Source organism: Arachis stenosperma, chromosome 9 (assembly GCF_014773155.1).
Source record: "Arachis stenosperma cultivar V10309 chromosome 9, arast.V10309.gnm1.PFL2, whole genome shotgun sequence".
Classification (NCBI taxonomy): Eukaryota; Viridiplantae; Streptophyta; class Magnoliopsida; order Fabales; family Fabaceae; genus Arachis; species Arachis stenosperma.
In genome coordinates, this window is record NC_080385.1 from 143,359,264 (window position 1) to 143,431,352 (window position 72,089).

Sequence of the window (72,089 nt, forward strand, 5' to 3'; positions counted from 1 at the left end):
TGATACTTGCTATTTAAGTTGATTGATTTTTTCTAATTAATGATAATTTTTTTGTGATATTTTGTGTTGTTGGTTTTTATTTTTGTGATCTGTTGAAGAAGAAGAGAATAACAGAGTTGAAGAAGAAGAAGAAGGGGGTTGTTGTATTTTTTTTAATATAAAACGACGAACTTTTTTTATGCTTCTTTTTTTGGTTGTTCAAAACGACGTTGTTTTAAGGTTCTAATGAACGAAAAATATTTCAGAGACTACTATAAGTCACGGAGTACAAGTTCAGGGACGAATTTGAGTAATTATTAACTTTAGGGATTAATTTTAGACTCGAAGGTAAGTTCAGGGACTACTTTGAGACTTAACTTGAAATATGTGTGATCGAAAACTTTTGAAAAGAAACAAAATATAAAATTTATAATATTAAAAAATTTATATTAAAATATTAATTTTAATTACAAAATATTAGTATGCACTCCTCTATCATTTAATGAAAATATATAATAATAATGATAATTTTTAAATACCAATCAAATTCTTTTTCTTTTTTTATCGAAAATAAGGAAACTTAAACCTATAACCTCTTAGTTGAGTACGGAGAAACTATGTCATTTGAGGTATAGCTCATTACTAATTAAATTCTTATTAACCAAAAATTTAACAAATTAAATTTTTTTAGAATACCTATTTTAATAAAAAAATCATAAATGATAGATAGATATTAAAGAACAATAACAATAATGGACCAACACAAGTTGAAAAATAAAACAATATAAATAATTAATAATATACAAATGGTAGAATTACAAAACTTTAAAATTAGTTTTTATCATTTAATTTATATTTTTCGTTTTTATTAATTTATTTATTTCAATTTTTTAAATTCAAAACCATCATAGTAAGCATTCTCTTCTATTTTATTATCATTGTTATTATTTTTATGATTTCAGTTGGTCCAAGAATTCAATCTCTTTCTTTTTGGTCATAATGGTTCCAATCTTAAATTTGTGACACCAAAATCCTAATTTTTCTGGTGATTAAAAATATTAACCATAATACCCAATGTTCAAATCACAACAAAAAAAACTGGCCAATCCACCAAATGACCCAAAGGATTTACTAAAATAATAACAATGTCGTCATTAACTTAAAAAAAATAATGTCATTAACTTCATCTAATCCCATAAAAGGGAGACATGACATAAGACAAGCTCCTGCACCACTTCAGAAGTTATCTTTTCTTCTCAGAAAAAAAGGGACACGCGTGACTTAATTGTGTCTTCCACGTAATTTCATCAGCTGATGAAGAATATGTTCTTCATCACCGTAGCATTTCCCATTTCACAATCCAAGTTTATGTTGTTTCAGCATGCTTCAAATGCACAAAAACAAGGTCTTAGCCCAATGTCCTAAATGAGCAACATTTAAATAATAGAAGCCAAGAGAGAGGATTCTAAAAATTCATGATTAGAATAAAAGAAGAAAAAAAAGTGGGACATTTGACATTATTATGAGACAACTGGGGTACTAAAAAAACAACAAAAACACAAGAACAGGAACACTACTCTAAGAACATCAATAAATCAATATTCAAAAATTGGAAGAATAAATATAACATGCAAGTGTAGTGGGGGACAACCTCAAAGAAAACAAAGGTGGTGGAGCAGCTCTTCAAAGAGTAGAGTTAGTGCAACAAAATGAAAAGACAATACATGTTAAGAATGACAGCTGCAACGGGCAAAATCAACAAGAAAATTGAAGAGACCGTGATAAAATTTGCGCTACAAACTTCATACTATAAAATTATTTTCAGAACATCATTTGAAGGCAAAGAAAAATGAGTGGCATTTGAGTATCATTTCTCACACTAGAGCATAAATCATTTTCCTTCAACCTAGAACTTTATTTAAAATTTTAGTGTTATAGCTATCTAATGTAACTTTCTGTAATTGAAAAAAAGACTTGTTATTGTGAGTAAAAAAATATAAAAAAGTCATTAGAGAAGAGGCAAGAGAGATGCATAAAAAAGTCAATAAATTTTGTGTAATTTTATTAGTTGAACTAAGGTTTAGTTCTCCTTATCAAGTTGGGATAGCACTTGGTGGCTGATTGAACCAGTGGGCTCTCTCTTGCCAAGTTGGGACAACACTTGGTGGTGGTTATACTTGGATAAAAGCTTAGTGGTTGATACTAGATGAATTAAGTTATAATTCATTGGTATTCACTACAAAAAAGGGTTAAAATGGCATGGAGATTAAGGCGGTTTTAAAGAACCGCCATATTATCGAGTCATTATGGCAATTTTTTCTGCTGCCGTAATTGGCTTTATATATTTTGGCGGTTCTGGTGATTATGGCAATTTTGAACCGCCGTTTTCACACGCATATAAAAAGAAAAAAATTGCAATCCCTAGCTCATTCAACGTCGTTCTTCCTTCTAGCTAGGGCTTCTATCCTCTCTGAACATACAACACTCTCATTTCCTCAGTGTAAAGAAGCTCTCCGACAACGCCTTCTTCCTTCTAGGGCTTCTCCTCTCTCCGCCGGTTACGATCTCTCCAGGTACCTCTCCCTCTCAAGTTAAACTGAAACCGAAACCGAAATGCTGTTTTCGTACATAGAGAAGCCGAAATCGAAACTGATGCTGTTTTATTTTGTTTTTTCTTTTGTGCTGTGGAGACGAAGATTCCGGTGAGAGGCAAGGCTCTGGTGGCTACTGACCTCAGCATTTCGATTCCAGAAGGCACCGATTTCTTTGTTTTTGTTTGGGTTAGGATTTCAAAATTGCTTTTGGTGCTGATTTTTTGGGTTTTTGTTTCTCTACAGCTCTGTTAGGGATTTTTGGGTCTTTTGTTGAAGCATTGGATTGACGTTGGTGCGGGGGTGATTGACGACGATCTCAGGTCTTCTTTCGCTTACTTCTATTAAGGTGTTTCTCTCTCTCTCTCTCTGAACTCAGACCTTCTATTGCTTACTTCTATTAAGGAGTTTCTTTGATCTCCAATCTCATATCTCATATCTCAGAAAAAACTGCTCCAATCTCAATTTTTCTATTTGCCTCTTTGGTTCTTTTTTGGTTCTTTTTTGGTTCTTTTAAGTAAAGCTATAAATGAGTAATTTCTGTAGTTATTTAGCTCTGTTGCCATTGCTCTGTTCAATGTTTTTGCATTAGCTCTGTTCAATATTTAATTAAAGCCCTAAAATAGCAGTGAAAAGAAGCACTTAGACACATTAGTGTATGGTGTAGTCCTTGTTTCATTTCAGTCTCAGGTCATCAACATCAAACATGTAGTGCAGCTCATTATTTGATTAACATGTCCTTGCACTTAGATTTGATTAACATGTTGTAGTCCTTGTTTCATTTTATTCCTTCTGCTTCTTTTAGGCTGGCTGTCTTGGGCTTCCTTTTGTTTATATTTATTTTTGAACAATTTTAGTGGAATGGTTGTTGAGTCTTGTTATTGAAATGGCTGTTGACTTTTGTTATTACTCTAGTTAATTTTTTTTAAATATTTGTAATAGTTGCTGGTTGAGTTTTGAAAGCAAAAAAGAGGGAGAGCGCTCTTTTTGCCATTTAGCCACCTTCACCACTCTCTGCAAAAGATTTGTGATCGTTAATCATTACTCATTCTTTTTAATCTTCTCTCTTTCCTTCTTTTTCATCCTTTAATTTCCAAATAACGGTTTATTTCTTTATTTTTTTCCTCGCTTATTACTTTCCGTTTTTATCATTCTTCTCAACAGTACAATATTTTAGTTTCATCCTTTCACCAACCAAAAAAAGAAAGAAAGAAAGATAATATGTAATTTTGGAGAACATTTTTCAGAAAAAATAAAAATAATAATAATAATAGAAGAAGTGAGAGTTACTTAGAAGAAAAAGAAAAACAATGGGTTTGATTCGGATGATGGTGATGATAATGTTATACTTTTCATTGGTTTTCATGTAAAATTAGATTAGTTAGTACAAAATTGATTATGGATGGTCATGGTTTATATGTAAAAGAAGATTTTTTTTTCTTTGATAAAAAATTCACCACTTTTTTGTTATTTTGATGTGTGTATTGGACACTGGTTGAGCTGTTTCTTTGATTTTGGACTTGCTTCTTAGGCACTTGGAACCATTTTGTTTTGCAGTTTGGGAACTAGTTTATGAGGCAATAACTGAACTATATTTGCTTTGTTTTGCTTACTTCTATTTAGTTCTCTTTATTTCTCAAGCAAAAGGAAGCAACTCAAGTAGTGTAAAGGTGTTATTCAAATTGTGTGTGTTTTTTCTTCTGAAGTTGATATGTTTTGCTACTCAATTTTGTCATGAGTTGTTGAAATATGAGTGATCATGTTGCAGTTTGTGTAGTATGTTATAGTTTGTGTTATCCAACTATTTATTAATAAGTGATTTATTATAGAAAAATAATTTTTGTCTATATTTCTTCTTTTTCAATTTAACTTTTGTTTGTAAATTTTACATAAATATGTTGTTTAGACTCATTAATTGATTTAATGGAACTACTAAACCTTGATGCACATTTTATTCTATATTTATTAATTATTTATTTGATCTATTATGCAGATATGCTAAAGCAAAAGAAGTACAAGAATCTACTTAAAGCAGCAGCTGCCAATTCTTCACAAGACAACTCAGTAGCAGCTGCAAATTCTTCACAAGATAAGTCAATAGCATCAAATGCATCAGAAGTCAAGTCCGTAGCAGCTGCAAATTCCTCTCGAGAAAAGTCGGTAGCAGCTGCAAATTCCTCTCGGGACAAGTCAGCAGCTTCAAATTCCTCCCGGGACAAGTAGGCAGCAGCTACAAATTCCTCCCGGGACAAGTCAGCAGCTTTAAATTCCTCCGGAGATAAGTCGACAGCAGTTGCAAGTTCCTCCCGAGACAAGTCGGCAGCTTCAAATTCTTCTGAGCCATCCTCAGTTGCTCCAACTATATCTGAGCATCCATCCGAACCTAAACGTAAACGTGGGCGTGAATCTAAGTATTACTGGACTGTTGATGCCATAGGTATGTAATATTCTCAACTATAATATTCTCCAGCCACCTATCACACCATTTCTTTCACTCCTCTTCCTTTCCAAATTTCACTATCTTCCAATTTACATGTCCTTGTTCAGATTTTCCTTCAAATAATGTTCCTGCCACTACTACTTCCCTTCTACTTCTACTTCTACTTCTACTAATAATTTGTTGTCGTGCACTTTCTCAAATATTTATGAGCCATGAAACGTTCATCTTAGTTCATCTTACTTATTTGGTTCAACTTATTCTTGCAGTGGATATTACTAATATTAGCCTATTTTCACCTTGATTTGGAATTCTGATGTATAATATATAGTATTATATATGTAGCTGTTACATTATATCCTGCACAAGAATCAATCTTTTATAATATATATCTATCATTATATGTTTTATTATTTAGTTGCTCAATTACTCATTTATTTATATTTATTTATCTATTTTAGATGAATTTGAAAATAGTACATGCCTTCATTTATTAGTGAAGGATGTGCATAATTTGCCAGAAGGTTTGCGCATAGTTGTCAATTTTGATAGACAACATGCAGCAATAGGGGAAGCTGCCGGACTCCTTGCAGGAATTTGTGGACAATTGGCCACTGATTGTGTAGCATTTTCAATCAGTTTTGATAAGTGGTCAAACATTCCAGAGAGCTTTTTTGAAAATCAATGGAATAGTTTTAATATATTTTTTTTGTTCCATATTAAAGGCTCGATTTTGCTTCAAAGTGTGTGATAGCTTGGCCAAACGATTTCTACTCCAATTGCTTGGCAAAAAATGGAGGGAACATAGGATAAAGCTTTGGAATGAGTTTTATGATCCGAGGTTGAGTAAAACCGAGATCATAAATAATACACCAGAAGATATTGCTCTTGATCAATGGGCTTTATTCGTAGAATATCGTTTGAAGCCTGAAACTCAGGTAAGTACTTACAATCCTAGTTAAATGTTGTCCCACTAAAAAGCCTTATATAGTTTGCTGCTGTAAATAGGATATTGAATTCATATGGAATGTTGTGAATGCATGTTTAACTCTATTTAATTGTGTCCAAATTTATCTTGCAAAATATTTGTAAGAGGAATCAAGAAATTCGGCAAAAACAGAGAGAGATTGATGGTTGAAATAGAGTTAAATTAGTGTCAGTTTCTTTTTCCTAATTCCCAGAAAACAGAGAATTTATTGTGCAAATAGTTAGTATATGTGAGTTTTCTTTTTTGATTGAATAATTTTATATTAATAGTTTCAGATTCAGTTTTATATCCTTTTTTATTGTGCTCATAATTATATTTTTGTTGTAGAGATTGGATCAAGAGAGTGAGATTCCATCACCAAGAGAGTTAGGAAGTAGGTCTTCTGGAGCGAGCAATAAAGAAGCATGATCTTGTATGATACAGATTTTATGTATTAAGTATTATAGATATATGTTAAGACAAATTATTAAAAAATGTTATCTTTGATACTTTGTTTTTGGATTATGATTTTTTATTTTCGAAGACTGTGTATGAATTAAAAATCTTGTTATGATGTTTGTTTTAAGGTTATGCTTTTTGGTTATTATGAGATTTTAAAGTTTGAGTTCTAAAAATGTCACTTTAAATACATAGTTTCAATTTCATTTTAAAAAGTATAAAATTGCAATTAGGTAAAAACGACGGCTAAAAACGCCATTTTAAACAAAAATGGTGCCATTATATCATGGTAAAAATGGCAGTTAAAAACGCCATTTTAATTGAAAAGGATGCCATTAAACCCTGGTAAAAACGGCGATTAAAAATGCCATTTTAAACAAAAAAGATGCCATTAAACCCAGGTAAAAACGGCGGTTATAAATGCCATTTTAAACAAGGATGATGCCATTAAATCCAGGTAAAAACGGCGGTTACAAACCAACATTAAACCGCCGTTTTATTTGGTTAAAATGGCGGTTAAAACCGCCATTTTAACCGCCAAAAAACCGCCGTATTATTCACTGGTTATTACGGCAGTTTTCAGAAAACCGCCGTAATAACCAGAATGGCACCCAGAATTCCGGCGTTTCTTGGGGGCGCCATTTTCGATACTAATGGCGGTTGTAACCGCCGTAATTACCTTAAAAAACCGCCATTTTAACCCCTTTTTTTTGTAGTGATTGGTGTGTGTAATCTGGTTGATTATAGTGAAAATTCCACCATGATTGTGGTGGAGACTGAATGTAGGTTTCATGGTATTAGAAAACCAAACTAGAATACATGCTGGTCTCATTCGCTTCTTCCATTCTCTGTTTACTTCTGGTTTTAGAGACAAAAAGAAAAAAAATCTCCTGCATAATCAGCTTCTGTAAAAAACAGAGCAATAGAAGTTCACTTCTGAAATTCTGCCGAAATTGAGCTTGAGCTTCTCCTAAAGCATTAAAATCACAATTTCATCACCTCACTACCTAAAAACACAAAATTAGCAAGAAATAGAAAAATGGGGTAGGTTTCTCACGATTACTGATCGCAAAAGTGGTATAAAAATGCAGAAGAAGATGAGAGGAACGCATAGCCGCAAACAAGTCGTCGATCGGAGCTTTGGTGTGTGAGAAAAGTGGATTTGATCAAGGTGGAGAGTGAATAATGTTTAGGCTTTTTCTTTCTTCTCTTCTCTCATGCTCGAGCTTCTCTCTCAATTGGTGAAAATGAATGAAAAATGGGTTAAAGTAATGTTTTGTGACTCTAACCAAAATTCATCTATTAGCCCTATGTAGGGCCAAAATTTAAAAAATAAGTGTTCTAGTTTATATTCTAAATATTTTTCTGGTTATTTTTATATTTTAATTTTTCTTATACATAGTACTAAACAGACCTAAGAATATACAGTTAATTATAGTGCTAGTATGTATTTTTCCATAAATAATTATATTTTTGCGCTTCAAATAATTTTTTGAGTTCAAATTTTATCTATAAATTTTTAAATTATGAAATTTAAATTTTTAACCGAAACCAACAATTTCAAACCTTCTTATCTCAATTTTAATTATTTAATTGACTGCTTAAATTTTCCAGGTCTTACACTCAGTCTAATTCAGTTTCAGTTTCGAAGAATTCTCTTAAACATGTTTCTTCTTTTCTTTCATTCTTTTGAACGTTCCCTGTCTTCTTTTCTTTTTTTTTTTTTTCATTTTTCTCTTCCCTCAAATCTACTTGTTTAGGGAGTCCTTAAAACACAAAAGTCCCTAATATTGAGATCTTTAATATCAAATTTGATGTGCTAAACTTACCGTTTCATCTTTTCCCTCACGCTCAACCTTTTTTACTAGCATCTCACTCGTCAAATATACAATCCACGTTAGTCTAGGTGCTGTATCTGCTAGATAATTGCGAAATATTGTCTCTTGAAAACATGTGATCATCATTGAGAGTATAACGTACCTGTTCACATAATCGTAGAACAACTGTGGTGATTTTGATTTTACCATAAATGTCTAGGCGATTGTTATTCAAATCAAAGCAATGAACAACTCCATCATAATCTTCTTGTTGATGTTTATCTCTAGGATATTGCTTAAAGAGTCGAATTCCATTTTATCCACAAGCGCCTTCTTTTATGAATTCATTTTACTGATGAAGTCTACCAAGTATCTTGGGAGAAAATTATGTTAGACCATATTTGTGTGCAAAGAAAATGGAGTTACTTGGATGTATATATGCTTATATCATATCTTGATGTATCTTTCTTTTTCATACTCTTTTGGGCAATTGATTTCTTGACCATTTTACTTGAAAAGATCAAAACCATTTAGTTAACAGGAAAACAACATAGACATTACTCAAAAAAAAAAATTGAAAATTATTAATAAGAAAAACACATTATTTAGCTAGAAATAGCATATCATTTTTTGGTAATGACACTAGATTTTTGAATGATTATAATTATAAAATCTTGACTCACTTAATTAATAAAATATATTCAAATGTGAATTTGATCCAAAAAAATGTATCAATTATGATATAAGAATGGCTAAACCTCTTATATATTAGTTCAATATCATACAATAAGTTCAATGATAATAAAAACACATCATTTAGTTAGAAATAACATATAAATTTTGGGTTAAGTACAATTTCGGTCCCTAAGGTAGGGGTTGAAAATTTTTTTCGTCCCCAACCTTTTTTGGCTACAAAATGATCACGAAAGTTTAACTTAATTTTAAAATTGTTCTTCGAACAAAAATGTCATTCCACTTCTTTCCCAAAATAACCTGTTCTTCTCAACAATTCCAGTACCGAGTTCTTCACCTTAATCATAACCATATCTCTTCTTTTTCTTTTTCTTCAACTAAAATTTCAACAAAATTTTAACTACAATTTTAACAATAGCAACATAATTTCAACGGCAACAAAATTTCAAATAACAAATATAAATAAATCAAAACAGAGAAGAAGAACACAAAAGCAACAAAATTTCAACATATCAAAAGATCAAAACAGAAAAATAGAAAAATAAAATAGAATCAGAAGCAAAACAAAAACAGAAAAATAGAAAAAGAAAACCAATGGAATCAATACCCCTATAGAATCAATACCTAGGATGGAATCAGAGTCAACAACAACAATGTGATTAACAAAATCAGATTTGGAACAAAAGCAGAATAATCAGAAATAGAAGCAAAATAATCAAGCTAATCTGAATAAGAATTGGAACCCAGCGGCGAGGAGCAATGGCAAGCAACGAGGAGCAGCAACGAGCTAGAGAGGAAGAGAAGCAGCGACGAGATCTAGGACGCGAAGTAGCAGAGGAGCTTCGGCGACGGCATTGGGTTCACCGGATGGCAGCGGTCATGGTGGCGGATCTAGCGATGATAGAGCAGCTCAGAACGGCGAGGACAATGCGGCTCAACGGCGGCGACGAGCGCAGTGCGACGACGGCCTCCCTTCCCCCTTGCGTGATTCCCTTCCCTACCTTGGCACCTTCCGTTCCCCTCTCCTCTCTCCGTTAGTGTGAGTGAGATTTGGGATCTGGAACCCCCTCCCTTCTCCCATTAGTGTGACAGAACGCGAGGAGGAGCAGCGGCGCTTCCTCTCTCCTTCCCCACCTTCCCTTCCCTGGACCCCCCAAACAAAGCACGATTCCCCTCCCCCCCTCTTTCCCCTTAACCCGTTTACCCTTTTTTTTCTTTTTTTTAATTAGAGGTATTTTCGAAATAAAAATTACAAATTTAGTAAAAATAACAATTTTAAAACTAAGTTAAATCTTTGGGATCATTTTATAGCAAAAAAAAGGTCGATGACGAAATTAATTTTCAGCCCTTACCTTAGGGACCAAAATCATACTTAACCCCATAAATTTTTGGTGAATGACATAAGAAATTCTCAAAGGATCACAAGTGCAAAAATTTGATTCGCTTAACTAACAACATTTATTCAAATGCATTTTGAATTTTTAAAAAATGTCTCGTATTGCAAATGACCCAAGAATAGTTAGACTTTTTATGTATGAGTCTAATATCACACAATTAATTCAATAATAACAAAAAATATTATTTAGTTGGAAATGACATAGGAAGTTTCCGTGAATGGCATAAGAAATTTTTAAAGGGCCCACAAGTGCAGAAACTTAACTCACTCAAATAACAAAATATATTCTAATACATTTTGGATCCGAAAAATATATCAATATATTGCAAATGACATAAGAATAGTTAGACCTGTTATATATGAGATCAATACTACACAATGAGTTCGTAAAATAAGAGCACATTATTTACTTGGAAATGATATAGAACTTTTAGTGAATCACATAAGAAATCTTTAAAAGACCTCAAGTATAGAAACTTGACTTGGTCAACCAATAAAAGACATTAAAATGTGTTTTGGATCCAAAAAATATATCAATTTATTGCAAATGACACAAAAATGACTATACCTATTATATATGAGTTTACTACCACACAATTAATTCATTCATCACAAAAGCATATCATTTAGTTGAAAACAGCACAGAAACTCTTGGTGAATAACACTAGAAATCCTCAAGGACTACAAGTATAGAACCTTTACTCACATAATCAACAAAATACATGAAAATGCATTTTGGATCCAAAAAATAGAAATTGTAAATGACACAAAAAGGATAGATATCTTATAAATGGGTTTAATACCACACAATCAGTTCAACGACAATAAAAACACATCATTTAGTTAGAAATGATACAAAAAATTTTGTGAATAATACAGAAATTGTCAAAGGACTATAAGTCCAAAATCTTAACTCACTTCACCAAAAAATACATTTGAATGTATTTTTGTGTGCTAGTGTTACTAATTCTTTTGTGTCTTTCGATCACACAAAAATATTGTTCCTAATTTGCTACAAACAGGTTCTACTAAATTCACAAAAAGTATTGTTTCGCGAGAAAAAAAGCAAGATGAAAGTACTAATTTGCTATAAAGAGAAACCGAAAAATAAGAGTTCAACGATTTACCTGCTTTCAGTGGTAGAACTGGAAACAAAATTTTGGTAGGCCAAAAATTTAACATAAATATTTAATAATAATATTTATATTAAAATAAAATTTATAAATATAATTATTCTTTAAGTTTGTTACTAATAAGATAATAAATAAATAATTCTACAGATAAAAAATATAAAATAGTTTATAATGGTACTTTTCGAGTCTTTAATGACTTGAAATCTTCAATAATTGAATCAGAACTAAACTTTTCAGCAATTTCTTTTTCAATGTAAATAACCAAACTATCCGCGAGAAAATCATCCTCCATCTTGTTTCTTAACTTTGTCTTCATTATTTTCATTGCTGAAAATGATCGCTTTGTAGTAGCCGTAGAAACTGGAAGAGTTAATATCAGACGAATTAATCTATCAATTAAATAATACATTTTTGACTTTTTTATTTCTGCTAAATATCTACACAGTTCATTAATAATTGATAAATTCGTGTTAGATAACTTTTTTTTTATTTGATTTGATTGTTAGATGATCTTTTTTTATTCTTATCTTTTTTTGTTAAATAACTTTTTTATTTGATTTAATTTTATCTTTTAATTTTGATGTGTTATAAAAATCAACAAAAATCCACTATTTTTATTAAAATATTTGAATGAACTAAATAATTTTTTATTTTTTAAAAAAATACTATTAATTTTTTATAAAAAGTTTGGGGCACGACCCTTCTAAACTCCGTCCGTACCTGCTTTGATGCTTTTTTCTTTTGCATTTTGATATGTTTGGTATCTTCTTTGATTTGAGAGAGAGAGAGAGAGAGAGAGAGTATACAATAAAAAAATAGCGACTGTGAGAGTTTGAGAGATTTGTAAGTGATTTTGAAATTTTAACGATGGATTGATGAGAGTGAGAGACGAAACAACCTTTTTTAGTATGTATTCATAATACAAAGCACTTTATGCAAAATGTTCACATTATTGGGTGAGTTGGAGTGTGTTACATGTACTTATTGATGAGATTAGTTCTTTGGGAAGTTCTATGGTATGGATAGAGTTAAACATCCAGAGGTATGGATTTGACGTGGATGGAACGCAGTTACGACGCGTGCACAGGAGCCCTGTGTCATTGAAACATGTGAGCTGATAGAAAGGCTGACAGTAGCAGGTGGAGAGCAGGTCTCGTATTTCGTTCTATAAAGTGTTAACAATTTATTAAAATTGATTAAATGTGTGGTGTGATTAAGCTTTATTGAATGATGGGCTGAATAAAACGTTGGAAAGTGTTTTTGATTCGTTGGTTGGATTTTGGAAGCCCATGACAATTAGATGAAAAATTTTGAAATTTTTTAAGAGTGATGACATAAAACCTAAAAACATGTTTTTGAGGAGTGTCCGAAAAAAGATAATGATAGTACTAAAGGGATAAAAAATTAGATCATGATATTGGATGAGAAAAAACATGATGATTACTCCCGGATATATTTGTATGTATTTATTAAAAATTAATATTAATAAATATCATATAATCATAAAAAAATAATAATGTTATAATTAATAAAAATGTTTTATATTTGTTATTTATATATATTTAATAATATTTATATAAATAATTACAAATAATAACAAATATAATTAATTTTAATATAAATAAAAATAAAAAAATATTGTGCAATTTTATTATATAAAAAAATATGAATAAATTAAATTTTTAGAATTTGTTCTACTTTATTACCAAATAGAATACAAAAACACTAATTATTTTTCGTATTAATTTTTTGTATACTATTTTTCAGTGTTTTATCTTTTTTCATTTTCAAAATCGGAGACAAATTTAGTATTTGTATAGCAAAAATTTTTGTTTAATTTTGTAAAAATTTAGTGGATCTTCTTTGTTAATCCCTTCCAAAGATTAGCGCAGTTCAAATTAATTTTTGTTCGTCTGCTAAAATTTTTAGATTTTTCAAGTACAATCTATATATTTTTTTTCATTGCTTTCAACAAAAAAATCTACAGAATTTAAAAAATAGATAAAGTAGGGTAGGGTAACAATTTTTATATGCAAACTTCTATATTTTTCAGATAAAATTTATACAATTTTATCTTTTTTATTCACGTAAAAAATTGCATAACGTAAACAACACAAAAGATATGACAAATTATGTTTTATTTAGGGTTTAAGATTTCAAATGATATTTGTTTTTTTCAAAATATGGCCCTAAGTTATTTCTAAGACCAAACGTAAATAGGTGTGGACGTTGACAAAAGAAAAATGAAATTACACTATTTTAATATAGGTCAACAAATTTCTATTAATTAAATAAAACAATTTTTGAAATAAATAACCTAAGTTAATTATTATATTCATATTTTTTAAAACATTTATATTTTTTTATTAATACACATGTTTTTATAAAATTTAAAATCCTTTTAAAAATAATATACCAACAAATCATTTATTTATATATATTTATTACAATAATTTGAATTAGAGTACATTGCAAAATAGCTTTTAAGTTTATTTGATATAAATTCTATTATTTTCAATAAAAATCAAACGGATATTATCCAAATCATAACAAATTAAATAAATTTTATTTTCTAAATCTATTTAAATCATACTGCAAATATAGTTATATCTCATTGTTACTGACAACAACATAAGTTGAATGTCGTTCTTAAATGTTTTTCCTTTGCAAACAACATTAATAAAGAATCTTTTACGACAATGCTATTGCATGACCAAATTATTTTAATAATTAACTTAGTTCAATAAAAAAACGCACAGAAGAAGAAAAAAACAAATATTTAATTAAACTTAATTAAAAAATAATTTTTTAAAATAATATTTTTTATTATTTATTGCTTAACTCATTAGCAGTGAAAATGATATGAATAATAAAAAATATTCATATTTTAAAAAAAATATTAATATACTTAAAAAATGTCTGAAAATAGAAACATTTCCAATCCAATAGAAATGGAAAATGCAAAAAAAGATGTCACAAATTATAAGTATTATTTACAAAAAACATATATTTACGATTTCATCCAAAAATCATTTTAAATTTCTCCAACTATCAAGAGAGACTCCTACTGACTCCTAACATTAAAAATTCTTAAAAGTGGACCGATGATTGATTGTTTTGTTCACATTATAACATTTTTCGTGAGCAATTAATTGTCATGGGCTTTCAAAATCCAACCAGCGGATCAAAAAAATATTTTTAACATTTTATTCAGCCCATCATCTAATAAAGCTTAATCACACCACATATTTAATCAATTTTATTAAATTGTTAACACTCCATGGAACGAAACACGAGGCCTGTTCCCCACCTACTGCTTTCAGCCTTTCTATCAACTCACCTGCTCTAACGACACAGGGCTTGCGTGCACGTGTCGTAACTGCGTCCCGTCGACGTTGAATCCATACCTCTGGTTGTCTAACTCTATCCATACCATAGAACTTTCCTAGTTCTTTTGGGCCAACTTGCATTACTGTACTTCATTAATAAAAAGATTTAGACGTGTAACGAGACTAATAACATTATTTTTTTCTTATTGTTTAAGAAATATTTTAAGTATATCAAAAACATTAATATTTTAATAATTTTAATTATTAATCTCAATTATAAAATATATACATATTTAAAATTAAATGAATAAAATAACTGAAACACAATATTATCCAAAATAATTGAAAGTTTTTATATACTTTATAAACTTTAAAATTTTGAGTCATGATAATACAACTTAAATTGTGAAGCCTCCATCTGCAGCTATAGTTTGTCCAGTGATAAACGAAGCTGCTGGAAGACAAAGAAAAGCAACCAATGATGATATTTCTTTTGGTTCTCCAACACGTTGCAGTGGAGTTTGAGACGTTATAGCACTTATAACCTTCTCACAGTCACCATCAACACCTCTCTACAACAAAAGTAGGTATAATTCACATTTATCACTTATGCATTTAAAGTACGCTATTGCAGTATATATCCTGAAAAATAGTTCTATTGACTTTTTATTTGGTCAAAACTTTGTTGAATAAAATCTAAAATATTTTCTTGGAAATTTTAATTTAATCAATCCAGACTTCTCAATTTTGATTTGTAATTTGTGTTAGTTTGTGAAATAATCTCTGATATGTTAGTTTGACATTAACTATATACTAATGCGGCCGTAACAGCAATTAAATAGGAAGGTCCAACAATTGTCTGGAATATGATAAGAGCCTTAAATTCCAAATTTTGAGTAAATAGTTAAGCGTTTTTTTAATTGGTCTCTAAAAATTTTTTTAATCAAATTGGTCCTAAAAATTTTTAAGTTAATCACATTAATTTTTTTGTCATTTTTGTTACTAACGACGTTAAAATTTGGTTGATATGGTATGGTAAGTGATACCATACTGACTATAGTATACCCTTGATAGTTCTAATTAGCTGTTAACATAATAGGTTTATACAGTTAGATCAAATCAATTCTAAATTGAGCGGGACTTTGAGGCATTAAAATTCCTTAATTTGGGATCGATTTGATCTAATTTCATAAACTTATCATGTTAGCACCTAATTAGAACCGTTAAGTATTTGTTGTGGCGTCACTTAACATGTCATATCAATAAATTTCTGACACAAATAACAACAGAAGTGATAGAATGATTAATATGACCAATTTAAAATTTGTGAGGACGACTTTAATTAAAATAAATCTTTTAGGACCAATTTGTAAAACGAGTAGTCTTTAGGAGATGAATTCGACCATTTACTCTCCAAATTATATATATATTTAATAGATAATATTTGAATGCTATAATGCCTTTAAGAGTGTGCCTAAATTACTAAAAAAGGTAAATAGATAATATTTAATAAATTTTAAATAATTTACTTTTTATTTAAAATATTTTAGTTTTTTATTTTAAAAGATAAATTAGGCAATTCAAACACCACAACAAAGATACCATAAAATTCACCATATGTCCATATATATATATATATATATATATATATATATATATATATCTTCTACTTGAAGGTAGTGAATCAATCTCATGAGATTCTTTTTTTTTTTTCAAAAATTTAAAGCAAGAGTTTACATACTATTGTATCCTTCAATAGTTGGGTCAGAACAATTCCTGGTGCTACAGCATTTACACGAATATTATCCTTCACCCATTCCAATGCTAAGTTCTTGCTGAGCTGATTTATGGCTCCTGTTAACATCATATATTCAAATATGTTTTAAATTGCAGAACATATTGTACGATGTGATTGCAATATTGTGGTTGTGTCAATTTTCAATATGCAAGGTGTGAATACTCTTATATTGTTTGTATGAGAAGGAAAACAGAGAGAGAGAGAGAAGAGAATAGAAGAATTGTGACTAGAAAAGGTAAATGTTTTACTCTCTTATTAATACAAGGTAACTGAAACTGTTATAACAGAAACAGTTAAACCAGGTATAACCACCTACTCCCAACTAAAATTAGACTATTATTATTATATCCTTATAGTTCGTGTAGTCAAAAGATTACGAAGTCTTGCATTAACCCAAATTATTTATTTTAAATTCTTTTAAAAAATAAAAACAAATTTTATATAATTGATTGAATAAAAAAGAGAAAGACTAGAGAACTAACATTATATAACCAACATTTAACATAAGAAAAAAATAGTCAAAATTCTTAATTAAAACAAGAACATTCGAAACTCGATTAGAAGAAATATTAGAAATTTAAACTCAACAAAAGTGTATTTTTAATTGGCTTCATACTAGACTTATTTAAAAATTTGGTATAGTATTAGCCAAACTTGGTTGCTATAGTTAGTTCTTTGCATTACTCATAAAAAAATGTCATATCTTTATATGAACAAAGATATTGTATCAAGTGATCTATTGTAGGAATATAGTAATTGGGGTTGTATTTCAAACTGTAATTGCAATCTAAAATTCTAATTTTTTCTTTGACCTAAAAGAATGGTGAGAAAAGAGAACATACCTTTTGTTGATGCATAAATAGAAAAATAAGGCAAAGCTTTCAAACCAGCAATGGAGGACATAAATACTATGCTCCCATATCCAGAAGCTTTTAGAAGTGGGTATGAAAGTTGACACAAATGGTAAGCAGATTCAAAATTGGTACTCATTATAATTGTCATATCTTCAGAAGTATAATCTATGGCGTGTTTAGGCCTGGTTGTTCCAGCATTATTTATCTGAGAAATAAAATTTAACAAATCAATTAGAATGTATGTAATGAATTTGTGGGGGGAAGGAAAAATAATAGCGATTTAATTACACTGTTAGTCTCTATAGTTTCATAAGTTTAAAATCAAACTATGAGAGCGAGAGAGTGTGAGGTGGGAAAACACAGGGAGGAGAACAAATACACTGGGTAAACATGGCAAAGATCCTAGGGTTTAGAATAAAGAAGAGTATCAACGATTGGAGCTTGATTCTTTCTCCATTTTTGTCGATAATTTGCCGGGGGACATATCAAAAAGAGAACTTTTTAATATGTTCAAATGGACAGGTAGGATCATCGACATATATCTATCGTGAAAGAATAAAAATGGACAAATATATTTGTTTGCTTTTGTTCGATACACTACAAAGGGAGAGACGTTGAAGGCTGTTGCAGAAATGAACGGTATGGTATTGAGAGGTAAAAGATTGTTCGTCGGTGAAGCCAAATATAGAAGAGGGGCTGCGATGCAAAATACGAAGGGTATAGGGATGAAAGTGATCACTAGACACGATGCAGGAGGAAGCCAGCCACAGATACCAAGTGTGGTAGCAGCTGAAGTAAAAGCGGGGAGGCAATTGTAATACCCGGTCTAACCGAAATTAATTAAATAATGAGTTAAGTAGGAGCGAATATGGTTGGAAGATTTGGCAATTGGAATTTGATGATTTCAATATGATATTTGGATTCAGTGAATTTTTCCGAGTCGGAAGATATAGTTTTCTGCGTAAAAGCGCGCAGTGGAATTTTGATCGGCAGTACCGGCTGAGACCTGTCTGGTACTGCAGCTGAGAAAATTGATTATGAGTAAATAAGATTAAGAAATGAGGAATTATAATTAGGGGAGGTAGAAATATTTGAAGTGCGATTTAGAGCGCTAATCTTAAAGGTTTTGGTCCAAAATTGGGCCAATGGACAAAAATAAGTGAACTGGGCCTAAGTGGGCCCAAGATCCAACATATATAAACATTAGTTATGAGCATTTCAGCTTATTTTACCCTAAAAGAGAGGTTGGGGCGCTGAAATAGAGAAGAGAGAAGAGAAGAGAGAAAACCTAACTCTCTTTGATCTTCAAACCACCATAACTTGAGCTACGGAGCTCTGATTGACGAGCCGTTTACGGCCACGTGTCGCTCTTCTCATCCTCTACAATTCTATCTAAGTTTTGTGGTGAGTAATTCACTATCCTCTGCCCAGTTTTCATTTTTCTCTTCAAATTCAAATTTGGTTTGGGTTTTGAGGAAACCTTGTGATTTTGATTGTTTAGGAGTGCTCTAGTATGAGCCATGGGTGATATTCATCACAAACTTCAGTGGGTTAAGGTAAGAAACCCTCCAACCCTTGTGATTTGTCATTTTTATGAGCCCTAGGTTGATGTATGTTTGTAATATTGGTTATGTTAGTGCATTTGATGGTTTTGGTGCACAATTGGGAGATTGGTGTTGCTTGAGGAGCTTTGGTGAGGCTTGGCGCTAAGGTTGGTGGAGACTTCCAAAGAAGAGGCTCAATTGATTTGGCTACAAGAGGTACGGTTTAAGTTTCATTAAGTACCGTGTGGTGTGATGAGAATTCCTAGGCTAGATGCCCCTAGGATTAAGTTTGGATTGTGTAAATGGTTGATGCTAATATGCATAGTTGGTATGTAATGTGAATTGATGATTGGGTTGAGAATTGTGTGGCCTTGTATGCTTGGTGTATTGAAAATTTGATGTATTGGGTAATGAGTATTAATTTGTGGTTTATGCATTTAAATTGTGAAATTGGGCCGGAGGCCGTAAATTTTGGGCCAGAGGCCGGAAAGAGGTAAGGGAGGTAAGTTGATGTGTGCATTGTATGATGACACAAGTGATTGGACGAATTTCATATAATGAATATATGAATGATTGGGTTGGTTATTGAATAATGAGGTTTGAGGAGTTGAAGTGTGAAAATTGGTAATTTTGGGTGAAATTGTATAGATGAAGTATGTTTGATTTTGGTTGATATATATTATGTGGTCATATATGTGAGTATGATTATTGATGCCTTGATGGTATGATAATGCATGAGAGATATGTATGTTGTGATATATGCTTGTGGAATGATTAAGGTTGATTTGGGGGGTGAAACCACGTGATAGTGAGTATGATATTGGTTATGTATAATGATGGTTGATTGGAAATAGTATTGTTGGAAATTGGGATGAGGAAGGATGTATGACATGTTGATATGTTTGTAATTTAGCCATTTGTTTGAAATGGGTAAATATGGTTATATAGCGGTTTTGTGAATCGTGGTAAAGTGTTAATGTATGAGTTGAGGAGGCTTGATGTTGATTTTGGTATATTTTGATTGGTTTCAAAAAGGGTTGAAATTGGCATGTTTTGGTTGATTTTGAAAAGAGTTGAAAATGGCTTGTTTTAAAAATGGCACTTTGTGGTTTTATAAGAAAAATATGGTTTTTAGGCATACTTTGACGGGACATAACTTGGACTACGGATCTCTGTTTTGTGCCAAATCTGTTTAGAAATGAAATTGGATCCGGGATGTCCATGCCGTTTGAAGAACGGGTGAAAAACGATTTAAAATGAGGAAGTTATGTCCGTCGGAAGATTGGGGGTTGAATCTGTGAATTCTGCAGCTTTTAACTTAGAAATTTTTTTAGCAGAATGACCCTCCACGCGTAGGCGCACTTGGCGCGTACGTGTCGTTCTTCGAGAAGGCACCATCCACGGGAGCGCGTGGTGTGCGCGTGCGCGTCGATGCGCTGCACCCAATGCTCAGCCATTTTCCCGAGAGTTGTGCCAGTTTTGTGCCTGGGGCGCAAATGCACCCACGCGTACGCGTGGCTGACGCTTACGCGTCGTCTGGCTGTGTTTCAATCCGCGCGTTCGCGTGTATGACGCATACGCGTCGATGAGCTTTGTGGGCATCCACGCGTGCGCGTGGAGTACGCGTACGTGTGGCCCTGCTTTCATGCCAAAGTTGATTTTTGAGTTTTAAAAGCCAAATCTCATACCTCTAAGCCTCTGATCTCACCCCTTATGTATTAAATCATTATGATATGCCTAGCAATGAGAAAGGAGCTAGGGGATGTGGTAACTTGCGAGTGAAGCAAGGGAAAAAGTTATGATCAATGATGATCAACGATGATTATATGAGATATGGAGGATGACGGTGGGAGTACCGTGTATGCCATGAACCGAAGGGCTATATTTATTGATAAATGGCTGGTTCTTGATTGGACCATGAGCCGGGTGGCTGAGTTATTGCCGGGTCACGGCAAAGCCATTATTGATTATGGCTGAGTATAAATGCATATATGATTAATGAATGAATGTGTTAAATGGATAATAATGAAAAATGTTGAAATGTGATGTGTAACCCCGGGTAGTAGGCAGTGGCGTTGTCCACTTGCTCTGGGTATGAGACGAAAAATGATGTTTATGATAAATGAGTTAATTATGGAGTTTTGAATGAATGTAACTCTGATACCTGGGTAGTAGTAAGGGTCGGGGTCCGTCCCACTTGCTCCAGGTTAATGTTTGAGACTTGATAATAATGAGGATTGATAATATGAATTGAGATTGAATGAATGTATGTTGAGATACCTGGGCAGTAGCAAGGGTTGTGGTTCGTCCCACTTGCTCCAGGTAAGAGATTGTGACGCCTGGGTAGTAGCGGCAGTAGTGGTGAATTCACTCGCTCCAGGTTGAGCTTTTAAACACCCGCCTGGGTAGTAGCCGCAGTAGTGGTTGTTCCACTGGCTCTGGGTTGAGCGGGTAGTAGCAAGGGGGTTGTAGCTCAAACCTACTTGCTCCGCAAGGGGTGTTTCTGTCTAATGGTTAGCTACTAGGACATGTCGGGTTGGCTATATAACCGACAGATGATATCATCAGCCATAGGGCAGGCATACATCATTTGCATATGTTTGAATTGTTTGGGTTTGCCTATTTGTTTTGGATTTCTATATCATATATGCTATGTTACCTGATTACGTGCTACTTGTTCTACTTGTACCTTATTTGTGTATTACTTGTCTGTATTGCTTGTGTTTGTACAACTGAGAGATCCCTCATGATGGTGTCGGTGAATGTTGGGGGCTGTTCTTGATGAGATGAATTGATAATGCGATTGCATGATGATGATGATTTTTTAATGAGATCATTTAAGCCCCCTGGGTAGACGCAGTGATGTGATTTCACTAGCTCCAGGCAAGGGTATGATGTATTGATATAGAGTTGCTGATGCAGAACAACTGGTAATGGTTTTGCTTATGATTCTGAGTCTGATTCATGGAAGAATCAGCGAATTGGGAAACATGTGTAATATGAACTAGATTTAGTATCCCCTTACGTCAGATGCCTATTTATGGATTAGTGAGAATCTAGGCTGGATACTTGGTGAAAAGGAGTTTAGGATGCTTAGTGAGTTTTTATTGCAGTGCATTGTATTTATTTGGCACTTTTACCGTACTGGGAACCCATGGGCCCGGGGTTCTCATCCCGTATATATCTCTTGTTTTTCAGATACAGGTTCAGGTGCTCAGAAGTGAGCTGCGGTTCGTCTGAGAGACGGCGAAGATATTTATTTTCTCTACTTTGTGTTTTGCTTAGAATCTCTCCACCTTTGTTTTGAAAAGATTATATTATGTGTTGAACTCTTTTGGAACTTGCCTATAGAGGCTCTTATGTTTCCTTTGGGAGAGATTAGGATGTGCTGTTGCCAACTACTTTCATACTGTACCCTAGCCGGCCTAAATTTCGCGGGTCGCGACTAGTGGCTATTACTTATGTTATATATATCTATCCGTTATCTATCTCTTAATCTCCTTTATGCCTTGTCCGTTTATCGCTTTCGGCTTCACAGTTTAACTTTTCGTTGTCGAAACGTGAGTGATACGTCTTCGCGATTTTATTTCTACTCTTTTCAGGCTTCTCGATTAATACTCCTTTCGAAATTAACTATATTTATATATTAAAAATCCACCTGAGAGTCGTACCACCGTAATATCATTGACTTATGACTCGAGCATAAGGATTTGAATATTAGGGTGTTACATTATGGTATCAGAGCAGTTCGTCCTCGTGAGCCTGAGGGATGGAACTGCTTATGCTTCAATGCATACTCTGAGTCTGTGCCTGTGCTAGTTAGGGTATCTAACCGATACATCTAGCATGAAGTCCATGAGTGTACCTTTGGTACTTTGAAGCACTATACTACCGATATTGAGACTGATCAACTTGATATCGATTGTTTGGTGTGTATAGGAACCAGATGGCGCCTCGTGGACCCGGTCGGGGACGTGAGAAAGATCGTGCTAGTACACAGGAACCGGAAATCAACTCGAATCACCTGGTAAACCTTATGGCGGCGTTGGAGAATATGGCTGCTGCTATGCAAGGCACTGCGGAGGCTCTTGGGCAACAGATAAACAATAATGGCAATGGCAGAAGGGAAGCTCAGGGCCCGATGACACTGGCAACTTTCTTAAAAGTTAATCCACCTAAGTTCAAGGGAACCACCAATCCGACTGAAGCTGATACTTGGTTTCAGGCCATGGAGCGAGCACTGCAAGCGCAGTTGGTGTCTGAAGAGCAGCGTGTTGAATTTGCTACCTATATGTTCACGGGGAAAGCATCGCATTGGTGGCAAGGGGCTCGACGTCTCCTGCGACAGGGGAATGATCCTATCACTTGGGATGCCTTCCAGGTGGAATTCGATAAGAAGTACTTTCTGAATTCCGCTAGAACAGCCAAGGAATTGGAGTTACTGCAGCTGAAGCAAGGTGCTATGTCCGTATCTGAGTATATAGACAAATTTGAGGAGCTATTCAGGTTTTCCCGCATGTGTCAGGGAGCTCCAGAAGACTTCGAGGAATGGAAATGCATTAAGTATGAAGGAGGGCTCCGGAGCGACATCTTGAGTTCAATGGGACCAATGGAGATCCGAACTTTTTCAGAGTTGGTGAGTAAGAGCAGAATTGCTGAAGAGTGTGTGAAAAGGAGGGTTACAGAGGAAGGAAGTCATAGAGAGCACAACCAAGGATTTGCACCAAGGGGTCGAGAGTTTAAGGAGAGGGGATACATACAACACTTTCTCCAAGGACGGAATAACTTTGCGACGAGTGAGGAGTCCCAAAGGAATGGTAAGGGAAAACGGGCAGCAGCTGCTTCTAATGTTCTAAGCTGTCAGAGGTGTGGGAGTCATCACCCAAATAGGCCTTGCCGATTGGGGTTAGGCGTATGTTACAAGTGCGGGTTACCAGGGCATGTATCAAGAAATTGCCAACAAGGAGAGAGTCAGGATGCGGGTCGATTGCGACAGTAAGATTGAGGTAATTATTATCATCAAGCTTAAAGGACAGTGCGTGATTTTATAATACCGCCTATACAGTAAAACTGGGAATGTCAAGCTTAATATTAGACTGAGAAGCAAACCGGATGGTCCGAGTAAGGATTTGCCTTAATACAAATGGATAAATGCCTGTGATGTAAATGATTTTTTGTTGAGAATGATGTGTTGTGTTTGTTATATAGTTGGTTAATTTCTGGATTTTTGGTGAAACGGATTGAACCCGTGACTTTTAGTTCCTTTGATTTAAATAGATAAGGAATTGTCCTAAATGATGGATTTGGAAACGTTGATTTGAAATGCCAGTCATGCTAAGTTGTGGTTGGGTACTTGAGGAAATAAGTGATTGAGCTAATACTTGATGAGAAATCAAAGTGGCATAGCGGAAGCTTGCTAAAAGCGTTAGCATAGTATGGTAATAATAAGAAAAAGTGGGATATGATTAAAAATGCTTTATGCTTTGAGTACTTAAAAGTTTAGTGAGCTTATACAGATACTGATTCTCGATAATTGGAATTAATTGCGGCGGTGAGCCTTAATGGTTTTGAAATGGATGAGGAAATTATCATTGATGCATAGTCGGATTTAGATGATGATTGAGTGCAAGTTGTTGTGTTCGAGAGATGAGTGCTATGATGTTTGGTCATGGTGACCTTGGATTTTGATCAAGATTTGTAATGATCGGTTTCAGAGAAATCGTTTGAAAACCTTTAAATTGCAATACTGATACGGTACTGAGATTGGTTTGAGGGAACCCGTGACGGGTGGTAAACTCCAATTTTTGGGGAGGTGCTGTTGAAAATTTTCCCAAGAATTTGAAGGAGTATTTGGTTATGTTTTTGAAAATGATTTTGATCTGAGTAACTTCAACAAAAGAGATGTGTCTCAAAAGCTTTTATAGATTATTAAAGGAAAGCGGATTCATAAGAGTTTGTCAGCTTGTTAGTACAAACTCATTGAATTCTAAAAACGAAGAAAGCTTTGATTGATTATAGTGATGTGGGATGATGGCTATGATTAACGATGATGGCAATATTATTGATGAGATTTAATAGGGTGTGGGTTGATAAGACGGTAAAAGTAAGGAACGAGGCTGTTGGTCGGCGTTGAACAAATGACCGAGACCCTTGGAGATAGAGAAATCAGAGCGCGGCAACGCAAGCGCGTAGAGTAAAGGAACCTTGGAACTGTTATGTGTTTGATATAAAGGCATACTATGCTCGCGTACTCGTAGGGATGGATGGAATTTTCGAGGGCGAAAATTTCTGTTAGGGGGGTAGAATGTAATACCCGGTCTAACCGAAATTAATTAAATAATGAGTTAAGTAGGAGCGAATATGGTTGGAAGATTTGGCAATTGGAATTTGATGATTTCAATATGATATTTGGATTCAGTGAATTTTTCCGAGTCGGAAGACATAGTTTTCTGCGTAAAAGCGCGCAGTGAAATTTTGATCGGCAGTACCGGCCGAGACCTGTCTGGTACTGCAGTTGAGAAAATTGATTATGAGTAAATAAGATTAAGAAATGAGGAATTATAATTAGGGGAGGTAGAAATATTTGAAGTGCGATTTAGAGCGCTAATCTTAAAGGTTTTGGTCCAAAATTGGGCCAACGGACAAAAATAAGTGAACTGGGCCTAAGTGGGCCCAAGATCCAACATATATAAACATTAGTTATGAGCATTTCAGCTCATTTTACCCTAAAAGAGAGGTTGGGGCGCTGAAATAGAGAAGAGAGAAGAGAAGAGAGAAAACCTAACTCTCTTTGATCTTCAAACCACCATAACTTGGGCTACGGAGCTCCGATTGACGAGCCGTTTACGGCCACGCATCGCTCTTCTCATCCTCTACAATTCTATCTAAGTTTTGTGGTGAGTAATCCACTGTCCTCTGCCCAGTTTTCATTTTTCTCTTCAAATTCGAATTTGGTTTGGGTTTTGAGGAAACCTTGTGATTTTGATTGTTTAGGAGTGCTCTAGTATGAGCCATGGGTGATATTCATCACAAACTTCAGTGGGTTAAGGTAAGAAACCCTCCAACGTTTGTGATTTGTCATTTTTATGAGCCCTAGGTTGATGTATGTATGTAATATTGGTTATGTTAGTGCATTTGATGGTTTTGGTGCACAATTGGGAGATTGGTGTTGCTTGAGGAGCTTTGGTGAGGCTTGGCGCTAAGGTTGGTGGAGACTTCCAAAGAAGAGGCTCAATTGATTTGGCTACAAGAGGTACGGTTTAAGTTTCATTAAGTACCGTGTGGTGTGATGAGAATTCCTAGGCTAGATGCCCCTAGGATTAAGTTTGGATTGTGTAAATGGTTGATGCTAATATGCATAGTTGGTATGTAATGTGAATTGATGATTGGGTTGAGAATTGTGTGGCCTTGTATGCTTGGTGTATTGAAAATTTGATGTATTGGGTAATGAGTATTAATTTGTGGTTTATGCATTTAAATTGTGAAATTGGGCCGGAGGCCGTAAATTTTGGGCCAGAGGCCGGAAAGAGGTAAGGGAGGTAAGTTGATGTGTGCATTGTATGATGACACAAGTGATTGGACGAATTTCATATAATGAATATATGAATGATTGGGTTGGTTATTGAATAATGAGGTTTGAGGAGTTGAAGTGTGAAAATTGGTAATTTTGGGTGAAATTGTATAGATGAAGTATGTTTGATTTTGGTTGATATATATTATGTGATCATATATGTGAGTATGATTATTGATGCCTTGATGGTATGATAATGCATGAGAGATATGTATGTTGTGATATATGCTTGTGGAATGATTAAGGTTGATTTGGGGGTGAAACCACGTGATAGTGAGTATGATATTGGTTATGTATAATGATGGTTGATTGAAAATAGTAATGTTGGAAATTGGGATGAGGAAGGATGTATGACATGTTGATATGTTTGTAATTTAGCCATTTGTTTGAAATGGGTAAAGATGGTTATATGGCGATTTTGTGAATCGTGGTAAAGTGTTAATGTATGAGTTGAGGAGGCTTGATGTTGATTTTGGTATATTTTGATTGGTTTCAAAAAGGGTTGAAATTGGCATGTTTTGGTTGATTTTGAAAAGAGTTGAAAATGGCTTGTTTCAAAAATGGCACTTTGTGGTTTTATATGAAAAATATGGTTTTTGGGCATACTTTGACAGGACATAACTTGGACTACAGATCTCTGTTTTGTGCCAAATCTGTTTAGAAATGAAATTGGATCCGGGATGTCCATGCTGTTTGAAGAACGGGTGAAAAACGATTTAAAATGAGGAAGTTATTTCCGTCGGAAGATTGGGGGTTGAATATGTGAATTCTGCAGCTTTTAACTTAGAAATTTTTTTAGCAGAATGACCCTCCACGCGTAGGCGCACTTGGCGCGTACGCGTCGTTCTTCGAGAATGCACCATCCACGAGAGCGCGTGGTGTGCGCGTGCGCGTCGATGCGCTGCACCCAATGCTCAGCCATTTTCCCGAGAGTTGTGTCAGTTTTGTGCCTGGGGTGCAAATGCACCCACGCGTACGCGTGGCTGACGCTTACGCGTCGTCTGGCTGTGTTTCAATCCGCGCGTTCGCGTGTATGACGCATACGCGTCGATGAGCTTTGTGGGCATCCACACGTGCGCGTAGAGTACGCGTACGCGTGGCCCTGCTTTCATGCCAAAGTTGATTTTTGAGTTTTAAAAGCCAAATCTCATACCTCTAAGCCTCCAATCTCACCCCTTATGTATTAAATCATTATGATATGCCTAGCAATGAGAAAGGAGCTAGGGGATGTGGTAACTTGCGAGTGAAGCAAGGGGAAAAGTTATGATTAATGATGATCAACGATGATTATATGAGATATGGAGGATGACGGTGGGAGTACCGTGTATGCCATGAACCGAAGGGCTATATTTATTGTTAAATGGCTGGTTCTTGATTGGACCATGAGCCGGGTGGCTGAGTTATTGCCGGGTCACGGCAAAGCCATTATTGATTATGGCTGAGTATAAATGCATATATGATTAATGAATGAATGTGTTAAATGGATAATAATGGAAAATGTTGAAATGTGATGTGTAACCCCGGGTAGTAGGCAGTGGCGTTGTCCACTTGCTCCGGGTATGAGACGAAAAATGATGTTTATGATAAATGAGTTAATTATGGAGTTTTGAATGAATGTAACTCTGATACCTGGGTAGTAGTAAGGGTCGGGGTCCGTCCCACTTGCTCCAGGTTAATGTTTGAGACTTGATAATAATGAGGATTGATAATATGAATTGAGATTGAATGAATGTATGTTGAGATACCTGGGCAGTAGCAAGGGTTGTGGTTCGTCCCACTTGCTCCAGGTAAGAGATTGTGACGCCTGGGTAGTAGCGGCAGTAGTGGTGAATTCACTCGCTCCAGGTTGAGCTTTTAAACACCCGCCTGGGTAGTAGCCGCAGTAGTGGTTGTTCCACTGGCTCTGGGTTGAGCGGGTAGTAGCAAGGGGGTTGTAGCTCAAACCTACTTGCTCCGCAAGGGGTGTTTCTGTCTAATGGTTAGCTACTAGGACATGTCGGGTTGGCTATATAACCGACAGATGATATCATCAGCCATAGGGCAGGCATACATCATTTGCATATGTTTGAATTGTTTGGGTTTGCCTATTTGTTTTGGATTTCTATATCATATATGCTATGTTACCTGATTACGTGCTACTTGTTCTACTTGTACCTTATTTGTGTATTACTTGTCTGTATTGCTTGTGTTTGTACAACTGAGAGATCCCTCATGATGGTGTCGGTGAATGTTGGGGGCTGTTCTTGATGAGATGAATTGATAATGCGATTGCATGATGATGATGATTTTTAATGAGATCATTTAAGCCCCCTGGGTAGACGCAGTGATGTGATTTCACTAGCTCCAGGCAAGGGTATGATGTATTGATATAGAGTTGCTGATGCAGAACAACTGGTAATGGTTTTGCTTATGATTCTGAGTCTGATTCGTGGAAGAATCAGCGAATTGGGAAACATGTGTAATATGAACTAGATTTAGTATCCCCTTACGTCAGATGCCTATTTATGGATTAGTGAGAATCTAGGCTGGATACTTGGTGAAAAGGAGTTTAGGATGCTTAGTGAGTTTTTATTGCAGTGCATTGTATTTATTTGGCACTTTTACCGTACTGGGAACCCATGGGCCCGGGGTTCTCATCCCGTATATATCTCTTGTTTTTCAGATACAGGTTCAGGTGCTCAGAAGTGAGCTGCGGTTCGTCTGAGAGACGGCGAATATATTTATTTTCTCTACTTTGTGTTTTGCTTAGAATCTCTCCACCTTTGTTTTGAAAAGATTATATTATGTGTTGAACTCTTTTGGAACTTGCCTATAGAGGCTCTTATGTTTCCTTTGGGAGAGATTAGGATGTGCTGTTGCCAACTACTTTCATACTGTACCCTAGCCGGCCTAAACTTCGCGGGTCGCGACTAGTGGCTATTACTTATGTTATATATATCTATCCGTTATCTATCTCTTAATCTCCTTTATGCCTTGTCCGTTTATCGCTTTCGGCTTCACAGTTTAACTTTTCGTTGTCGAAACGTGAGTGATACGTCTTCGCGATTTTATTTCTACTATTTTCAGGCTTCTCGATTAATACTCCTTTCGAAATTAACTATATTTATATATTAAAAATCCACCTGAGAGTCGTACCACCATAATATCATTGACTTATGACTCGAGCATAAGGATTTGAATATTAGGGTGTTACAGCAGTCGTCAGATGCTATTGCCAAAGATCCAAATAGTCATGGATGGACTAAGAAGATAGAAGTACCGATAGCAAATGAGAATATCGTCTGGCTACAGAGAAGTATTGTTGGAGGTATGAAATCAGCAATTGATTTTCAGTCGCTGCAGGAAAAGATCAATAGGGACTGGCCTTGTGTAACACAGGTAAGAGAGTTGGGCGCATATAAAGCGATGATTACGTTCGATACGGTGCTTAGTGCTGAAGAGGCCTACACTTTTAGAATGAACGATTTATTAAAATTATTTTATATGGTATGGAGATGGGATGAGACTGAGAAAAGTGAGTTTAAAAGAGTTTGGTTGGAGTGTTATGGAATTCCATTGCATGCATGGTCAAATGTTACTTTTCGCAGAATAGGGGAGCAATGGGGCGAAGTGGTGGAGTGCGATAAACTAATGCGATCGTGTACCTCATTCAGTGTGGGTAAAGTCCTAATTGATATGTGTGTTTTCGATATGATTAACGAATGGATTCACGTCACAATAGGGACAAGTGGATTTGACGTTCTTGTAAGAGAAGTGGGTGGAGAGGTGTATCGGGAGGAATGTTTTCGAAAGAGGAAGGAAGAGACAAGAGACAAGCACATGATAAATATAGTAGAGACGCGACATGGAAGCTCTAGCTGCATATTGAATCATGGAGCTGAACGGAGGGTGGCAGATCGGGATCAGGCGGCGGTGCTGATGACGATAGAACGTAGAAATGAGGAACAAGATAAGGACAGGATGGTAATATCAAGCCTTGATTTGAACAAATGGAATCACAAAAATTCAAATTTTTCTAAACGAAATGGCAACTATACGGTATTAATTGACAAGGTAGATTCCCAGGAATCATATGAAATAAATGAGGATATTGATTCAGAGGAAACGGTGTCTAATAATTATGCAGAAGGATTGGATTTCCAATTAACTCATGGAATGAGGCAGGTTAATGGGCTGGGAATTACAAGGCCCAATAAAGGGATTAGGAAACATGTTGGTTGGGTGAGGGAGTAGGTTTACTAGGCTACGCCTACCGCTGGGCTGCCAAACTGGGTTGGGTCTGACCTGACTCTATTCTTGACCCGGCAGGATCCCACGCCCCTGACCCAGGCTCCTTTGAAGACGACGCCTCCAAGGTTCAACAACGATCACGATGGGAAGCGTCACGAGGGGGAGCACGATCCCAACTGCCCCAATTCGGAGGCAACAGGTAGGTCCGACCTGCCAACCCGGGAAGGACGGTGGAAACCAGCAGCGGGTCATGATCCTGGAAGCTTGAAGAACGCAGGCCGCGAGGTGCGAAATTGGGTGGAAGAGGGCTGCGGACAGTGTGGCGAGATGGAGGAGGGTGCTCCGGAGGCAGAGGTTGGCGGGCTTAATGAAGGACTGATCCCCGCAGTGGAAGTCACCAGTGACGAGAATGAAGGAAGGTTGCTGAGAAACGAATCGATCATAAACACTGAACCGATACATGTTCAACAAACCTCCTGTAACTTGGACGCTTTAGGGAGGACACAAATTGCAGGTGCTATGGGCCAGGGTAAAGTTACTGGCCTGATCAGAAACTGCAGTGTGCCAGAAGCAGACAGGCAGAATCGAGGACTGGAAGAAGGGAAGATCTTGCTGGATGGATTGAATCAGAATGGAAACGGACAGGAGGAGGAAAGGGAGAATAATGCAGCATTAGGTCCGGAGATGGGAGATTGTTTGGATGATGGTAGGAAACCAGATTTTAAGGAACAGAGACCGAGTTGGGAAGAGGAAATGGCTGAAAACAAAGCGGCTTGGAAACTAGCTGTGGAGTCGGAAGCACAATGCAATGATGAGGAGGACATCATGGCTATTTTACAAGAGCAGAACGAAGCTATTGCTATGAAACGGAGGCAGGCTAAGCAAAAAGAAAAAGTCTGAAGAAGTCGGCCAAAAAATCGTAAACATGTGTGTAATAGTTTCGTTAAATGATTTTTAGTTCTTGGAATATACGGGGGTTGGGAGGTGCTGCAAAAGTTAGTATGCTAAAGACTTTCCAAAATAAGTTTAGGTTGGATATGTTGGGCTGATATAAACAAAGAAGGAATTAATAAATAATTTGATGTTGTGCGTATCTGGGGAAGCGACAGAACATATTGGGAGTCTGTCAGTTCTATTGGAAATTCTGGAGGATTATTGTTAATGTGGGATGGAGCGGCTTTTAAACAGTATAACTGCTATAAAGGGGATAGATGGTTGTGTATAGAAGGAGTTGTGGTAAAAGATAACTTTCATTGTGCTATTTGATTCGTGTATGGACCGCATGAGAGAGCTGAGAAGATCTCCATGTGGGAAGAATTGAGTTATATTGTAGGATTGTGTCAGGTGCCGTGTTGTTTTTTGGGAGATTTTAATGAAATTCTGCATTTGGAGGCAAGGAAAGGAGCGACTGCATTACCATCATCTGCGGCAGAGTTTAGAACATGGATAAATGATATGGAGTTGATTGACTTGGCACTGAATGACCGAAAGTATACTTGGTTTAGAGGACAGTTGTGCAGTCATATCGATAGGAGCCTAGTCTTCGTGGGGTGGCTTGATGTATACCCGAAGACGTGTCTAAGGAGTAATCTGAGAGGTTTATCGGATCACTGTCCTTTGGTTATGGAAGACAGCAAAAGAGTTGAGGGTCCAAGACCGTTTCGTAGCTTGGACTCGTGGTTCACGCACGAAGGGTTCTTGAGGATGGTGAAGGAAGAATGGAGGGAACTAGGTGATGTACAATTCTTACAGAAGATGAAAGCACTGTCAGAACCACTACGTAGATGGCATAAGCAGCATTTTGGGAATATGGCTGAGCGAATTAAGAAGCTTGAGGAAGAAATCAGGAAGGTAGATTATATAGTTAGTAGCGGACAGTATGACAGTACAACAGAAGCTAGGAGGAGGGCATTAGTGAGTTGTTGCGAAAAGTGGTATCTAAGACAGGAGATGCATTGGAAGCGAATGTCAAGATCTTGACATGCCAATAAGATGGATCGGAACACAAGGTACTTCCATAATATAGCTTCGGCGAGAAGAAGGAATAATCGGATTGAGTCATTGGTGCTTAATGGGAGGCTAGTGAGGAATCAAGCAAGAATCAAGATTGCGATTCAGGACTTTTACAAGTGCCTGTACCACCAGGAAGCGTCCCCAAGAGTGACCTTTAGGGATGGATTAGTTAATCGTTTAGAAAGGGAGGAAGCGGAAACCTTAGAGGCACTACCATCAGTAGAGGAAGTGAAGGAGGCAGTCTGGGATTGTGAATCTTCTAGGGCTCCAAGGAGTGACGAGTACAACATGTATTTTATAAAAAAGTGCTGGAATGAGATTGGAACAGAATTCACTGTAGCTGTGATGGATTTCTTTCAGGCAGCAAGATTACCGGCAGAAGCTAATGTCACCTGGGTAGCGTTGGCTCCGAAGTTCATTAGGGCTAAGAAGATAAAAGATCTCAGACCTATTAGCATGGTTGGGTGTGTCTATAAGGTAATCTCTAAATTGCTGACACGAAGGATAAGGAGTGTTATGCCAGGTTTAGTTGGAGAATCCTAGGGTGCCTCTGTGAAGGGGAGAAAGATACATGATGGAGCGTTAATTGCATGTGAAACTGTGTAATGGTTGAAACTGAAGAAGAAGGCATCAGCGATTGTTAAACTTGACTTCCAAAAAGCCTATGACATAGTCAAATGGTGCTTTGTTGATACAGTGCTGGAAAAGATGGGCTTCGGAAGAACATGGAGGGCGTGGGTTAGGGAATGTGTTACATCGGCTTCTATCTCTATTCTGGTTAATGGATCACCATCGAAATCATTCAAAATGGAGAGAGGACTATGTCAAGGCGACCCTCTATCGCCGTTTTTGTTTGTTCTAGTGGTGGATGTGCTTAACAGGATGATCGGAGAGGCAGTTAGAAATGGTCGGATATCTCCACTCTTAGTTGGTAGAGATAATATAGAGTTATCACACTTACAATTTGCTGATGACACTATATTATTTTGTCCACCGGAGGAGGAGACACTGAGAAACTATAAGAGGCTTCTGAGGTGCTTCGAAATGATGTTTGATTTGAGCATTAATTTTGAGAAGTCTAACTTGATACCAGTGAACTGCAGCTCAGAGTGGGTTAATCGGATGTGCCAGCAACTAGGTTGTCAAAAGGCAGCTCTACCGGTGAGGTACCTTGGCATTAGCCTAGGAGCAAATCCGCGGTTAGTTAAAACTTGGAAGCCGGTTCTAGATAAGGTGGAAGAGAAACTCAGCTTATGGAAAGCAAAGATTCTTGGTAAAGCTGGTAAACTGGTACTTATTAAGTCCGTAATTAATAGCCTACCTATTTATTACCTGAGTTTGTACAAGATGCCTAATGCGGTTGCACGAAGAATTATATCCTTACAGAGGAGGTTCTTTTGGGGAAAGGATGATGGTAGACCTGGTATGGCCCTTGTGAAGTGGGAGCTGATCCAGGCACCAAAGAAGCTAGGAGGATTGGGGGTGGGCGACGCAGTGATCCGAAATACATCCTTACTATTTAAATGGTGGTGGCGGTTCTCTAAGGAGGACTGCCCTCTATGAAAGAAGATTGTATATATGCTCCTGCAATAGCTTGAACCCAAATCACTTGCTGTCAAACTCAAACATTGCCGAAGAAAGGGGGTCCATGGAGAGACATATGTCAAGTGCAAATAAGGGAGCAACATGTCAGGCCGAAGATGATTGATGGCTTTGCTATGGAAGTAGGAGATGGAAGATCCACCAGATTTTGGGAGGATATGTGGCTGCAAGTGGGGAAGTTGAAAGACTCCTTTCCGAGACTCTTATTGATTTCAAACCAAAAAGGATCAGTAATTAGGGAGTGTGGGTTCTGGGATGGGATAGAGTGGGTTTGGCACTTCCAATGGAGAAGAGAACTACGACAATGGGAGACAGATACACTGAACCAATTACTTCATGTCTTGCAATCTGTTAGACTGATAGCAGATGTGCAAGATAGAGTGGTGTGGAAATTTAATAAGGAAGGCATTTATTCTACTAATTCATTTGTGCAGGCTTTGCAGGAATAGACTTTTAGATGAGGAGCTACTGATATACAAGTTCACTAAGGAGATCTGGAAAGGCCTAGTTCGGCCTCGAGTGGAGTTATTTGCTTGGTTTGTATTGGTAGGCCGGTCAATACAAAGGACCGGCTAAGTAGGTTGGGGATCCTACAACAGAATGATGTTTTGTGCGTGCTGTGTAAGAAAGGTGTTGAAAATATACAATATTTATTTATTAGTTGTGAGTACTCTTGGCAGGTGTGGTGTGCTTGGATCTCAGTGTTTGGATAGACGTGGGTAGTCCCTAGTATCTTGAAAGAGCTTTTTGAGAGTTGGAGATCCGTGCCGATGAGAAAAGAGAGGCGCAAGTATTGGCTACTTGAATTTTTGTCAATTACATGGATTATTTGGCTACGCCGAAATGATGCCATATACCATAGCAAGATAATAGGAATTGGCGACTGTGTGGAGCAATCATTTTCTTGTGCTACGGAGTGGTGTTGTAAATAACTCATGTTGTTGATGGCTATGCCGAAGATGACATAGGAGTTGTTATGGCTTTATTGTTATTGTCTTAGTGTTACTTTACTCCACTTGAGTGTTGAGCTCTTACTTAAAAAAAAAAAGTCTCTATAGTTTCATAAAATTTATAATTAGATCTATATTTTTTTATTTCAATTGATGAGTCTCTATACTATTTTTAATTTTGTAATTAAGTCTTTTTTATATTAAAAACATTAAAATTAATGGAATATTTTTTCCAAAATACATATTATCAAAGATTTAATTAGATTTTTAATAGGGATACTTTCAATTTGAAAAGAAATATTCAATTAACTCTAATATTTTTTTATATTAAAAATGGCCTAATTATAAAATTAAAAGAATGTAAAAACGCACGCAATTGAAATAAAAAAAATATGAATCTAATTACAAACTTAATAAAATTATTGGTAACAAAAGAAAAATTAAACCACTATTTTTCTATGTCAGAAATGTATATTTTTTTAACCTTGATATAAAAGGTGATAAATTGTTGGTATTTATAATTATTTTATTGTAAAAATATTTAATTCTGCAGCAAAAACTCACTACATTGCTGAAGAAAAAATATACTAAATATGACATGACAAATAATTTGTTAGCTAACTTTTAACATTTGTATAATACTAATTAAAAGTCATTTTGGCCTACATAACCAGAGTATCAATATACAACCTCAATCAATTTACTGTTTAATCAAGTTTATAAAACTAACTAAAATAACATAAAATCTTGTTAAAATCTAGTCCAAATTTGAGATATATCTTACTAGAATGTTGAGTTTGCCATGAAAGATGGAAGAAACAGTTTCTATTAAATGTTGACGTTGATCACGGGATGAAACATCACAAACAGATCCCGTGACATTTAATCCTTTGTTTTTCCACTCTTCCACACACTTATCAATATCTGCTTCATTTCGTGCACATACATGAACTGCTGCCCCAAATTCGGCTAACTCTTCCACTATTGCATACCCAATACCTCGAGATCCTCCTGTGACTAGAGCTGTCATTCCATGGAGTGACCATCGTTTATCTTTGAAGTTCAGCTTCCTTTCCCCCATTTTTCTTGTTCACAGCAAAGACTCAGAGAAACCCTTTAATTTGGACTGCCCAAAACATATATTCTACAATATAATTTATCCAGGATTTGTTGTCAAGCTACAAAAAGTTATGCCTTATATAGTAGTAGTAGAGATATTTATAGAGAACGGATGGTGATTATTTGTATGAATCTTGTGGTTCTTGTTTGTTTCGATCATAAATGAACAAGCTCAGAAAACGTGCGTGCATGTGTTCTGTTGAAGAAAACGTTAAATAATGATTTGTTTTTCACTAACATGTCTTAGCGATGACATGTCATTTTAACGAACTCATTTTTAAGTTTTTTTTTCATCTATTTTTTTTAGGTTTTAATAAAATTTTTTATGTTATGTTTATAGAATTTAATAAATAATCAAACATTTGGAATTGAGATAGTATTTCTGTGTTTTCACGAATTTTTGGTTAAAAAACAAATAAAATAAATTTAAAAAAAATACAAATACAGTAAAAATATGATTTAAAGAATAAAAACTATGTCCTAAAGAGTAAAGACACCTAAACCTCTAAATTGCATGCACGCCCTGACCATGCTTACACGCCAGGCGTGCATGTCCTCAACCTTGACTTCTTCACATTCAAGTGGTCAAAATTTGAGCTATAGAGATTTAAATGAGGCGATTTCAATTTTATTAAAAAGTTAACATCCAGAACTTCATAACGATATGCATATATCTATAGTGCATATTTAGTTTGAGCTGCATACTACCATCATCTTTTGGACACAAAAAAATAGCGCTTCAGACTTTTCAAAATGCATGCCCTGGCGGCCACGTTCACACACCCGACGGCCGTGCTTCTTCAAATGCATGCCCGGTGTGCACCACCAAATGCGTAGTAGACCCCTCCTCCATAGCTCACACGCAGCAGCCTCCCTCCTTACCTCCATACATGCTGGCGTGGGTTTCCTCTGGGAGGGATATTTTGGGCTTAAGCAAAGTCCCTCTACGCGAGCCCTGCGGAAGAAAGACAACTCCAACTCCCAAGATGCAAGATTATTAAGGTCCAATCTCAAATACACACATCATTAGAAGCCTTAATCACATACAAAAGATTATTATTTTTTTTAGAAAGATAAAATATTTGGTTGCATTGTTAGGATTTATTTCTATATTAGATTTGAATTATTGTTTTAATTTGAATTTGAAGTAGTTAGTTATCTTATCTTTTCGAAGGATAAAATTAGGATTAGTTTTGAATTTGAAATTTAAAACTTAGGATATAAATAAGTGAACCTTGTTCACAAAAGAACGACATTCAAGAGGAGGATCTTCGGATCCAAATCCCATTTGGTTCTTAAGCATAGTTTCTTTTTGTTTTCTTTTATTCCTCCATTGATAACTAATCATCTGTCAAAGGGTTAGGAGCTCTGTTTATAATTGAGTTATTTGTTCTTCATTTCGATTAGTGGTATCGAAAGGTATGATAATCACTTTTGAATTCTTTTATTATAACTGAAAAATTTAATATTTGAATTAAAACTTGAAAACTCTTTCACGTGACTCTTTGAATTCGGTTAGGAATAGTTGTTCAATTAGTGTGCGACACATATATGATTTTTAATCACTCTAATTTTGAATAAGTAACATATAATTCGGATTAGAATAACTTCTGAAAATTGTGTTTTCTTCTAAGGTATAACTAGACAGGACTAGCTTGAATACGTGACATATAATTCGACCTAAGGACTACTTTTAAATCCTATTAGAAACTAAATTAGTTTTTGTACTTAACCTCTTTAATTAATTAACTGACGAATAGTTAATTAAAGAGAAACAGAGGAACCAAAGAATTGGAAATCCGTTACTAAAGATTTATCGTGAAAGATCTTTGCATACTTCAAAATAAATAAACAAGGTTTGGTTTTTCTAACAGTATAAACATCTCTGAAACCCATGAATCTCACAATCATTCTCTTCTCTCAATCAACATCCAAGTTTACTGTCTCTCAAGTACTCAAGATTTCAAACAAGATACAAGTTTTATCCTCATCAATCTAAGTTATTTTAATCTAATTATATGTTTAATCTGATATTTACTTGCTCAATCCTTTAATTTTCGTAGGAATAATATTTACTTATTGTTATATTTCATAGGAAAATGAGATGAAATGCTCATAACTAATGTTTATATATGTTGGGTTTTGGGCCCACTTGGACCAGTTCACTTATTTTTGTCCGTTGGCCCAATTTTTTGCCAAAATCTTTAAGATTAGAGTTTTAAATCGCATTTTAAATATTTCTACCTTTCCTAATTATATATCCTAATTTCTTAACCTTATTTACTTATAATCAATTTTCTCAGCTACAGTACCAGACAGTCTCAGCCGGTACTACCGGTCAAAATTTCAATGCACATTTTTATGCAGAAAACTATGTTTTTTGACTCAAAAAAATTCACTGAGTCCGAATATAATATCTAAATTATCAAATTCCGACTGCTAAATTCTCTAACCATATTCGCTCCTATTTAATTTGTTATTTAATTAATTACGGTTTGACCGGGTTTTACATTTAGTTTTCTTTATTTTTGTTTTTTCTTTTGTCTTCTTTTCTATTTATTTTCTTCTTCGCATGCATTGCATATTCTATCTTTCTTTTCTTTAAAAGCTTAAAATTTAAATGCTTGTTCATCCAGTAAATATTTTTATGGAGGATATCTTAAAAGAGGTAGTTATATTTGATGAATTTGAAATATTTGAATCTTGTAAAAACGGAAGAAGAATCTTCAAAAATAGAAATTTGAAGAAGTATTATGAGAATTCAAATCAATTCCTAAAAGTAGTTAAAAAAAGAAAAAAAGTTTATAGAGATCAAAGAAATCTAAAGTTATAAGGCTTTAAGAACCAATTATTAAGGCTTAGTTATATGCCTGTGATGTTCTGTTTCAAGAAAAGACTTGGACAAGTAAAATTCAACGGGTGATTTATCACCCGATAACTTGGGCCAACTGGACCTGGATCGATTGAAAGTCTGCTTAAAAAGTCGCCTTAAGACAAAACATTAAGAAGCCTTGTAACATCCTATCTCACAGAGCCTTACGCTTAAGTCGTCGTAAAGTAGAGGTGACGAGGTATCACGACCTCTAAAAGTAAAAAACGTATATAAATATAGTGAAAAAATTTATATTTAGGAGCTTTGAATAGGAAGCTAAACAAAAAATTCACGTCTCACTCGTGAAGATATGTATAAACGGAGGATAGAAAAGAACGCTAAAAACATATATATATATATATATATATATATATATATATATATGGGCAAATGAATAAAATAAATCATTTGGGCCTCAAATTTATCGAAATACAATTTTTGCATATTGCATACGCAAATACAATTTTTCACTAAACTATATAAACCGCGAGAGGGGTCCCACCGCTACACCCCTCCACCAGTTTATGTTGATGTGCAAAATGGCTAGAAACCGCGGCAGGGGTCTCGCAGTTTCTGTGTATATGTGAAATGTGTATAAATCGCAACCCTTTTCGCTTCTCCATCTCCATCTTCTTGCTTTAGATCACCTTGCATCACTATAACCCTGGCATTAGTCCCACTGCATTGCTTGATTCTGTCGTCATACTCCCCAATTTAAAGGTTTTTCCGCCTTTTCCTTTTATAATTTTTTTGTTGATTTTTTCAGTGATCCTTTTTTATTATTCTATTTCAATTTTATCAAAAGATTAATTTTTTGGGTCTGGGATGTTGTTTTTTTTCATTTCTTTCTAGGCCTTCTCTAACTACTGGCTCATTTTATTAGCTAAGTTCTCTGCCACTTGATAAGAGAATCTCAATGATGCTCCTGATTCTTCCCTCAAGTTTAAGAACAATGTCACCCTTGTTGATCCTAATCCTTTGGCTCTCAGAGAATGGTTATAATTGGAGAAAGTATGGTCAGAAATAAGTACAAGGTAGTGAGTATCCTAGGAGTTATTATAAATGTACTCAACCTAATTGTCAGGTCAAGAAGAGGGTGGAAAGATCCCATGATGGCTAAATAACAGAAATTATCATCTATAAAGGTACTCATAACCATTCAAAACCACACCTTGGTCGTCGAGCATAGGGCTTTCCACTAATAAGATGTCAGACATGGGTGAAGCACTGAAGTTGGTGAAAACTATGCTAAAGTTGAAGGTCCAGGTTGAAAATGTTCAACCAGGAGCAAAAGACACATATACACAGAAACTGCGAGACCCGTGCTGTGGTTTCTAGCCATTTTGCATATCAACATAAACCGCTGGAGGGGGTGTAGCGGTTTTTGTATATTTGGAATCCGTGGGACCCCTCTCGCGGTTTATATAGTTAGTGAAAAATTGCATCTGCGTATGCAATATGCAAAAGTTTTATTTCGGTAATATTTGAAGCCCAAATGTTTTAGTTTAGTCATTTGCCCATATATATATAGACACACACACACACACACACAACCTAAAATGTGTCCCAAACCACAAAGTAAACACCTCACATTTTTTTTCATATTGACCTCTAAGAGGTACAAAATATAAAATATACAAGGTGGGAAATCTAAGTATATATATACATAACCAAAACCTATAAAATAACAGCCCAAAAGCCATATCTTCGCTTGTATAGAGACTTCCAGATGCTCAGCGAGGTGTATCTCGACCTACATCTGAAAAACAATAGAAAATATGTATGGAATGAGAACCGGAAGTTCTTAACATAGTAAATGTGCCCGCATAGGTAATATATATATATATATATATATATATATATATATATATATATATAAAGTCCCGAGAAAGCCAGAGACATTTCTAGAACTTAAACACTCAGATTTAAACTTAAAGAAGTATACTAAACCAGAAATTCGGGAATCTATTTGTGGATTCTAGTTCTAATCTAACACTTCACCTCCTGTCCACCCAGACCTCCTAATCACCGGTGGAACTACCCTTAGTGTTACCTCCGCCAGCATGAAGGATCTTTTATTTGCAAAGACACTCAAGACAGGCAAGGAAAACACAAATAGGATGCAATTACAGCAAGTAGGACAAATAGTAGATAAGCATGGCTAATCAATTAGGCTAACCAAAGTAATGCACACTCAAGCAAAACATACAAATGCATATGATGTATACTTACGCTATGGCTGATGAGTCTCATCTGTTAATTATATAGTCAAACCTAACATGTTCGGTAGCTACCTTGGACTTATGTCTCTGTTGTGCTCAATTATCTCAGCACATCGGCTGACCATTAGAGGAAGAGTGCCCTGTCACTATTAGACGGAATATGTGCCATGTCACCATTAGAGGGAATATGTACCTTGTTACCAATCGCAACCAGGGAAAATTCATAGACATATTCATCATTAATCATCCTCACCTCTCATTATCGTAATCATTCCCATCATATCTTAATCAAACTTATTCATCATCATCTCATAAGGTCATGGTCATTCTCATCACACCTCTCATCAACACATGTCTCATTCAGCGTTACCAATAACTCATTAACTTAGTTATCCTCTTCAAAATTCCTTCTCAATATCTACTTAACTTACTCAACATGTCCACCCTTATTCCAAAGGTTTAAAACTCGCTAATGAGCCTTAAACAGGTGTTTTAGAGGTTTGAAAAGCTTGAGGTATGATTTAAAACTTGAAAAAATATTTTCTTAAAATAGGGGTTTCACGTACGCATGCCATGTTTTGCATACACAGAAATGTAAAATTTTCCATCTCGCGTACGTGACCCTTTGTCCATGTACGCGAGCCCCTTGGCAGGGAATCATCCACGCGTCGTGTGGTCCTGTCCACGTATGTGGGCTTGTAATTTTTTTCTTTTTGCGTACGTGGGCCGTCTGGGCAGAGTGCAGGATCCACGTCGCGTGCATGTTCGCGTACGCAAGCTCCTTAAAAGTGGAAAAAAGCTGCTAAGTTTCAAAAAATAGTTTCACACACCCAACGTTAAATGCGCAAAACTTTTTCGTAAAAATCGTTTTTGGTCCGTTCTTCGAAACTATGGACCCAATTTTTATTCAAAATAAGTTTTACAAAATTTTAGAATTCGGAAGCCAAGTTATGACCTCACAAAGTTTATCAAAATCATGTTTCTACCAAAAATTCAAATCTCAAGTTTTCCAAACCAAATTCAACCTAATCGTAAACAAAACCATTTCAAACATTATCTTAACCCATCAATCACCAACCAATTACTCATCAATCATTTAATTACCTAAAACACCAATCCATTATCATATTCAAAACATCCATACACATATATATAATAATTTCATCAAACCACTCTGCCACAACCAACTCAACATATAATTCAATCAATACTGCTTACAAATTTCAGCTACAATTCATAATCACTCAACATTTATTAACTATATCCACAAAACATGCACCATTCACATAATTCAACTTATCATATGGTCATCTAGCCTAAGTTTTCACATGACATTATATATTAACTACGAGAAACCAAAACCATACCTTGTCTGATTCTTTCCTAAGCTCGAAGCACCTCAAAACCCTCTCCTTTCACAAGCTCCAAACTTCCAAATGGCAATTCCACAAGCTCAATCACCCGAATTTCATTCCAAATTAAACTCCAAATCAACAAGAACATAATATAATTCTCACAATATCACTATAATCATCATAGGTTTCACTAATCCAACAATTTCACAAGGGTCTAATACCCACAAGTGTTATGGACGAAACCCAACAATTATCCGCTGCTGTAGTTCACCTAAACCTCCAAAATCATTCAATCATTCAATACCAAAACTCAATACTTTCAAAAATGAAAAGGAAAAGGCTAGGTGAGAAAATGCAACTTTCTTACCCCATTGTTTAGATGGTTTTGAAGAGAATTTTGAGATAAACGCGTGGTCGCTGACGACTCATCAATCAAAGTTGTAGATTGAGAGATATGATTAAGAGAATAGTTGGGGGTTAGGGTTTATGCTTTAGTTCCTCCTTCCCCAAATTTCCAGCGTGAATCTCTTATGATTTGGGATGGAAGGCTGGTTCATGGCCTTATGTAATGGGTCTTGGTTTGGTTTGGACTCGGTCCAACTGGTTCAATTTGTTGGTCCAATTTTGAGCAAAATTCTTTAAAATTAGTGTCAAAATTTGTATTTTTAATATTTCTACTTCTCTAGATTATAAAAATTTAATTTTCCTAATTTTTAGAATATTAATTAATTTATTAGCCAATTATTTATTAATTTCGCAGGATTTACAAGTCCAAAGAGGCTCTGGGCATCGATGTTTGGGTCAAAATCTTAGTTATGTGGTTGTAGTGTGATTGTGTCAAGAAGAGGCTTAGAAAATTGGATCTGAGGAGTGATTTATCACTCAGTAACTTTGGCCAACTGGTTCGAGATTATTGATTGAAAGCCCATTAAGAGCTGCCTTATGACAAAACACTAAGAGTCAAAAGCCACAAAGATCTTTTCCTAATTCAAATAAGAGGTAACTGCTTTCAAGTCATACAAATTCAAAAGAATTCTCATAATATAATTCAGATTTCAAATTTTGAAAATTCCTAAATCCTAAGTATGCAAGATTCAAGAAGGATAAGACAAGAAGCCGAATGTAACCACAAGGATGATCATAAATCTTACTTTTGTTTTCAAAATCAATTTTGAAAAATTTTTTAATTCTTTTTCATTAAGCCAAATCCCATTTATCTTTCTTTTTGTTTGAGGACAAGTAAAATTTTAAATTTGGTATTGTGATGACAAGTTATCCTAAGTGATTTTTAAAGCTTTTTTCATTCATTTCATTAGGTTTTAATCAAATTTCTTATGTTTTTAATGAAATTTCATAAATAATCAAATATTTGGAGTTGGGAAAGTGTTTATGTGTTTTAAGAATTTTTTGGCTCAAAAACAACAAGCAAGAATTAAAGCTTTTTAATAAGAAAAACATAAGTACAGAAAAAACATGGCCTAAAGAATCAAAACCGTGTCCTAAGGACTCCCAATCCTCCAAATTGCCAGCACGTTCAGCCGTCATGCTTACACGCCCGGTGTGCATGTCCCCAGCTCTGAGCTCTTCACACTCAAGTGGTCATAACTTGAGCGATAGAGGTCCAAATGAGGCGGTTTTAGTTGCGATAGAAAGCTATTGTTTAGAGCTTCAAAATAATATGAATATGTTTATAGTAAATATTTAGTTTGAGCCGCAAACTACCATCATATTTTGGACACGAAAAAATAGTGCCTCGGACTTCTCAAAAAACTACCATCATCTTTAGTTATTAATTATTTCTAGAAACATAAAAAATTTAGTTGTTAGGATTTGTTTCTAAATTAGATTTGAATTATTATTTTAATTTAAATTTGAAGTTGTTAGTTATCTTATCTTTTCGAAGGATAAGATTAGGATTAGTTTTAAATTTGAATTCTAGAACTTAAGATATAAATAAGTGAACCTTGCTCAGAAGAGAACATCATTCAGGAGGAGGATCTTCGAATTTAAATCCCATTCGGTTCTTTAGTATCATTTTTTCTTGTTTTCTTTCATTCCTCCATGGGTAACTAATCATCTGTCAAAGGTTTATGAGATCTGTTTATGTTTTTTATGGATTATTAATCTAAATTTATTTTATTTTGAAGTCTCGCATTGATCTATTTCATGATTGAGTTATTTATTTTTCATTTGGATTAGTGGTATCAAAATGTATGCTAATCCTTTTTGAATTTTTTATTATAACCGAAAAATTTAATATTTGAATTAAAGTTTGAAAACTCTTTCACATGACTCTTTGAATTCGGTTAGGGATAGTGGTTCAATTAGTGTGCGGTACATACATGATTTTCAATCACTATAATTTTGAATAAATGACATATAATTCGGATTAGAACAATTTTTTAAAATTGTGTTTTCTTCTAAGGTTTAACTTGACAGGATTAACTTAAATACGTGACATATAGTTCGACCTCACGACTACTTTTAAATCCTATTTTAAACTAAATTAGTTTTTGTACTTAACCTTTTTAATTAATTAACTGACAACCAGTTAATTAAAGAGAAACAGAGGAACCAAAGAATTGGAAATCAGTTACTAAAGATTTATCGTGAAAGACCTTTGCATACTTCAAAATAAGTAAATAAGGTTTGGTTTTTCTAAGAGCATAAACATTTCCGAATCCCTTGACTCTCACAATCATTGTCTTCTCTTAATCAACATCCAAATTCACTGTCTCTCAAGTACTCAAGATTTCAAGCAAGATACAAGTTTTGTCCTCATCAATCTAGGTTATTTTAATCTAATTATATATTTAATCTGATATTTACTTGCTCAATCCTTTAATTTTTGTAGGAATAATATTTACTTATTGTTATATTATTTGAACGATTTGGTGCACCTGCCGACATCTGTAAAATTTTAATTTTTGCTCATTACTTAGTATTACTCCTAAATTTATATTCATCATTTCATATGTAGGCCACACAAATAAAACAAATCAAAATTCAAAGTAATCCAAGCTAATTAAAGGAGCATTAATAAGAACTTTGTGCATGCAGTAATGTATTGGCAATAACACACTTTTAAATAAAGCTGCAATATGACGGATTAGCACTTAATTCTGGATTAGAACGAGATACCGTGTGTACAACCAAAAATAAATAGAACTATTAAGGCATTAACAATAATTAATTAAGAATAATGACCAACTATATCCATAGAAGAAATTAATTTATACGTAAATGGATCCTCTCAATTTTTTAACACTTGAAAGAATAAAGTGTAATTTCTCACCATGAGACCAAAATTAAATATGGAGTAAACACCCAATCATGTCCCTGTCCATTTCAAATTAAGACAAGGTGATCCCTCACCAAAAAAGTAACCCACGCCAGTCCTTGTCCGTGCAAAAAATAACTCATCGCGCCCCCTTCCCTGTATCCCCCATCCATAGTTGACAGAAAAGTCTGATGTGGCATTTACCGGCGCTGATCTGGCAATTAGTCCAGAGTTAACTTCCAACGTGGATGAGGGGGAATGGATAGGGGTCGATTTGTCCCCTTGTCACATTCAAAAACGACGTTGTTTATAACTTAAGAAGAAGCAAACGTCTTTTTCACCCTGATAACTCCCCAAGCCCTAACTCATATTTACAAAATAACCAAAATCCCTCAACCTTCTTCGCATGATAGGACAGAGAGTGGTGGAAGTAGCAAGTGTTGGTGCTGACAAGGGTGCTGACAAGGCTGCCAAGAAGGACTCGGAGGACTCCTCTAACTCCACACTTGATGGAGTCACTAATGTCGTGCAGTGGAGGTAGCTTGTGTCACTATTTAGGTTAGTAACGAATTTACGCATCTGAAACATTAGCACTATCCAATCTCTGTTCCTAAATTGCATGTTGGTGTTGCAGTGTTCAGTAGGTTGAAATGGGTTGCCTGGTTGTTTATTTTTAAAAATGTTGTAGACGTGAATGGATTTTGAAGTTTTTTAGTTAATTTGTTAAATAATTAATGTTAATTGTTAGTAGTTTAGATGATTGGCACAGTTAGATAAAATTTCATAAATTGGATTTTGATTAGTAAAAATAATTTTTAGATGGATGAATTTGAAGTAGTTTATGTTTTCCATCATGGAGGAAATTTTAAGAGAAATGCACAGGGCAACTTAGAATATGTTGATGGAAAATTCAAGAAGTGGACACCTTTAGACAATGATTTGGTGAACTTCTTTGATTTTGAAATATTACTGAAGGAGTTGGGTTACACAGAGTACAAGATGATGTTTTGGTTTGATAGTATGGCACCTGACTTGGAATCTGGCTTACATGTAATGAAGGGTGATACTGAGATAAATGACATGAGGAATAACAAGATTAAAAACAAGGGGACAAACGAGATTTATATCTACTTTGATCACCCGATTAATGTGCCAGAAGTAGGGGATGAGGAGATGCAAGCTGAGAAGGTTATTTTGAGTGACTCATCTTCCTCAAGTGATGGGTATGAAACAAATGAGGACGAGCCATATAAGCCACCTCCTCCGAAATATGAAGAGACTCATAGCAGTGACGATAGTGAGGAACAAAAAAGGAAGAAGAGATTAAAGAAAAAGAAGAAAAAAATGGTGTCACCAAGAAAGAAAGCTAGTCAGGGTCCAGCTGGGGAGGTGAAGTGTGGTCCAGCTGGTGAGGTGAAGGATGGACCAGATGGTGAGGTGAAGTCTGACCCAAATAGAAAATTAAGCAAGGGTGGTCCAAAAATAGGGATAAGCCTGGACCAAGTAAAGGTAGTCCATGTTATTCTCCAAAGACAGCCAAGAAACGGGCTTCCAAGAGGTATTCAGGTAGGAGGAGGAAACATATTCTGAGGGATGGAAAACTTGGGATAGAAGGTGCAGTAGTTGATGGGCCTGAAGTAGGCGGTGGTGTGTAGGCTGGGAATACAATGGCATCAAATTTTGATATTGTTGGGGAAGAGTTAGACTCAGATTATGACAAGCCTTATGAATATGAGAGTGAAGTATTTAACAGCCCAGTGTCTGATGATGATAAAAACAGGACTGCATTTGATGCTTTCAATAAAGAGATAGAATATGGGAAAGTTGAATTTAAGGTGGGGCAAACATTCATCACAATGGAAAGTATTAAGAATGCACTAAAGGATTACTTTGTATATGAAGGGAAGGATGTGATGTATCTAAAGAATGAAAAGAAGAGGGTGAGGGCTGCATGTGTAGGAGAGAACTGTCCTTGGTTGATTCTGACCTCTTAGAACAGTACTGGGGGTATTATCAGGAGAAGACATTGGTTATTGAGCATAACTGTGTTAGAGATTTTGGAAGTAATCTCAGAGAATGGGTGACATCAAAGCTGGTGAAGAGGCTACTGACTCAGCCTGAGTTAAAGCCTAAACAGGACAGAGAGTATATGATTGAGGAGTACAATGTACATCTTAGTGAGAAAATGATAAGCAGAGGACTGAAGGTTGCTAGAGAGATAGTTATAGGCAACGAACAAGCTCAGTATAGAAAGCTCCGTGACTATCTGATGGAACTACACAGGAGTAATCCAGGGAGCACAGCCATGATTGATGTCATACCTCAACCAGAGTCACTGCCACTGTTCGACAAGTTGTATATAAGTTTGGATGCATGTAAAAGGGGTTTTAAAGATGGGTGCAGGCCTCTAATCGGGTTGGGCGGGTGCTTCCTCAAAGGTTACTATGGTGGACAGCTATTATTTGCAGCGGGACAAGATGCCAACAACCACTTTTTTTGTTATTGCATATGCTGTGATTCCGAACGAATGTAAAGACACCTGAGGCTGGTTTTTGTCAATACTGAAGCAGGATCTACGGGATTGCACTAAGTTAGGACTGAATTTTATCACCGATCAACAAAAGGTTAACTCTAATCCCTGCTAATTAGACTTGTTTTATGTCATTTACTGTAACTTGTTTTTGGATGCATATAAATTTAGTTAGTTACTTGTATTGAAGACTTATGTATGATGTACTCTGTTTCGTATATGAGACTTGTACTACTTTGCTATGAATTTGATCATAATTATATATAATTCTGCACTCTGCTTTGGTTGGTTAATATGTTCCATTGAGATAAAACTTTTTTTATTTATCAGTTTATTAGTTAATGAATTAATTCTTATGTTAGTTAAGAGTTTGTTTCATTCATCAACAATTGATAATTAAATATGTTGTATTGCAGCTCCCTGATTAGATATTATATTTAATTTGAGTTACTTTAATTTGAGTTACTTTAATTTGAGTCTTAGCATTCAAACTGTGGATCATTGCTAATTAGAATTTTCTAATCATATCATGTCCTTGGACTGATACAGGGGTTGGCATTGGCCTTGAAGGAGATATTTTCGAGAGCTCACTGGTGCGATATTTATACCCCACACTTACTAACCGGCAAGTGCACCGGGTCGTACCAAGTAATACCTTACGTGAGTAAGGGTCGATCCCACAAGGATTGATGGATCAAGCAACAATGATTGATTGATTGGATTAGTTAGGCAAGCAGAAAAGAGTGTTGGAAGTTCAAAAACATTAAAGAGTAATGTTAGAATTTCAGAAAGCAAGCAGCAATGAGTTGGGAATAAAATATGGAGAAGATAGTTAAGGTTTCAGAGTTATCTATTTTTCCGGATTAATTTTTATTACTAACTAATTTAATCATGCAAGACATAATTTCATGGCAAACTATATGTGACTAGGCCCTAATTCCTTAGACTTTCCTAGTCTCCTCTAAAATTCATTAACTGCCAATTCCTTGGTCAGTTAATTCCAATTAGAGGGTAAAAATCAATTTTCAGTTTATATGCCACAAAAATTCTAATTACCCAAAAATAAGGGGATTATATGTCACGTATCCCATTAAATCCAAATAATTAAAATTTAGGATAATATGTTTCCAAGCTGTTGTTCAAGTAAAGAGCTTTTCCAAGTTTTACAAGAACTCAATTAGAACATGGGTCATACTTCCGTTCCACCCATATTCATAAAATAAAGAGCGAAAACAATTTTTGAAATATAAATCAAAGCATGGAATAAATTAGAAAGATCAAACGAATTAATCCATTACAAATAGACAGAGCTCCTAACCTTAACAATGGAGGATTAGTTGCTCATGGTTCAGAGAAGAAAAAATAAGGGTTCTGGTAACAATATGGTACCTGCCTAAATGTACAGAGTTTCTATTTATTACAAATCCTAATAGGTTTAAAATCAAAAATTAAAAATAATATCTTTTCCTCAAAGATAAGATTTGAATTTAAATTCGAATTAATTAACAGATCTTCAGTTGATGGTTGGGGACCACTTGATTTGTCCATTCTGCAGCTTCTAATCTGTGTTTTCTGGGCTGGAAAGTGGGTCAAAACAGCCCAAAATTCGTAACCAGCGTCATTTGTATTTTTGCAGATCGCGCATGTGACGCGTCCACGTCGTCCACGCGTTCGCGTCATTTGTGCAGATTCCAGTCCACGCATTCGCGTCAAGCACGCGATCGCGTCATTGCGATTTCTCCATTCCGCACGGTCACGTGAGCTATGCGTCCGCGTCGGTCTTCACTAGTCATCTTTTTGGTTTCTTCTTTTTCTCTGCAGAAACTTCATCAAATCCCTCCGAATGCTACCTAAAATAAATAAAATTGCACAAAACTCAAAATAGCATCCATAGTGGCTAAAATATAATTAATTCTAAATTAAACTCAACTATTTAGATGCAAATTCACTAGGAAAAGATAGATAAGATGCTCACGCATCACAACACCAAACTTAAACGGTTGCTTGTCCTCAAGCAACCAAAACTATTATAAGCTTATGATGTGAATTTGCATGAGAATGAGAGTTCGATTAAGCTCATGTCTCTTTTTATAGTGGGGTTTATAACTGTAATCCTGAATAGGTTTGGCATCTCACTCTCCTTTGAATCAAGAATGTTATTGTCATTTAGAATTAGAATCCGGATGATATTATGAATTCTCTGATCTTTACATTTCAGTTTAATCCTTGAACACAGCAAAATTTACTTTAATTTATTTTTCTTTGGTGTTTTGCACCTTGAGCCTAGCCGTGACTTTAAATGTTTTGTCTCAAGGATTACTTGACACCGAAATACCACAAGCACTTAACTGGGGAACTCTCTTTGAGTTCTGATTTTTCTTTCAATTACTCCCAGACAGTGGTGCTCAAAGCCTTTGGCATACTCTATTAAACGCACTTGGTCTCGACTCTAAGTGTTCTGTCTCAAGGATCACTTGACACAATCACACCACAAGCATATGACTAGGGAAACAACTCTTTGAGCTTTTAATCATGTCCGACCTCCCTAGTCATTGATGCTCAGAGCCTTGGACCTTGCTTTTATTATTATTTATTTATTTATATAATGATTTTTTTCTTTTGTTGTTTCTTTTGCTTCAAGGATTAAATTTTTGTTTATTTCAGAGAAGTCATAATAATTCTCTAAATTCCTGTTCCTTATACATCAACATCCCTTGATTCAAATTCAAATATACACTGTTTATATCATGCATTCAAAAATCACAGAAAATACCACCACATTTAAGTAAATAGGACTATTCTTAGAATTAAACTCAATTTCTCATGCAATACATCACTTCTTTTTCTTTTCTTTTTAGATTCAAGTTCAGTGAGTGGTACATGAAACATCTTTTCAGCATTAAAGCAATTAAAAGAAAACTAATCCTATGATTCTAACTAATAAAAGATCATGCAACAAACAAAGCAAAATAGCAGAAAGCCAGAACATAACATAGAAAAAAAAGAGGGGAGGAATAAAAATGAAAGAAACTCAACCACCTTAGTTATCCTAGCGGTCGTTTTATTCTTCAGGTTGTGCTCATCCGTGAAGATGATTTGCCTCCCTTTTGTGCCAGAAAACCAATAAGCACAGTGTCTAACAACACCAAACTTAAAGGTTTGCTTGTCCTCAAGCAAATAAGAGCTGAAAATAGAAGAGATAAATATTATGATGAGAGAAAAATAAAAGGATAAAAGAATAAGAGAGAATTAGGATTGGGAGAGAGAGAGAAAGAAAACTGGGTGGCGAACTAGTGTGGCGCAAGCGACGCGAACGCGTGGGGCACGCGTTCGCGTGATTGCGTTTTAGTTAGTTGATGCGGTCGCGTCGGTCATGCGGTTGCGTGACCCATGTTATGCTTCGGGTGCGAGTGCAGCCTCGCGCTTGCACAACTCTCTGTTCAAATTTAAATATTTACCAATTCAGGGGTGACGCGATCGCGTGGAGCATGCGATCGCGTGAGTGGCTTCAGAAGGGAATGACGCGGACGCGTCGGCAAAGCGTTCGCATGATGGGGATTATGCGTCTAGCACCAAGCCAGCACCACTCCAGCACAATATTTAGTTGTGCACCCTTTTTACGTCGAAAAATCAGGGCACGCGGCCGCGTGGGTCACGCGGTCGCGTGGGAGGCTAATATTCCCACATGACGCGAACGCATCGACGATGCAGTCGCGTGGGGCGATTTGTGCCACTGGCACGCCTCCAGCCACGCTCCAGCGTGACTCTCTGTTCGTTTTTTATTTTTTTTCCCTCTCCTTGCGACGCGGACGCGTCGCTGATGCGGTCGCGTCGCATGGCATTTTTGTTTTTTTTTAGATGTTCGGTTCCTAGGAGAACATAGCTGCATGATCAGGAAATTAGTAAGAATTCAATAAAAATAAAATAACTAAGAAAAACTACTACGAAAAATAGTGAAGGATACAAAATTATCGGGTTGCCTCCCGACATGCTCTTCTTTAACGTCACTAGCTTGACGATCAATTCTGCTAGTTCAGCAGATGAGTGGACCTCTGGCGGTCAATCTCGCCTCCAAGATAGTGCTTCAACCTCTGGCCATTCACGGTAAATTTCCTGTCAGAATTTTCTTCTTGTATTTCCACATGACCATATGGTGAGGTTCTGGTAACCACAAACAGTCCTGACCACCGGGATTTCAGCTTCCCGAGAAAGAATTTGAGCCTTGAATTATACAGAAGCACTCTTTGTCCTGGCTCAAAGACTCTGATGGCAATTTTCTTATCATGCAGTAGCTTGGTTCTCTCCTTATAGAGCTTGGCATTCTCATAGGCTGAATATCTGAATTCATCAAGCTCATTCAACTGAAGCATCCGCTTAATTCCTGCAGCTCCTGAATCAAGGTTCAGATACCTAATTGCCCAATAAGTCTTGTGCTCCAGCTCAACTGGCAAGTGACAGGCTTTGCCATAGACTAACTGATATGGGGACATGCCAATTGGAGTCTTGTATGCTGTCCGGTATGCCCAGAGAGCATCATCAAGCTTCCTAGACCAGTCCTTTCTTGAAACACTGACGGTCTTCTCTAGAATCCTCTTAAGTTCCCTGTTGGAAACTTCAACCTGTCCACTTGTCTGAGGGTGATAGGGGGTTGCCACTTTATGACGGACTCCATATCTCTGCAGAAGAGAGTCCAACTGTCTGTTGCAGAAATGGCTTCCTCCATCACTAATGAGTGTCCTTGGGACACCAACCGGCTAAAGATATATCTCTGAAGAAAGCTCATTACCACTTTGGCATCATTGGTGGGCAAAGCTACGGCTTTCACCTACTTGATACATAGTCAACTGCCACTAGAATATAGTTGTTTGAATGTGAGGGTGGGAAAGGTCCCATGAAATCAATGCCCCATACATCAAACAACTCAACCTCAAGAATCCCTTGCTGTGGCATTTCATGGTTTGCAGGGAGATTTGCAGCTTTTTCACATCTGCCACAGTGCTTCACAAATACTCTTAAGTCTTTAAAGAGAGTCGGCCAGTAAAACCTGCTCTGAAGGACTTTTGTAGCTGTCCTTTCACCACCAAAGTGGCCTCCATAATCAGACCCATGACAGTGCCAAAGAATCTGCTGCTTTTTCTCATCCGGGACACATCTCCGAATTATTCCATCCGAGCACCTTTTAAAAAGGTATGGTTCTTCCCAAATATAGTACTTTGCATCAGTCAATGGCTTCTTCACTTGTTGCCTACTGTACTCCCTTGGGATAAAATTCATGGCTTTATAGTTTGCAATGTCTGCAAACCATGGTGCCTGCTGAATGAGGAACAACTGCTCATCTGGAAACGTCTCAGTCACAGCTGTGGGTGGTTGTACTCATGCTTCAGGCTCAATTCTGGAAAGATGGTCGGCTACTTGATTCTCTAACCCTTTCCTATCTTTTATCTCAATATCAAACTCCTGAAGGAGCAACACCCATCTAATTAATCTTGGTTTAGAATCCTGTTTGGTTAGAAGGTACTTCAAAGCAGCATGATCAATATAAATAATAACCTTAGAACCAAGTAAATAGGACCTAAACTTATCAACAGCATACACAACAGCTAATAATTCCTTTTCTGTAGTTGTGTAATTCTTTTGGGCATCATTCAACATACGACTGGCATAGTAAATGACATGTACAAGCTTACCATGCCTCTGTCCTAAAATAGCTCCTATAGCAAAGTCACTAGCATCACACATTAATTCAAATAGTAGATCCCAGTCAGGGGGAGCTATAATGGGAGTAGAGGTAAGGTTTGCTTTTAGAGTTTCAAAAGCATGCAAACAATCAGAATCAAAGACAAAAGGAACATTAGCAACCAAGAGGTTGCTTAGAGGTTTAGTAATTTTAGAAAAATCCTTTATAAATCTTCTATAAAATCCTGCATGACCCAAGAAACTCCTGATTGCTTTAACATTAGTAGGTGGTGGCAATTTTTCAATTACCTCCACCTTTGCTCTATCAACCTCAATTCCCTTACTTGAAATCCGGTGTCCAAGAACAATACCTTCTGTAACCATAAAATGACATTTTTCCCAGTTTAAAACAAGTTTTGATTCTTGACATCGTTTCAAGACAAGAGATAAATGCTTAAGGCAAGATTCAAAAGAATTACCAAAAACAGAAAAGTCATCCATAAATACCTCAATAAACTTTTCAACCATATCAGAAAAAATTGAAAGCATACACCTCTGAAAAGTTGCTGGAGCATTGCAAAGTCCAAAAGGCATTCTTCTGTAGGTAAATACTCCAAAGGGACATGTGAATGTTGTCTTCTCTTGATCTTGAGGGTCCACTGCAATTTGATTATATCCAGAATATCCATCTAGAAAACAATAAAATGCATGACCAGCTAACCTCTCAAGCATCTGATCAATGAAAGGTAGGGGAAATGATCCTTCCTTGTAGCAGTGTTGAGCCTCCTGTAGTCTATACACATTCTCCATCCTGTGACAGTTCTTGTGGGAATGAGCTCATTCTTTTCATTCTTGATCACTGTCATCCCTCCTTTCTTGGGGACTACCTGCACAGGACTTACCCAAGGACTGTCAGAAATAGGATAAATAATTCCTGCTTCCCATAGTTTCATTACCTCTTTTTGGACCACCTCTTTCATGGTTGGATTGAGTCTCCTTTGTGGTTGCACAACTGGTTTAGCATCATCTTCAAGGAGAATCTTGTGCATACACTTGGTTGGACTAATCCCTTTCAAGTCACTAATGGTCCATCCAAGAGCTGTTTTATGACTTTTGAGTACTGAAATAAGCGCCTCTTCCACTTCAGGCTTCAGGGAAAAGCTAATAATCACTGGATATGAGTCATTCTCACCTAAGAACACATATTTCAGAGAAGGGGGTAAGGATTTGAGCTCAAGCTTGGGACTTCCTCCTCTGCTTTAGGCGTGTAGACCATAGCCTTCTGGGGTGGTGAATTATCAATTTCAACTAATTCATATTTAGAGATAGGATCCAAAATGTCATCCAGCACCTCAGCTTTTAGTACCTCTTGAACAAGTGGTTCAATAATATCTATTTTCATACACCCTTCAGAATCATTAGGGTACTTAAGAGCTTCAAAAACATGAAGGACCACCTGTTCTTCATTGACTCTCAAAGTCAATTCACTGTTTTGTACATCAATCAAAGCTCCACCTGTAGCTAAAAAGGGTCTACCAAGTATAATAGAGGATTTTACCTCCTCTTCCATGTCTAATATAACAAAGTCAACAGGAAAGATGAATGGTCCTACTTTAACAAGTAAATCCTCAACAACACCCACAGGTAATTTAATAGAAAGGTCAGCAAGTTGAAGAGAAATACGAGTGGGTTTTACCTCCTCAATTTGAAGCTTTTTCATGACTGAAAGTGGCATGAGATTGATGCTAGCTCCAAGATCACATAAAGCTCTCTGAATGGTGACATCTCCAATGGTGCAAGGAATGACAAAGCTCCCTGGGTCTGGCATCTTCTCAGGAAGGTTGTGTTGAATAATGGCACTGCATTCCTTGGTTAACACCACTGTCTCTTGTTCCTTCCAGTTCCTCTTGTGGGTCAATAATTCTTTCATAAATTTAGCATAGAGAGGCATTTGCTCCAGAGCCTCTGCAAAAGGAATGTTGATCTGTAGCTTCTTGAAGATATCTAGAAATTTAGAGAACTGCTTTTCTTTTGAAGCCTTCTGAAGTCTCTGCAGATATGGCATTTTTGGCTTGTATTCAGGAGCCTTTGGCAGTGTAGGATACGTGTCTAGAGAGTCAGGGAACGGGTTGTCTGCACGCTTTGGAGTGGCGTGCTCCACTTCTTCCTTTTTCTCCTCTGGAGCTTTCTTTTCAACTAGCTCCTCATTAGCCCTTGTCTCAGAGCCAGCTGTTTTACCACTCCTCAATTGAATAACCTTGCAGTCTTCTCTTGGGTTCACCACTGTATCACTTGGAAATGTACTTGCAGACCTTTCAGGTATTTGCTTGCTTAGCTGGCCCATTTGCACTTCCAGGTTTCTGATGGAGGCTCTTGTTTCCTGCATAAAACTCCTCATCATCTCCCAATTCGAATCTTCCTTGGATTTAGAGTTGGCATGCTGAGGCTGAGGTTGGTGATTATTGTAATTGTTCTGTTGGAAGCCGCCTTGAGAATTATTGTTGAAATTTTGAGGTCTCTGAGGTTGGTCTCTCCATCCAAAATTTGGGTGATTTCTCCAACCTTGATTGTATGTCTGAGAATAGGGATCATTATTGGGATTTCTAGTAGCACTCCCCATGTAATTGACCTGTTCAGAAGAGGCTTGAGTATAATCATAGTTATCATTCTGCACAAAATTACCTGTCATGTCATACGAGGCTTCTTGAGGGAAATTTCGGGTGTTGATAGCTGAGACTTGCATGCCACCCATCTATTGAGTAAGAAGATTTATTTGTTGAGACATAAGCTTGTTCTGAGCAAGAATAGCATTAAGAGTTTACACTTCCATGACACCCTTCTTCTGAGGAGCCTCAGAGTTCACAGGATTCCTGTTAGAGGAGTATAAATATTGGTTGCTAGCAACTAATTCAATAAGCTCAATAGTCTCCTCTGGTGTCTTCTTCTTGTGCAATGAACCTCCTGCAGAATTATCTAAGCACATTTTGGACATTTCACCCAAGCCTTCATAAAATATGTCTATTTGTGTCCATTTGGAGAACATGTCTGGAGGGCATTGCCTAGTCAGTAGCTTGTATCTCTCCCAAGCTTCATATAGAGTTTCACCATCCTTCTGTCTGAAGGTCTGAACCTCCATCCTAAGCTTAGTCAGCTTCTTTGGTGGGAAAAATTTTGTGAGAAACTCAGTAACCACCTTGTTCCAAGTATCCAAACTGTCCTTTGGTTGAGAATCTAGCCATAGTTTTGCTCCATCCCTCAGAGCAAACGGGAAGAGCATGAGTTTGTACACCTCTGGGTTTACTCCATTTGTTTTCACGGTGTCACAAATTTGCAAAAAACTAGAAATAAACTGATTTGGGTCTTCGTGGGGAAGGCCATGATACTGACAGTTTTGTTGCACCAGGGTGACCAGTTGAGGCTTCAACTCAAAGTTGTTCGCAGCAATAGGGGGTACCACAATGCTTTTTCCATAAAGATCCGCAGTAGGGGTAGAATAAGAGCCAAGCACTCTCCTTTGTTGATCATCCCCATTCAGATTTGCCATATTGACATTAGCATTATTATTGAGATCCATAGTGGATTCTGTAGCCTTGTAAAGTCTTGCTTGCTGTAAACGCCGCCTGAAAGTCCTTTCAGGTTCAGGATCAAAGTCTAAGAGATGTTCTTTGTCTCTGTTCCTGCACATAAACAACCAGAAAACAAGAAAGAATGGGAATATCTACGTCAGAGTGCAGAGAATTCCCAGTGATGTAACCTGTGTAAAGAGATAAAAATATTGAATAAAATAAATGGAAGGAAAATAATAAATAGTCAACACCAAACTTAATTTCAGAAATTAAGAAAAATATTAATATTAAATATTTTTATTTTATTTTATTATTATATTTTATTTTTTTATTTTTTTTGAATTAATAATAAAATTTTTTTCGAAAATTTAAAAGCAAAATTTAATTAAAATAAAAAATAAAATGCCTAATCTAAGTAATCAAACAACTAATAGTTGTCAATCACAATCAGTCCCCGGCAATGGCGCCAAAAACTTGGTGTGGTATTTATACCCCACACTTACTAACCGGCAAGTGCACCGGATCGTACCAAGTAATACCTTACGTGAGTAAGGGTCGATCCCACGAGGATTGATGGGTCAAGCAACAATGATTGATTGATTGGATTAGTTAGGCAAGCAGAAAAGAGTGTTGGAAGTTCAAAAACATTAAAGAGTAATGTTAGAATTTTAGAAAGCAAGCAGCAATGAGTTGGGAATAAAATATGGAGAAGATAGTTAAGGTTTCAGAGTTATCTATTTTTTCGGATTAATTTTTATTACTAACTAATTTAATCATGCAAGATATAACTTCATGGCAAACTATATGTGACTAGGCCCTAATTCCTTAGACCTTCCTAGTCTCCTCTAAAATTCATTAACTGCCAATTCCTTGGTCAGTTAATTCCAATTAGAGGGTAAAAATCAATTTTCAGTTTATATGCCACAAAAATTCTAATTACCCAAAAATAAGGGGATTATATGTCACGTATCCCATTAAATCCAAATAATTAAAATTTAGGATAATATGTTTCCAAGCTGTTGTTCAAGTAAAGAGCTTTTCCAAGTTTTACAAGAACTCAATTAGAAAATGGGTCATACTTACGTTCCACCCATATTCATAAAATAAAGAGCGAAAACAATTTTTGAAATATAAATCAAAGCATGGAATAAATTAGAAAGATCAAACGAATTAATCCATTACAAATAGACAGAGCTCCTAACCTTAACAATGGAGGATTAGTTGCTCATGGTTTAGAGAAGAAAAAATAAGGGTTCTGGTAACAATATGGTACCTGCCTAAATGTACAGAGTTTCTATTTATTACTAATCCTAATAGGTTTAAAATCAAAAATTAAAAATAATATCTTTTCCTCAAAGATAAGATTTGAATTTAAATTCGAATTAATTAACAGATCTTCAGTTGATGGTTAGGGACCACTTGATTTGTCCATTCTGCAGCTTCTAATCTGTGTTTTCTGGGCTGAAAAATGGGTTAAAACAGCCCAAAATTCATAACCAGCATCATTTGTATTTTTGCAGATCGCGCATGTGACGCGTCCGCGTCGTCCACGCGTTCGCATCATTTGTGCAGATTCCAGTTCACGCGTTCGCGTCAAGCACGCGATCGCGTCATTGCGATTCTCCATTCCGCGCGGTCGCGTGTGCCATGCGTCCGCGTCGGTCTTCGCTGGTCATCTTTTTGGTTTCTTCTTTTTCTCTGCAGAAACTTCATCAAATCCCTCCGAATGCTACCTAAAATAAATAAAATTGCACAAAACTCAAAATAGCATCCATAGTGGCTAAAATATAATTAATTCTAAATTAAACTCAACAATTTAGATGCAAATTCACTAGGAAAAGATAGATAAGATGCTCACGCATCAGTCACCACAAGAATTGTGTACTACATATCTGGAAGAACTTCATCAAGCACTTCAAAGATAAAGAGATGAAGCAATTGGTTTGGGAATGTGCAAGGTGCACTACACACACTGAATTAGCTGCTACGATGGAGAAGTTAAAGCGAGTAAGTGCACCAGCATGAGAGTATATGCAAAAATTTGAGCCGGCTGTATGGTGTAAGGCGTACTTTAGTCATGGGCCGAAAGTGGACAACATAACTAATAATATGTGCGAAGTATGGAATGCAAAGTTTGTGGAGCATAGGGAAAAGCCTATTCTAACCATGTGTGAAGGGCCGCGGTGCTACATAATGAGAAAGATGGCAATGCACAAGAAGAAGTTGGAGGCTCACATTGGACCGCTTGCACCAGTCCAACATAAGAAGCTGGATCAATTTATCAAGCCTAAGAGTCATAAATGGAGAGCTATATGGGCTGGTGATTCGGAAAGAGTCCCCTTTGAGGTTCATTCCCAAAACTATAAAGTGGGTGTTAATCTTCACAAGAGGACATGCACATGCAATGTCTAGCAGTTGACTGGTAACTCTAGTTATGTAGTTATTGGATAAATATTTAGTTGTTATAATTTTTGGTTTATCACTGTTGCACCATTGTCTTTTTCTGATTCTGCATCACTTCATTATTGTCCATAGGAATGCCTTGTAGACATGTAGTTGCAGTAATAGCTAAAATGGGTCTTAAGGCTGAGGATTTTGTCCTTAAGTGGCTAACTATGGAAGCCATCTGGTGGACGAAATTGTGATCATCAACAATGGCTCCAAAGGCTTGGTGCTCTCAAACGTGAATCACACTTTGTCATAACTTCGTTCAACTAACCAGCAAGTGTACTGGGTCGTCCAAGTAATACCTTACGTGAGTAAGGATCGATCCCACAGAGATTGTTGGTATGAAGTAAGCTATGGTCATCTTGTAAATCCGAGTCAGGCGGATTCAAATGTAATTGGATTAGATATTTAGAAGATAAATAAAATAGACAGGAAGTAAAGATAACGTTACTCATGTAATCCAATGGTGGGAATTTCAGATAGGAGCATGGAGGTGCTGTGTTCCTTCCGAATCTCTACTTTCTTATTACATTCATCCAAGCCTTCTTACTCCTTTCCATGGCAAGCTGTATGTAGGGCATCACCGTTGTCAATGGCTACATCCCATCCTCTCAGTGAAAAAGGTCCAAATGCTCTGTCACAGCACGGCTAATCATCTGTCGGTTCTAAATCAGGTTGGAATAGAATCCAGTGATTCTTTTGCGTCTGTCACTAACGCCCAGCCTTCAGGAGTTTGAAGCTTGTCACAGTCATTCAATCCCGGAATCCTACTCGGAATACCACAGACAAGGTTAGACTTTCTGGATTCCCATGAATGCCGCCATCAATTCTAGCTTATACCACGAAGATTCTGATTAAGGAATCCAAGAGATATGCGCCCGGTCTAAGGTAGAACGGAAGTGGTTGTCAATCACGCGCGTTCATAGGTGAGAATGATGATGAATGTCATGGATCATCACATTCATCAAGTTGAAGTGCAACGAATATCTTAGAATAGGAATAAATCGAATTGGATAGAAAATAATAGTAATTGCATTAAAACTTGAGGTACAGCAGAGCTCCACACCCTTAATCTATGGTGTGTAGAAACTCCACCGTTGAAAATACATAAGTGAAAGGTTCAGGCATGGCCGAGAGGCCAGCCCCCAAGGTCTAAGAACTAAACGTTCAAAGATTCATAATACACTAGTAAAAAGTTCTATTTATACTAAACTAGTTACTAGGGTTTACAAGAGTAAGTAATTGATGCATAAATCCACTTCCAGGGCCCACTTGGTGTATGTTTGGGCTGAGCTTGATCTATCCACGAGCTGAGGCTTCTTTTGGAGTTGAACGCCAAGTTGTAACGTGTTTTGGGCGTTCAACTCCGGTTCGTGACGTGTTTCTGGCGTTTGACTCCAGACAACAACATGGAACTGGCGTTGAGCGCCAGTTTACGTCATCTAATCTCAAACAAAGTATGAACTATTATATATTGCTGGAAAGCTCTGGATGTATAATTTCCAACGCCGTTGAGAGCGTGCCATTTGGAGTTCTGTAGCTCCAGAAAATCTATTTCGAGTGCAGGTAGGTCAGATTCCAACAGCATCAGCAGTCCTTTGTCAGCCTCCTATCAAAGCTTTGCTCAGGTCCCTCAATTTCAGCCAGAAAATACCTGAAATCACAGAAAAACACAAAAACTCGTAATAAAGTCCAGAAATGTGAATTTAGCATAAAAACTAATGAAAACATCCCTAAAAGTAACTAGATCATTCTAAAAACTACCTAAAAACAATGCCAAAAAGCGTATAAATTATCCGCTCATCACAACACCAATCTTAAATTGTTGATTGTCCCCAAGCAACTGAAAATCAATTAGGATAAAAAGAAAATAATATACTATAAATTTCAAAATATCAATGAATATTAATTCTAATTAGATGAGCGGGACTTGTAGCTTTTTGCTTCTGAACAGTTTTGGCATCTCACTTTTTCCTTTGAAGTTTAGAATGATTGGCTTCTCTAGGAACTTAGAATTTTGGATAGTGTTATTGATTCTCCTAGTTAAGTATGTTGATTCTTGAACACAGCTACTTTTATGAGTCTTGACCGTGGCCCTAAGCACTTTGTTTTCCAGTATTACCACCGGATACAAAAATGCCACAGACACATGACTGGGTGAACCTTTTCAGATTGTGACTCAGCTTTGCTAAAGTCCCCAGTTAGAGGTGTCGAGAGCTCCTAAGCACACTCTTTTGCTTTGGATCACGACTTTAACCACTCAGTCTCAAGCTTTTCACTTGGACCTTCACGACACAAGCACATGGTTAGGGACAACTTGATTTAGCCGCTTAGTCCTAGATTTTTGGGCCCTCCTATCCATTGATGCTCAAAGCCTTGGATCCTTTTTACCCTTGTCTTTTGGTTTTAAGGGCTATTGGCTTTTTCTGCTTGCTTTTTATTTTTCTTTCTATTTTTTTTTCGCCAAATTTTTTTTTCGCAAGCTTTTGCTTTTTCACTGCTTTTTCTTGCTTCAAGAATCAATTTCATGATTTTTCAGATTATCAATAATTTTTCTCTTTGTTCATCATTCTTTCAAGAGCCAATAATTTTAACATTCATAAACAATAAGATAAAAAATATGCACTGTTCAAGCATTCATTCAGAAAACAAAAAGTATTGTCACCACATCAATATAATTGAACTAAATTCAAGGATAATTTTGAAATTCATGTACTTCTTGTTCTTTTGAATTAAAAACATTTTTCATTTAAGAGAGGTGAAGGATTTATGGAATTATTCATAGCCTTAAAACATAGTTACTAAATACTAATGATCATGTAATAAAGACACAAAACATAAATAAACATGAAGCATAAAAATCGAAAAACAGAGAATTTAAGAACAAGGAAGTTAAGGAATGAGTCCACCTTAGTGAGGGTGGCACCTTTTTGAATGATCAATGGTGCTTTTTGAGCTCCTCTATGTCTCTTCCTTGCCTTTGTTGCTTGATCTCTAGTGATTTTGGTGCTTCTATCCTTAGTTGCTCCCAATAATTGTATGGAGGACAATTTATCCCTTGAGGTATCTCAGGGATTTCTTGATGAGGTCCATGAGTGGGCTCTCTTAATGTGCAGTCAAATGCTCTATTACTGAGCTATGGACCCTTGAGATGGAAGCTTTTGTCTTCCCTTTCCCTTTTCTAGAGGATTCTCCGGCCTTAGGTGCCATTAATGGTAATAGAAAAACAAAAAGCTTATTCTTTTACCACACCAAACTTAAAATATTGCTCGCCCTCGAGCAAGAGAAGAAAGAAAAGAAGAAGAAGAAGAGAAAATATGGAGGAGAAGGGGAGAGGTGTATTCGGCCAAGAAGGAGAAGAGAGGTTTGTATTGTGTGAAAATGAAGTAGAATGGAGGGGTATATATAGGGAGGGGGGAGAGGGTAGGTTCGGCCATTTAGGGTGGGTTTGGGTGGGAAAGATTTTTGAATTTTGAAGGTAGGTGGGATTTATGGGGAAGAGTGGATGGATGTGAGTGGTGAAGGGGTAATTGGGAAGAGAGATTGAGGTGATTGGTGAAGGGTTTTTGGGAAAGTGTGTTATAGGATTAATTAGGAGGTAAGGTGGGAATATGTTAGGTGGGAATCCTGTGGGGTCCACAGATCCTGAGATGATCCTGTCAACAGATCCTGAGGTGTCAAGGATTCACATCCCTACACCAATTAGGCATGTAAAATGCCTTGGCATACCATTCTGGCGTTTAAACGCCGAAGTGATGCATGTTCTGGGCGTTCAACGCCCATGTGCAGCATGTTTCTAGCGTTGAACGCCAGTTCCATGCTTGTTACTGGCATTCAGCGCCAGCTTTATGCTTGTTACTGGCGTTCAGCGTCAGCTTTCCTCAAGGCACATTCCTGGCGTTCAAACGCCAGGATGGTGCTTGTTTCTGGCGTTCAGCGCCAGATCCATGCTCTGTTCTGGCGTTGAACGCCAGCTAGATGCACCTTACTGGCGTTTAGACGCCAGTAAGTCCTTCCTCCAGGGTGTGATTTTTTTTCCGCTATTTTTGATTATGTTTTTAATTTTAATATTTTTTTTTCGTGACTCCACATAATCATGTACCTAATAAAACATAAAAGAACAATAAAATAAAAATAAAATTAGATAAATAAAAATTGGGTTGCCTCCCAATAAGCGCTCCTTTAATGTCACTAACTTGACAGTGGGCTCTCATGGAGCCTCACAGAAGTTCAGAGCATGATGAAGGTTTCCCAACACCAAACTTAGAGTTTGAATGTGGGGTCTTCTCAACACCAAACTTAGAGTTTGGTTGTGGCCTCCCAACACCAAACTTAAAGTTTGATTGTGGGAGCTCTTTTTGACTCTGTACTGAGAGAAGCTTTGCATGCTTACTCTCTTTTGTTACAGAGGGATGGCCGTGTGCCTTAAACACAAGGTAGTCCCCTTTCAATTGAAGGACTAATTCTCCTCTGTTAACATCTATTACAGCACCTGCTGTGGCTAGGAAAGGTCTTCCAAGGATGATGCATTCATCCTCTTCCTTCCTAGTGTCTAAGATTATGAAATCAGTAGGGATGTAAAGGCCTTCAACCTTTACTAACATGTCCTCTACTAATCCATAAGCTTGTCTTAGTGACTTGTCTGCCAATTGTAATGAGAATAAGGCAGGTTGTACCTCAATGATCCCTAGTTTCTCCATTACAGAGAGTGGCATAAGATTTATCCCTGACCCCAGGTCACACAGAGCCTTGTTAAAGGTCATGGTGCCTATGGTATAGGGTATTAAGAATTTCCCAGGATCTTGTTTCTTTTGAGGTAGAGTTTGCTGAACCCATGTATCAAGTTCACTAATGAGCAAGGGAGGTTCACCTTCCCAAGTCTCATTACCAAATAACTTGGCATTCAGCTTCATGATGGCTCCTAGATATTGAGCAACTTGCTCTCCAGTTACATCTTCATCCTCTTCTGAGGAAGAATAGTCTTCAGAGCTCATGAATGGCAGAAGGAGATTTAGTGGAATCTATATGGTCTCTATATGAGCCTCAGATTCCTTTAGGTCCTCAATAGGGAACTCCTTCTTGTTTCAGAGACGTCCTAGGAGGTGTTCCTCACTAGGATTTTCGTTCTTCTCCTCCCTTGTGCATTCGGCCATATTGATTACATCAATGGCCTTGCAATCTCCCTTTGGATTCTCTTCTGTATTGCTTGGGAGAATATTGGGAGGAGTTTTAATGATTTTCTTACTCAGCTGGCCCACTTGTGCCTCCAAATTTCTAATGGAGGATCTTGTTTCACTCATGAAACTTAAATTGGCCTTAGATAGATCAGAGACTATGTTTGATAAGTTAGAGGGGCTCTGTTCAGAATTCTCTGTCTGTTGCTGAGAAGATGATGGAAAAGGCTTATTATTGCTTAGCCTGTTTCTTCCACCATTATTAAAGCCTTGTTGAGGCTTTTGTTGATCCTTCCATGAGAAATTTGGATGATTTCTCCATGATGAATTATAGGTGTTCCCATAAGGTTCACCCATGTAATGTACCTCTGCTATTGCAGGGTTTTCAGGATCATAAGCTTCTTCAGATGCTACCTCTTTAGTACTGTTGGATGCATTTTGCCATCCATTCAGACTTTGAGAGATCATGTTGACTTGCTGAGTCAACACTTTGTTCTGAGCCAATATGGCATGCAGAGCATCAATTTCAAGAACTCCCTTCCTTTGAGGCATCCCATTATTCACGGAATTCCTCTCAGAAGTGTACATGAATTGGTTATTTGCAACCATGTCAATAAGTTCCTGAGTTTCTGCAGGCGTTTTCTTTAAGTGAATGGATCTACCTGCAGAATGGTCCAATGACATCTTGGAAAACTCAGATAGACCATAATAGAATATATCTAATATGGTCCATTCTGAAAACATGTCAGAAGGACACTTTTTGGTCATCTGCTTGTATCTTTCCCAAGCTTCCTAGAGGGATTCACCATCTTTTTGTTTGAAGGTCTGAACATCCACTCTAAGCTTGCTCAGCTTTTAAGGAGGAAAGAATTTATCCAAGAAGGCCGTGACCAGCTTATCCCAAGAGTCCAGGCTATCTTTAGGTTGTGAGTCCAACCATGTTCTAGCTCTATCTCTTACAGCAAAAGGGAAAAGCATGAGCCTGTAGACTTCAGGATCTATTCCATTCGTCTTAACAGTCTCACAAATCTGCAAGAACTCAGTTAAAAACTGATAAGGATCTTTAGATGGAAGTCCATGAAACTTGCAGTTCTGTTGCATTAGAGCAACTAATTGAGGTTTCAGCTCAAAATTGTTTGCTCCAATGGCCGGAATGGAGATGCTTCTTCCATCAAACTTGGACGTTGGTTTAGTGAAATCTCCTAGCATTCTCCTTGCATTATTGTTGTTGGGTTTGGCTGCCATCTCCTTCTCTTGTTCGAAAATTTCAGAAAGGTTGTCTCTGGATTGTTGTAATTTAGCTTCTCTTAGTTTCCTCTTCAGAGTCCTTTTAGGTTCAGGGTCAGCTTCAACAAGAATGCATTTTTCCTTGTTCCTGCTCATATAGGGAAGAAGAGAACAAGAAAAGAAAGAGGAATCCTCTATGTCACAGTAAAGAGGATCCTTATTATTAGTAGAAGAAGAAGGGGAAGAAGAGTGAAGAAGAATGGGTAAGGATAGAGGCAGTGATTTGAGATGAAGAGAGGTGAAGAGAAGTGTTAGTAAATAAATAAATAAATAGAAGAAGAGAAGAGGGAGAGAATTCGAAAATAATTTTGAAAAAGTAGTTAATGATTTTCGAAAATTAAAGATAAGATAGAATTAAAATTAAAATTTAAAACAATTAGTTAATTAAAAAGAATTTTTGAAAAAGGGATGAGATGTTTTCGAAAATTAGAGAGGGAGAAGTAGTTAGGTGGTTTTGAAAAAGATAAGAAACAAACAAAAAGTTAATTAGTTAGTTGAAAAAGATATTAAAATCAAATTTGAAAAGAATAGAAGATAAGAAGTTAGATAAGATATTTTGAAATCAAATTTTTGAAAAAGATAGAATTTTGAAAAAGATAAGATAAAAAGATAAGATAAAAATATATGATTAAAAAGATATTTTGAAAAATATTTGATTATAAAATTAAAATTAATTACTTGACTAACAAGAAACTAAAAGATAAAATTCTAGAATTTAAAGATTGAACCTTTCTTAACAAGAAAGTAACAAACTTCGAATTTTTGAATCAATCACATTAATTGTTAGTGAATTTTCGAAAATTATGAAATAAAGTTAAGAAAAAGAGATTTGGAAAAATAATTTTCAAAATTTTTGAAAAATAGAAAAAAATGAAAAAGATATGATTTTTGAAAAAGATTTTGAAAAGATAAGATTTTTAAAATTGAAAATTTGACTTGACTTACAAGAAATAACTAATTTTAAAATTTTTTGACTAAGTCAACTCAAATTTTCGAAATTTTGGAGAGAAATAAGGAAAAGATAATTTTTTTATTTTTAAATTTTTAATGATGAGAGAGAAAAACACAAAAATGACCCAAAATATGAAAATTTTGGATCAAAACACAAGATGCATGCAAGAACACTATGAATGTCAAGATGAACACCAAGAACACTTCAAAGATCATGATGAACATCAAGAACATATTTTTGAAAAATTTTTAATGCAAAGAAAACATGCAAGACACCAAACTTAGAAATCTTTAATGCATGGACTCTAACAAACGAAAAATGCATATGAAAAACAACAAACAACACAAAATGAGAAAACATCAAGATCAAACAAGAAGACTTGTCAAGAACAACTTGAAGATCATGAAGAACACCATGAATGCATGAATTTTCGAAAAAAGTAATGCATAAATTTTAAAAAACATGCAATTGACACCAAACTTAAAAATTGACTCAAGACTCAAACAAGAACACAAAATATTTTTGGTTTTTATGATTTTATGATTTTTTTGTATTTTTATTATTTTTTTTCGAAAATATTCTTTTGGAAAAACGAAAAATAAAGAAAAAATTTTTTGAAAGAATTTTGAAAACTTTTTTGAAAAGAAAAGTACCTAATCTGAGTAACAAGAGGAACCGTCAGTTGTCCATACTCGAACAATCCCCGACAACGGCGCCAAAAACTTGGTGGACGAAATTGTGATCATCAACAATGGCTCCAAAGGCTTGGTGCTCTCAAACGTGAATCACACTTTGTCACAACTCCGTTCAACTAACCAGCAAGTGTACTGGGTCGTCCAAGTAATACCTTACGTGAGTAAGGGTCGATCCCACAGAGATTGTTGGTATGAAGCAAGCTATGGTCATCTTGTAAATCCCAATCACGCAGATTCAAATGTAATTGGATTAGATATTTAGAAGATAAATAAAATAGACAGGAAATAAAGATAACGTTACTCATGTAATCCAATGGTGGGAATTTCAGATAGGTGCATGGAGGTGCTGTGTTCCTTCCGAATCTCTACTTTTTTATTACATTCATCCAAGCCTTCTTACTCCTTTCCATGGCAAGCTGTATGTAGGGCATCACCGTTCCCAATGGCTACATCCCATCCTCTCAGTGAAAAAGGTCCAAATGCTCTGTCACAGCACGGCTAATCATCTGTCGGTTCTCAATCAGGTTGGAATAGAATCCAGTGATTCTTTTGCGTCTGTCACTAACACCCAGCCTTCAGGAGTTTGAAGCTCGTCACAGTCATTCAATCCCAGAATCCTACTCGGAATACCACAGACAAGGTTAGACTTTCCGAATTTCCATGAATGCCGCCATCAATTCTAGCTTATACCACGAAGATTCTAATTAAGGAATCCAAGAGATATGTGCCCGGCCTAAGGTAGAACGGAAGTGGTTGTCAATCACGTGCGTTCATAGGTGAGAATGATGATGAGTGTCACGGATCATCACATTCATCAAGTTGAAGTGCAACGAATATCTTAGAACAGGAATAAATCGAATTGGATAGAAAATAATAGTAATTGCATTAAAATTTGAGGTACAGCAGAGCTCCACACCCTTAATCTATGGTGTGTAGAAACTCCACTGTTGAAAATACATAAGTGAAAGGTTCAGGCATGGCCGAGAGGCCAGCCCCCAAGGTCTAAGAACTAAACGTTCAAAGATTCATAATACACTAGTAAAAAGTTCTATTTATACTAAACTAGTTACTAGGGTTTACAGGAGTAAGTAATTGATGCATAAATCCACTTCCAGGGCCCACTTGGTGTATTTTTGGGCTGAGCTTGATCTATCCACGAGCTGAGGCTTCTTTTGGAGTTGAACGCCAAGTTGTAACATGTTTTGGGCGTTCAACTCCGGTTCGTGACGTGTTTCTGGCGTTTGACTCCAGACAGCAACATGGAACTGGCGTTGAGCGCCAGTTTACGTCATCTAATCTCGAACAAAGTATGGACTATTATATATTGCTGAAAAGCTCTGGATGTCTAATTTCCAACTCCATTGAGAGCGCGCCATTTGGAGTTTTGTAGCTCCAGAAAATTTATTTCGAGTGCAGGGAGGTCAGATTCTAACAGCATCAGCAGTCCTTTGTCAGCCTCCTATCAGAGCTTTGCTCAGGTCCCTCAATTTCAGCCAGAAAATACCTGAAATCACAGAAAAATACAAAAACTCATAGTAAAGTCCAGAAATGTTAATTTAGCATAAAAACTAATGAAAACATCCCTAAAAGTAACTAGATCATTCTAAAAACTACCTAAAAACAATGCCAAAAAGCGTATAAATTATCTGCTCATCACCATCAGAGCAACTTATTCACATTGCATTAAACCAGTCAACAGTAAAGAGTACTGGACACCTAACAATGCACCAAGGCCACTGCCTTCCACTATCAAGAGAGCAACTTATAGACCTAAGTTGAAGAGAAGAGTCGATCCAGTTGAGAGAGAGATGAGCAATACCAAGGCAACGAAGACATTCATTGTTACTTGCTCTAAGTGTGGCCAAAAAAACTATTACTACAAGACATGGCCGAATGCAGCACAAGATCCCAACTGAAAGCCTATGACTAAAAAGGAGAGACGAGCACAGAAGAATACCTCAACTCAGAATTCATCAACTGGTCCAGGAACAAGCACTGATCCAGTAACAAGCACCGATCCAACTACAAACACTAATCCAGCAACAAGCCTTGATCAGGTACAATGTGTTAGTTTTGAGAATTGAGTTGTCCTAAACAATAACTTCTTTACTCTATGTTTGATCATTGAGGTACAATGGCTGTGTTATGTACTGATTACATTTAGATGAGGTCTGAGCTGTGGCTTTTTATTCATGTCAATGATTAGATTCAAGAATGTTATGAAAATACCTCTGACCTTAATGCAAATGCCACAAAAGTAGGGCCAACCTCAGATTCTGTGGTGAGTCTATGGTTTAGGTTTATATGTTATACTAATTTTGTTGCTTGCTTTCTATAATATATTGACTTTTGTCATAGAGCAAAGCGAGAAAAGCTAAGAAGAAACTACCCAAAAAGCCAATCAGAATTGGCGCATCGACCCAAAATCAGAGAGAAGAAATCTCAATATCACAATCTGTTCCACCAGCTGAGAAGGTCATTTTTTTCCAATTTTTTAAAAAAACAAAACATGTTTCATAAAAAAAATTATTACATGTCAATCCCTTAAAGTTTTCATTCATATAACTATTAAACCTACCTTGTTACAGGCTGTAGGAGCAAACTCCAATGACAATCTTACACCATTTAGGGAGAAGCACCAGATTATTAGGCCTCCAGCTCTATGTTTCGTGCCTCCACCTATACCAGCACCAGGGCCAATCTTATGGCTCAAATCTCAACCTTCCCAAGCACCAAACCTGATGCCTTACACCTCACATCTCTAATCAAATGACTCAATAGTTGGGAACACTACTCCAGGAACCAGTCATGATGCAATCTCTGAAGAGATGATGGCAGCTGCAAATTCAACTACTGCATTAAGACTTTTGAAATTTGTGCCAACACCCGGCTATAGTCCTCCAAGTCTCAGTCCTCCTAAGCAGGGGTGACAATGTTAATAGGGATTTAGAATTGTGTTACTTTTATTTGGGTATTTTGATACTTTATGTTGAAGGATACAATTATTCTAACAAATGTCTTACTATTCTTTTGGTATTTTGGTATTTAAAAATATGTAACTTTTATTTAGGGCCATGTTGCCTCTGCAATGATATTATGACTGTGAACATATGAATTACATGTTTCTTGACAATATGAATATAATGGTATGAATTGCTATGCTTTACAAGGTTTACTTCAATCCATGTTACATGCATAAATATTTGCTACACTAATTTGCATTAACATTAGGTAACAAACTTTAAACAGTCATAATAATAATTCATCTTCATATAATTTCCACAATGTTAACATATACAATTTCATCTTGCCACACATATTCTTGGATACCCTAAAATTATTCATTAGGTTGTATACATAGTTGCCCTAAATAAACAGACAACTATAACTCCAATCAAAAATGCAAAAATACTACAACCTAACCCTAAGCATCTACTTTCACCCATTTTTTTCCTGCTTTTTTCCAATTGATTTTCTAATCCAATCAACCTAATTTCTAGCTCTTTCACTTTGTCATCCACCGCATCACTAAGGCCTTCAAATTGATGTTG

The 72,089-nt window shown here is 36.2% G+C and overlaps 1 protein-coding gene and 1 non-coding gene across 3 annotated transcripts; one reads left to right on the forward strand and one right to left on the reverse strand.

Annotated features, from left to right (window-relative positions):
- Positions 1-15,185: 15,185 nt before the first annotated feature.
- On the reverse strand, positions 15,186-36,548 carry LOC130951005 (tropinone reductase homolog). Of its 2 annotated transcripts, XM_057879613.1 has the most exons (4): positions 36,147-36,548; positions 17,442-17,658; positions 16,543-16,655; positions 15,186-15,373 (listed from the first exon to the last, which is right to left on the reverse strand). In XM_057879613.1, the coding sequence occupies exons 1-4, from the start codon at positions 36,441-36,443 to the stop codon at positions 15,200-15,202; spliced, it is 801 nt and encodes a 266-aa protein (XP_057735596.1). In that variant the 5' UTR covers positions 36,444-36,548; the 3' UTR covers positions 15,186-15,199. The 2 variants fall into 2 exon arrangements, with proteins under 2 accessions (XP_057735596.1, XP_057735597.1); XM_057879614.1 differs by lacking the exons at positions 15,186-15,373; positions 17,442-17,658.
- A 20,906-nt stretch (positions 36,549-57,454) lies between these two features.
- LOC130952787 (small nucleolar RNA R71) lies at positions 57,455-57,561 on the forward strand. Its single transcript, XR_009074963.1, has one exon. It is a non-coding gene; the product is annotated as a small nucleolar RNA R71 (small nucleolar RNA).
- Positions 57,562-72,089: the final 14,528 nt, after the last annotated feature.

Bases quoted from the DNA above. Each gene is read 5' to 3' on its own strand.
- LOC130951005 (XM_057879613.1), bottom strand. From the start codon at position 36,443: ATGGGGGAAAGGAAGCTGAACTTCAAAGATAAACGATGGTCACTCCAT. The intron at 17,659-36,146 runs GTAAGATATATC...TTTATTTCTCAG, and splicing joins ATGGCAAACTCAACATTCTA to ATAAATAATGCTGGAACAAC. The intron at 15,374-16,542 runs GTATGTAAACTC...CTTTTGTTGTAG, and splicing joins AACTATTGAAGGATACAATA to AGAGGTGTTGATGGTGACTG.